Genomic DNA, 66154 nt, shown 5'->3' on the forward strand with positions numbered 1-66154 from the left:
AAGGGGCAAGTGGTCTCCTCAGTCTTCTTTCTTGTCAGACAACCCCCCCCCCCCCCGGGGAGAGAGCAGTTATAGGCAGCCTCACTCTCAAAATTCCTGCCTTAAATCAGATAAGAGAAGTTCTGCAAAAGCCTCTTTGTGCATCTATTGAATCCTAAGTGTCTCCAGTTTAAAGTAAGTTTATGTCACTATTTAATTTGGATCCCTTACATTCACAAATTATTATTTTTTTTAATTTTAATGTATTTTTTTAAGTTTATTATTGAGAGAGAAAGAGAGAGCATGAGCAGGGAGGGGCAGAGAGAGACAGAGACACAGAATCCAAAGCAGGGTCCAGGCTCCCAGCTGTCAGAGCAGAGTGAGACGCGGGGCTCTAACTCACCAGCCATGAGATCATGACCTGAGCCAAAGTTGGACACTTAACCGACTGAGCCACCCAGGCGCCCCTCCCAAATTATTATTTTGAATCTCTACTAACTCAGTAAAATCCATTGCAAAGAATGCCGGAGACTTCCTTATTCTTTACGACTCTAGAGGAGCTGCCCTGTTTTACAGATGAGACGACAAAGGACCAATGGAGTTGAAAGCTCACCCAAGCTCAGACAAGATGAACATTTGAGACGTAGAATCCAAGCACACAAGCATACATGGCACCAGGGTGGCTTAGTCCATTGAAAGTCCCACTCTTGATTTCACCACAGCTCCTGGGAGTCAACCCTGTGTCGGGCCTCCATGTTGAGTGTGGAGTCTGCTTAGGATTCTCTCTCTCCCTCAGGCCCTCTCCTCCTCTCTTCTCTCTCTCTCTCTTTCTCCCTAATTAAAAAAAAAATCAAGTATACATATATCCATATACTTGTACACAGGCCTCCTCCCATTTTACATAAACAAATAGAAGTTCCTATACGCATTTTGTATGCCATTTTTGCCTATAACCATTACAATTTGAATATTTACCTTAAAAAATAATTCCACAGGTGGGGGTCCTGGGTGGCTCAGTTGGTTAGGTGTCCGACTTTAGCTCAGGTCATGATCTCACAGTCTGTGAGTTTGAGCCCTGCATCAGGCTCTGTGCTGACACCTCAGAGCCTGGAGCCTGCTTCAGATTCTGGGTCTCCCTCTCTCTGCCCCTCCCCCACTTATGCCTCTGTCTCTCTCTCTCTCTCAAAAGTAAATAAACGTTAAAATGACAAAAAAAAAAATAATTCCACAGACTTCTTTTTTATGGCGATTCCATTTCTCCCAGTTGTTTAAAAGAAGTACCAAAATGGCAATGCAAAGGGATTCTGTCATATCAGAGTACATTGGATTCACTTAAAATCAGCCCTTAGGGGGGCGCCTGGGTGGCGCAGTCGGTTAAGCGTCCGACTTCAGCCAGGTCACGATCTCGCGGTCCGTGAGTTCGAGCCCCGCGTCAGGCTCTGGGCTGATGGCTCGGAGCCTGGAGCCTGTTTCCGATGCTGTGTCTCCCTCTCTCTCTTCCCCTCCCCCGTTCATGCTCTGTTTCTCTCTGTCCCAAAAATAAATAAAAAACGTTGAAAAAAAATTAAAAAAAAAATCAGCCCTTAGGAAACTTCCACAAAAGAGTACAGCCAGTTGAAAATGCTGAGTTTTTTAAACAAAATGACTGTTGGTATTATATGTGTTCCTCATTGCATATAGTGTTTATTGTTCTGCTTACTCAGACATGGATCAGAAACTGTCCGGTATCATTGTTAAAACCACAATTGCTAAGAAAGCAAGCATAACTTTGGTTAACGGCACTTTCGCAGTATGTAGCTAACAATGGTTTTGAGTTTATGAGAATGTTTATCAAATGGAATGATATTTAGCTCATGCCAGTAAATTTTTCCTGCTAAAACCTATTAACTTATGGAGTTTTTTTTCTTATTTCTGAATAGTCAAATTTAGGTAAATATGTAATATAATGTGTTAAAGCAAATTTTATTTTACTGCTTCTATATGGCCCATATTTCTTTCCAGAATAATCCCACTGTCATATATTTTAACATAATAGCTATTCATTTTCCAAAATATAACTAATCACTGTTGTTGTTATAAATAAACTTCCAATAAGGATGCCTGAGTGGCTCAGTTGGATAAGTGTCAGACTCTTGACTTTGGCTCAGGTCATGATCTCGCGGTTCCTGAGCTGGGACCCTGCACTGGGCTCTACACTGTCAGTGCCTGGGATTCTCCCTCTCTCACTCTCTCTCTGCCCCTCCCCTGTTAACTCTCTCTCTCAAAAATAAATAAATAAACCTTAAAAAATCAAACTTCCAATTGTAAAACTATTACCAAGGAAGGAAGATTTTAGGCAATGGCAACCAGTTTTCTGGATATCCCATAATTACAGACTAAAATTTCATTCAATGTCGGCCCTACTAAATATCCATCTCCCGGTGTCATATGCTTAAAGTTTATATGTTTTACAAAGAAATTGAGATAATAATGAAAAAGTTTGTGTATAAATCTTTATTTTTGTAATTGGATTCGTCTCAATAAATTACTTTGGAAAATTCATAGAAAAAAACTTATTTTGATACTATCCTAAATGACTTTCCAAGAGACTTGTATGCAACCTAATTCCTTCATCAATACAATTTTATTTATTTAAAATTTGAGTTATTATAGCTTTATAGAAATAAATAATAAATGCTCTGCATAATAAAATCTCATAAATAGGAAGTCAAAAACAATAATATGAAAATTAATGAAGATACAATGAGAGATCGTACTTTTCTTTCCCCAAATTATCGATTGATTTCATGAGAAGCAATATGAGGACATTAAGTTTCCTTTGTTCTTTTTACTAAAAAAAAGGGACTTGAAAATATGGTCATTGAACCAAAGTCAATAAACCGGAACATATTAAATCAAATGAAAGGGATAGGATAAAGGAAATTGGCATTCTGAAATATTATAAAGTTGCAGAGAGAGGGACTGTTTAAGAATACCATTGAAACCACAAAGAACCCAGATGTATTTAAATATTTCTTACAAAAGTTATAAATTGGTAGGGTGAATTTTCCTGATAGTTTAAGGCTGATATATAAAAGAACAACAAAAATTAACTTCTCAGATCCAGTGAGACCTTAGTTATCTACAATGATAGTTCCTCGAACAATCAGTAAACTACCTTAAGCAAAGTTCACCCTGAAGTTTGCCTCATCTACTTCTGCACTTTGTGATGATCTTGTTTCTGGCAATATATTTATGCTTTTTAAAATTAAGCCAGTAATTTAGTATACTTTTATGGCATGTGATTGAATATAGTTTATTTCTGTAGACGTATAGCCAGTCTGAAGATATGTGTTTGATTTTATTGTTATTAAATGCCTCTGTTAATAGCCAAATTATGGAAAGAGCCTAAATGTCCATCAACTGATGAATGGATAAAGAAATTGTGGTTTATATACACAATGGAGTACTACGTGGCAATGAGAAAGAATGAAATATGGCCCTTTGTAGCAACATGGATGGAACTGGAGAGTGTTATGTTAAGTGAAATAAGCCATACAGAGAAAGACAGATACCATATGTTTTCACTCTTAGGTGGATCCTGAGAAACTTAACAGAAACCCATGGGGGAGGGGAAGGAAAAAAAAAAAAGGAGGTTAGAGTGGGAGAGAGCCAAAGCATAAGAGACTCTTAAAAACTGAGAACAAACTGAGGGTTGATGGGGGGTGGGAGGGAGGGGGGGGTGGGTGATGGGTATTGAGCAGGGTGCCTTTTGGGATGAGCACTGGGTGTTGTATGGAAACAAATTTGACAATAAACTTCATATATTGAAAAAAAAATAAAATTAAAAAAATTAAAAAAAACCTCTGTTAGTGCAATGCTGATAATAATATGTAACTATATCTATATCTAATCTATATCTGTATCTATATCTATATCTATATATCTAAATATGTCTACAAATCAGTTTCCCTGCCTATACAGAGATAGATACACTGTATGGTAAAATTAAGGTATTAAGGTGTTAAGTTCTACTTTAATCCACAGTGGTCAAACAATCCTAAATTAATATATGTAGGTGTGACTATCACATATTTCAATGTTCCAATTTGTTTAAGTGCTTTCGTAGGGGAAAGCATATCATCCTGATGAATTAAAAATTAAAAGAGGACACCCATTATAATTGCCTCATTATTCATTATTGGAGAAATGTCATAAAAAGAAGAAATTAGGTATGTCTTACAGGGTTTGAAGGAACACAATTATAAGAATTAAAAAAAAACATTTGAACTAAATGCATTTGAAAATCAAAGAAATGTATCTTTAATGCTACCCTGACTTCTTAGAAGCTGTGTGGAAATACATTTCAACTCAACATAATGAGGCTTTGCAATATATGATATCCTGAGATCAGATGAGATGCAAGAGAATAAAGATTGCTTAGAAGATTCAAGCCAAAGAGGACAACAATTTGGTAAGAATTTGTAGGGAGCATTTTAAGTACCAGATTAATGGTATGTGTATTGGCCTCCAAGTGTCATTTTGAACAATGAGGAATTCTGCTGATGGATATTAAATAGTTTATAATTTATGAATTTCAAAGAGCTGAAAATGGTCTTTTCTTTGGTGCCATGTTCTTTCAGAATCATAGAAATTTCTAATTGAATCGGCCATTGTAATCTGTTCTGGTGAAAAAGCCAAGTACTGAAGAGAAGAAAATGCAACTATATACTATAAATGCATTTGGGCTCATTACTCATTGTGTAATTAGTGACTGTCTGAATTTCAGTTCTGTTCTCTCATATTGGATTAAGTATTGTTGACTCTGGTTCCCAAATACCTGTAAAACAAGTTTTCTCTTCTTCATTAATCATCAGCACTGCTGTCTCAGTTCAGGCCCTATGTTCTTGAATCCTAACTATTGAAATAGCCTTCTGACTTCTTCCATTGCCACTTTACCTTCAGTGTGTTTCTATTCTTATCTCAGAAACACACGTTGGTCATAATTCTTTCCTTAATGTCACATATGTTCTCTTATCTTAGTAGGAAGTCCAAATTCCCTGAACTGTTTATACTTCTCTTTAATCATTCTCAAGGGCCAAGAGCAAGAATTCTCATATTTCCCAAGATTTTCTTGATAATATCCTTGAGAAAATTAGATTATTTCCTCCATTGTTCTATCATTGTGCACTGTATTGTAACAGTGGATTGTGAACTTTTGTTTTCACTTCTGATTCCTCTTCTGAACTGTTTAATCCTGTGAGGAAAAGACTGCGTCTTATTCAAGGACTTTTGGGATAGTTTCAGGATTTCTGATAGTGATTACTACATAGTAGGTACACAATAGTGACTTGTTTAATAAATCAGGGTGTTAATTATTTCAGAGTGTTTTTCTTGTTTACCTGTGTGATAATGGCATGTTTGATATTAAGGAGTAAATAAAGATAAGTTTTAAATTAGAAGTTTTTCCATCTAGTATACTTTTTAAAAAAATTAGCTATTTATAGGAGTCAGGTTCTCAAAAACATATAAAGTGGTTTGCATATAAATAGTAAGCAAAAATATAAGGAAGTTTTCTTGATGCATAGTAACTAAATAAATACCTAATAAAATAACTTCTGATTTATAAAGCTATTGAGCTTTATTATATATGGAGCTTGAGGAGATGTAAATGATTAATGGAGGCAAGGTTATTATGACACTGATGATCAGGGACAAAGCTCATGGAAATTAAAATTTTCCAGACCACTCTAGAACGCCTCCCAGTGATAGGTCACAGAAAGTAGTAATGCTTCAGGTTATTTAACTGAAGGAAACAAATTAATGTGCATTCTTAATTATTATTTTTTTAAAGAGATATCATGATGAATGTAAATGTCCAATGGTGAAAGAAACAGCTTAATAGACATGGGTGTATAGATATAATAGATTATTGCAAATTTCATTTATATTAAAGACATGAAACAGATGTCAATTGAATACCTAGTCTATCTTCAATATTATAACATATGTATTATAACATAATATCTTGCAATATATATATATATATATATATATATATATATATGATACTTAGTTTTATTTTCAAAAACCATGAGGAAGGTTCGACCATTGTACTATTGTCACTTTGAAGATGATGGATGCTGAAGATTAAAGACATTACAAAATTTTCACATGGTCATAAAGGCAGTAAATAGTATTTCAAGACACAAACTCAGAATTATGACTCCCAAATCTAAACATTTTCAACTATAGCACCATCTTCTTTTGAAAAGTTATAATTACAAAGACTTGGACATTTAAAAGCATTGAAAATATGTGTGACATATTCTCAAGGGAAAAACATGGGTGCACACACAAAAATAGAATCTGTGGTCCAGATTCAGGTTTCCAAATACCATCCTCCCGTAAAAGATGGCAAGGATCCTTGGAGAGGTAGTTGTTTCTAGAGCTGAGTCTGGGAAAATAGAAGATGAGCGTGGAATATACTGTGCTGCCAGATTTAAGAGGTGAAAAAACAAACACAAAACAAAACAAAACAAAACAAAACAAAACAAAACAAAAAGACAAGAGCATGACCAAAGACCAAAGAGCAAAGTGCACAGAAACTAATTCAGTAATGGTTCCATTAGCAGAGCTATTTGAGCAATAAAATAAATGAAGGGGGTGTTGGATAACCCAAAGGAAAATAATTCCGAGTACATATTCATACAACTATCTAACCAAATAAATACATAAAGAAGAAAGAACAACTCTTCCTTACAGAATCATTTCAGTTAAAATATCCGGGCACCTGCGTGGCTCAGGGTGTTGAGAGCCAACTTCGTCTGAGGTCATGATCTCATGGTTCGTGGGTTCGAGCCCTGAGTCAGGCTCTGTGATGATAGCTTAGAGCCTGGAACCTGCTTTGGATTCTGTGTCTCCCTCTCTCTCTCTCTCTGCCCTCCCCTGTTTGCATTCTGCCTCTCTCTCAGAAATAAATAAACATTAAGAAAAATTAAATATATATATATATATATATATATATATATATATGTTTGAAGGCCCTTTCATGCAGATGGCTGAAGCTGAAGAAGGAAGCTCATCCCCCTCAAAAAGCCACAGCCAAAGCAAAGGCTTTGAAGGCCAAGAAAGTGGTACTGAAAAGTGTCCACAGTCACACAAAAAAGATCTGCAGGTCACGTACCTTTCCAGGATCCAAGGCACTGAAGGCAGCCCAGATATCCTCTAAAAAGCACCCCCAGGAGAAACAAGCTTGACCACTAGGCCATCATTAAGTTCCCCCTGACTATAGATGGAGTCAGCCATGAAGAAAATAGAAGACAACACACCTGTGCTCATTGTGGATGCCAAGGCCAACAAGTACCAGGTCCAACAGGCTTTGACGAAGTTTTACCACATTGACATGGCCAAGGTCAACACCCTGATTAGGCTGGATGGAAAGAAGAAGGCCAGTGTTCCACTGGCTCCCAAGTATGACACTTTGGATGTTGACAACAAAATTGGGTTTATCTAAATTGAGTCCAGCAGGCTAAATCTAAATCTAAATTTTTTCACCAAAATAAATAAAATAAAGTAAAATAATAAAATAACATAACATAAAAAAATAAAAATAAATAAATGAAATAAAATAAAATAGTTGAAAGAATGGGAACATGGAAATTTGCCACAAAAACACCACAGTAATAATAGATAGAGGCAACATATTGATGGGTGCTGAAAAGAATAAATGGAATATTTGCATACCCTAAATTATCTTCCCCAAGTATACATAAACTACAAAGAAAAATCCTAAATTTATAGTGAAAAAGGCAGGCAGACACTATGTTAAGTAAATGATCGAGTTTAAATCACTGGTAATATCACTCAGCGACATCATGTATCCTTGGAGAAGATGAAAAGGCATGCATATCACCTCTCTGGCACTTTTCCCCATAATCAATTACCTCAATTTCATCATGAGAAAAATATCACGTAAACTTACATGCAGGGATATTGTACAAAATACTTGATGAGTAATCTTGACAAATATCACAGTCGTGAAAGAAAAGGAAAGAAAATGGGACAGTCACAGATCTCAGGAGACGACACAGAGGTAACAGTAATGGCAGCATGATGGTCTAGATTGCACCATAGTGACCCAGAGCCCTTATGCCAGTTATGTACTGGCAACCAGTATACTTACACCTCTAGGCTCACCAAAGATCAGACTACCAAAGAGCTGAGCCAAATTTTGAATCTCAAAAGAGGCAGTTAACTCTAAGTAATGGAAAAGCAACAGCAGTATCCTTCTTATCTTTGCAATCATACACAAAGCGGACATCCCAGAGTCCACTTGGGATTCTCTTTCCTCCTCTCTCTGCCCCTCCTCTTCTCATGGTCTATCTCTCTCTCTCTCAAAAAATAAATGAATAAGCTTTTCATTCACACCTCAGAGACCTTGTGCATTCAGTTCCAGACCACTGCAATGAAGTGGGTCAAATGAATTTTTTGGTTTCCCAGTGCCTATGAAAGTTATGTTTGCATTATGCTGTAGTCTATTAAGAGTAAAACGTGCTTTACTGCTAAAAATGTTAACCATCATCTGAGCTTTCAGTGAGTCGTAATTTTTTTGGAGGGTCTTGTCTCAGTATTGATGGCTGCTGACTGACCAGGGTGATGGTTGCTGAAGGTTGGATGGCTGAGGCAATTTCTTAAAATGAGACGACATGAAGTTTGTTACATCAATTGATTCTTCCTTTAACAAACAATTTCTGCGTAGCATGTGATTCTTTTTAATATCATTTTACCTACTGTAGGACTTCCTTAAAATTGGAGCCATTTCTCCCAAAGCCTCCCGCCGCTTTATCCACTAAGCATATGTGATAGTTTAGGTCTTTTTTCGTTTCAACAATCTTGATGGCTTTTTCACTAGGAGTAGATCCCATCTCAAGAAAACATTTTCTTTGCTCATTTTATAAGAAGCAAGTACTCATGCATTAAAGCTTTATTATGAGATTACGGCCATTCAAACACAATAATGAGGAAAAGTTTGAAATATTGCAAAAATTACCAAAATGTGACAAAGAGACACAAAGTGAGTAAAAGATATTTGAAAAACGACACCTCCAGTCTTGCTGACAATGAGTCTTCACAAACCTTCAATCTGCAGGCAACCCCCCCACCAAAAAAAAAAAACCCAAAACAAAACAAAAAAAACAAATGCAATATTGGTGGCGCATGGTAAAGTGCAAGAAAACAAGTCCTGTCTGTATCTGTCATTTAATAGCTTCTTAATAGATGGGTGTTGAAAAAATAAGAGAATGGATAGAAATTTGACATTTCAGGTATACGATCCAAGACTTTCAACGTTTTATTTTTTTCAAGATACATAATAGGGCAAATAAAAAATGTTGTTCTGTTCCTTTTGTCTAAATATCTGAGTCTACTGATCATCTGTAAGTGATATGGCACATATATAGTAGATTTTATTCCTTCTTAAAAATCTCTAGTGTGAAAAGCAGGATTAGAGAGGCATTTATCCCCTTTCCAATGGAGAATCTATCTTGTTTAATCATTGTAATACTAACTCCCTTCATTTTTTAGTGTATTTTTTAAGTTTATTCATTTATTTTTTGAGAGAGAGAGATAGACCATGAGAAGAGGAGGGGCCGAGAGAGGAGGAAAGAGAATCCCAAGTGGAATCTGCAACCCAGTCACCATGAGCTCATGACCTGAGCCAAAATCAAGAATCAGATGCTCAACGGACAGCCACCCAGGTGCCCTCTAACCCCTTTTTAGAGATAAGTCAAAAAGAGATGACAATTCCAGTAGAAAAACAATTTAGACGAGTCTGTGAGGTCCTTCAAACCTGATATTTGTCAATCATCATCAGACCTGATGCATTTTGAAAAATTTACCTTTGTGGGTCTGATCCTACTAACCCAGAAATGTTTTAGGGGTGTGGCCTAGGGAATGGCTTTAAAACAGTAAACAGACAACAAATGGAATAATGATGTGAATTGAGTTCCTATCAGCCATTCCTGAAACTGGGAGTAGAGTTTGAGTTTTTACTTCAGGTTTCTTGTCTATTTTCCTAGATGGCATTTTCATTCTTACTGATTCCATGTGTGCATCATTGAGCACAGTCAGCAAAAAATCAGAGTACGTGCATTAAAAATAAATACATAGTGGTGCCTGGGTGGTTCAGTCCGTTAGGCGCTGACTTCAGGTCTGGTCATGATCTTGCAGTCCATGAGTTCCAGCCCTGTGAGGGGCTCTGTGCTGACAGCTCAGAGACTAGAGCCTGCTTTGGATTCTGTGTCTCCCTCTCTCTCTCCCCTTCCCTGCTTGTGCTCTGTCTCTGTCTCTGAAAAAATGAATACACCTTAAAAAACATACATAGATGATTTGTTGACATCACGGTAATGTAATTTCAATGTATAATAACACCATTTAATCAGTAGATAGGAAAAGCTCACTTTTCCTTGCTGGGAGAGTTGTCTGAGAAGCCCAGGCAGAGGCAACAGTGATCTGATATTCTCTAACATCATGTATCTCATATATTTTCATGGTGGTCAGTGTTTTAGAAAATCTTCATATATTTACATATTTTTTATATATACCTTATATTATAGTTGTATTACATATACATATATATTGCACTCTTATAATATCATATACGTGGCATGATATATAACATATGATTATATATTATATTTTATCACATCATATGAATTATATATTATATATCATATAATCATGTAACATCATATATCATGATACCATACTATATATTCTATATGAATATATTATATATAAAATATTTTTTCAATATATTTTTTAACAATTTTTTAATGTTTATTTATTTTTTTTTTGAGAAAGAGAGACAGAGTGTGAGTGGGGAGGGACAGAGAGAGAGAGGGAGACAGAATTCAAAGCAGGCTCCAGGTTCTGACCTATCAGCATAGAGCCCAAGGTGGGGCTTGAACTCACTAACCATGAGATCATAACCTGAACTGAAGTCAGCTGCTTAACCAACTGAGCCACCCAGGTACCCCTCAATATATTTTATTTGAGTAGATAAAATATATGATTAGAACATATTTTATAATAAAATAGATTTTATATAGAAAATATATGAATAGAATATATTTTTCCTATATTCTGTATGTATATATTATTATATATGATTTATATTCTATAAACATGTATTGTATATATATTATGTATTATGTATATATTATATAAATGCTAATAATATAAAAAATGACTTTCAAAACTATATCAATTATATTTTTCAGTATATCCATTGCCATTTAAAGTGAAATACACAAAAGGAAGGGGTATGTATTTCTGAACATTTCCATTGGAAATGTATCCCAGGCAAATTAAGAATAAGCCTTTGGGTACAATTAAAATGCAAATCTCAAGAGATCAAAGATGCTAATTGATCAATTCCTTTATGATATGAGTTTGAGATTTGGGAAGAGATGTTGCTATAAGAAGAGTGTTAACACACTACATTTCCGAAGAAAATTCTTTGTCCTGGGACTGCATTAGAAATACAGGAAGAACAACACAAATCCTGAATGTGAATCTAGCTTTGAGCTAAAGCAAGAGATATTAATTCTCAACAAGGCACATGAAAATAAATAGTTATTGTAGTTAACTTGGGTGTCATTTCCATTCTATCAATGAAAGATAATAGAGACATTACCCAGAACTCTCCTCAACACCAGCAATTTTTTTCATCAACTTCATAATATTAATAGAGTTCCATTATATAGGAAATAGAGCTCTGTGCTAAACCACAGCAACAGATGAAAGCTGTCGCATTAACAATTCATGAGATCCAGAACTGCAAATAAGGGAAATATATGTCAAAAACTAATGGTGAATTTGGTGAATATTGAATGATGTCTTCTCTTCCTGTCATCTGATAATAAACCTCAAAATCACAGGAAGATGACCGAAAGAGGCTTCGTTTGGATGACTAAATCTCAGGTTAAGTCTAATCTTATCTTCTTTCTGAAAATGTGTGCACGTGTTTTTCACACTGAAAACCTTTCTCTTCCTCTTTTTACGTGACTGCATCTTTCAGTAAACCTTAAGAAAAGTGCCTCCAGGGGTGCCTGGGTGACTCTGTCAGTTGAGCTTCTGACTTGATTTCATCTCGGGTCATGATCTCAGTTTGTGGGGTTGAGCCCTGCGTCGGGCTCAGCAATGGCAGGGCAGAGCATGTTTGAGATTCTTTCTCCCTCTGCCCCTCTATCCTGCTTTCTCGATTTCTCTCTCTCAAAATAAATAAATAAACAAGAAGAAAACTAAAGTGCCTGTAATGAAAGGCCAGAAAAAATGCCTTCATTGATTAAATGCTTGTTAAATGGATTGGTGATGAATAGGCACCCTCGAGAGGGTGGGAGACACTAAATGATCAAGTCTCCTTAATACAACATCAAGTCCCTTTGGATCACTCGGGTGGAGTGTTAAACATCTGAAACAAACTTGCATTAACCATCATATTTAGGTCACCTGAATTAGGCAAATAACTTCTCTAATTTCTAGTAAGATCACCTTGTGTTTTAATACTTGGTTGTAAATCACATTTATTTTACTATTTTTAGCCTTTCTATTTTTGACTTGGAAACTACTGTTTTTGGCAATGAATTGTGTGCTGCCTGATGTCACAGATAACCATGTGCTTTATTTAGGAGCAAACACGTTTGCTGAGCGCATGCACAAAACAATTTGGCTATGTTATAGATTAACTCTCATGTTTGGTCTTTCTTTACTCACCAATAGAAAGGGTATGTGACAAAAAAGGTGTAAAGAATTTTATCATTAACGTGTAAAGTAAGCAGGATTTTTCATATATATATATATATACACGAATATATATGTGTGTGTATATATATCTATATATCTGTGTGTATATGTATATGTGTATATATATATATACATATATATATGTTTTCTTTAAAAAATTTAGCAAAGCTTTATTGACTACAAGAAACTATTAGGTGTGCTCATATAAGATCTTGTTAAGCTCCTAAAATGACCCTTTAAAGTATCTGTTAGGTGTTGACAAATTAAAACTGTCACACAAAGGTATCACTGAATTCACAAATTATAGAACTTTCTTTCCTAAATAGTCTTTATATTCTCTAAGAGCATCATATAATTGATTCCAGTAGGTAAGTTGCAAAATGTATGATTTGGGGCCCAACGGTAGACTGGAGTAGATGGTAGTATATTCCAGGAAGAATCTCTTCCAAAATCATTCTGGCATCTTTGACCCTCTCATTATTGGAGTCTAGGTCAACTCTGGGTACTAAGTCTTTAAGCTTGAATTCTTTACTGACTTTTGTTTCTGCTTTTCAGCAGGTAAGGTAAAAGGCCTGAGTTGATAAAAATGACTGGGAACAATTTCACTGAGATCACTCTCTTCATCCTCTCTGGATTTGCAAATCACCCAGAACTACAAGTCAGTCTTTTCTTAATGTTCCTCTTTATTTATCTGTTCACTGTTCTGGGGAACCTTGGGCTGATCATGTTAATCAGAATTGACTCTCATCTTCGCACACCTATGTACTTTTTTCTTAGCAACTTAGCATTTATTGACATATTTTATTCTTCCACTGTAACACCCAAGGCGCTGGTAAATTTCCAATCCAAACAGAAAACCATCTCTTTTGTTGCCTGCTTTGTTCAGATGTACTTTTTTGTGGGTTTGGTGTGTAGTGAGTGTTTTCTTTTGGGATCAATGGCCTATGACCGCTACGTAGCAATCTGCAATCCCTTATTGTACTCAGTGGTTATGTCCCGGAAAGTGTGCAACAGGCTGGGAGTCATGCCATATGCAATAGGCTTCACGAATTCTCTGATATCCGTCTGTGTGATAAGCAGCTTGGCATTCTGTGATTCCAGCATCAATCATTTCTTCTGTGATACCACAGCTCTTTTGGCCCTGTCTTGTGCGGATGCGTTCAGCACAGAAATGGTGATCTTTGTCTTAGCTGGGACCACCCTTCTTAGCTCTCTGCTCATCATCACAGTCACTTACGTTGCCATCATCTCGGCCATTCTCAAGATCCAGTCTGCAGCAGGCAGACAGAAGGCCTTTTCCACCTGTGCTTCCCACCTCATGGGCGTCACTATCTTCTATGGGTCCCTGATTTTCACGTATTTGCAGCCTGATAACACATCATCCCTGACCCAGGCACAGGTGGCGTCCGTATTCTATACCATCGTCATTCCGATGTTGAATCCACTGATCTATAGTCTGAGGAACAGAGATGTGAAAAATGCTCTCCTGAGAGTCATGCATAGAAAACTTTTTTCATGACAAATCTGTGCATGTTACAATTGAAACTCACCTGGGTGGTTTCAGGCATTCAATTACCGCAACAATCAGGAAAATCGGAAAATGAACCCAAAAGGCTTACGCAAACTAAATCATAACTTAGAGTCTTGAAATTTGGGAAGCAAAATATTATTTTATTTGTTTATGCAGAGTACTGAATCAGCGCACGAGGAATTCGTTTCAGCATATAGATTATATATACTGTCTACACAGTGAGTTGCAAATACAATGTCAACGGACACTGGGTGATATAGGCAATCTCTTGATCATGTGAATTCATTTGGCCACATAGTTAAACGTGAGCTTTGATGTCTATGTGGCGGAGTATGGTCTTAAACTCAAACACAGCAGAGTTTTATTTCAAAAAAACCATAATGTGCCTCCCAAACTTCAAACATTTGGTAAACATTTAAATGCCTGTGTGTGTCGATAAAGCAGCAGCTGTAGCACAATTCCTGAGTCATTTGGAAGTATATTACAAAGATTCTTGTCTTTCCAAATCAGGCAGACATGCTCGGTGAAGTCTATGGTATTAAAAGGAGAAACTGGGCTTTTATTTTGTTTTTCCTTGAAAAGGGACTCCGTTTAATGGACTCCCTCAGGCACTGTTACAAATGACCACTGGAAAGAACATGTCCTTCAGTACTGCCTTTGTTGTGCATAAGTCACCGAGCAGTAGTCAAAGTCGCTGGCAACCACTTTTTAAAAATACGTTGAAGGATGCCTGGGTTGCTCAATCCGTTGAGCGTCCAACGTCAGCTCAGATCATGATCTCAAGGTTCGTGAGTTCGAGCCTTGCATTGGGCTCACTCCTGTCAGTGTGGAGACCACCTCAGATCCTCTGTCTCCCTGCCCCCCCCCCCACCCCGCTCTCTCTCTCTTCCCCTCATCCACTCATGCTCTCTCTCTCAAAAATAAATAAACACTAAAAAATTAAAATATACATTGAGGGATGTCTCGGTGGCTTAGTCGGTTAAGCATCTGACTTCAGTTCAAAGTCGTGATCTCAGGGTTCCTGGGTCCCAGACCCACATTGGGCTTTGCCCTGAGAGTGCAGAACCTACTTGAGATTCTCTCTGCCCCTCCCCCACCGTGCTTTCTCTCTCTCTCTCTCTGAAAACAAATAATAAACTTAAAAGAAATAAAAAAATAAAAAAAATAAAATATATGCCCAAAGGGACTGAAGATAAATTTGATGAAGCTGTTTTACAAGAACATGTGTGTGATTAATAATATTTCTTTCTGGCCAACAGGAATGTAAGCTCTTTTAGAGCAGAGTTTACTTGTTCATATCTGTGCTCTCCACATTTAGGAAACGTATCATATGCACAACATGTAAGTAAATACTTTCTTTGCTTTCTGTGTCCTGTACAGTGATGGATGCATAGAAGGGGTAGATTCTGCTTGTCTCCTGTTTGTGTCTTTCTTTGGTAGAAGTCAGATGGTCACGTGCATATTGATATTCAACAACATTAGTAGAAAGTTCCATTTCTAGAATTCTTTCAAAAAACATGGCTTATTTATAAATTAAAACTGGCATAATGACTAGCAGATATACTTCTTTTCAAAGGGCTTTTTTTCCTTCAACAGTTAGGATGTGTAAATAAATACACTCTGAATTATACTTGGTATAAATAATTTTAAATAATTGGCGTAAGTTGGAGGGGCTTCTCATAGGTCACACATCACAAACAAAGTAAATGAAGAATCCCAGTTTTCAGTCTTGGGAGAGGCTGAAGGGATCTGTGTGTGCCCATATATGTATTTGCTTTGCAATTTTTAATTTTCTTCTCTGATCTATATTACTGGGCTCTGACTCTTGCAACCTTCATTTTTCAAAGCAATATCTTACGTTATAAACTATGGTAAGTGACACCTTATGAGACATACTATGCTTTATTTTTTTATTTTTTTTAATATGAATTTTGTTGTCAAATCGGGTTCCATACAACACCCGGTGCTCATCCCAACAGGTGCCCCCCTTACTATGCTTTAATTTATGGGCCTTTTGAGGCTACTGTTTCTCTAGCTCATCATTCATTCTCTTTCATTAAGCCTATGTGAGTTTTTTCTTCCTTCAGAGCACAGCGTCTAACTCAGATTGATTGCTCTGAAGGTTTTTCACCAGCAGCTTTGAAAACTATTCAACTGATTATATTTCCTTTTTCCTCCCCTCTTTCCACCAAGGATTTTCATTCATGCATTCTAAGTACACTGTTCAATTTTTTTTTTTTTATAATTGTGTGGCTTTTGCACGTGACTTACATTTACCCTGGATCTAATTGTATGTATTATTTTTATTTTCTTGCATTGCAAGTATATTCTGCTGTAAATAATTTCAAGATTTAACATTTATTTAGCATTAATAAAACTATGTATTTAATTGCTCTTTTGTGTTAATATTTTTTGCTGTTCTTGGTCTAGGAGCAAAAACATAACACACTTTTCTTGCCCAGCATAAGAAGTAGTAGTATATTTTATTTGCCCACACTTATGCCCAAATGTCCATCTTTGTTTTTCAATATGTTCTTCATATTTGTTGCTGGTATACTTTCCCTTATACTAGTCTATCTTCTAGCTACTCTTTCTGTACCTTCTCTTTGGACCCTGTAATACAAATCTTTCCATAATAGGTCATGCATGCCTTTGTCGTTTCTTCAGTCCTTTTTTTCTGCCAGGCTCTCCCAAAACTTTTGCCCTTGACCAATCCAGATAATCCACTCCCTCATATCTGGGACCATGTCCCAGAACTTATCAGGGCATATTTAATTTGCCAGATATCTTCTTTTAAAAAAATATGCTAAAAAAATATTCAATTTAAAATATATGATGCACTGGGCTTCAATATGAAAATGCAGAGGGTTTTTGTTTTTCCGATCTGGTAAACTTACGGTGCCCTTATAACATTCCTGTTGACCATTTGTGCTCCTTGAGCTTGCCTTCTGTGTCACAACCTTTAACATACCTTTATATCAAGATAAAAAATCATAAGATTATTCTTCTTGTTTTATTTTAAGAAGTATTGCAGGAACTCCTGAAGAAACAATTTACTCAATGAAAATAAAACATGTAGAATGAAATTGACTTATTGATATCAGGTAGTGTTAGACTCACACTTGTGCTCGTACACAAAGATCAGAGGCTTATTCAGAAATAAATTTCAGAGGCACCTGCATGGTTCAGTGGTTAAGCATCTGAGTCTTGATTTCGGCACAGGCCATGATCTCAGGATTGTGAGATTGAGCCCTGTGTTGGGCTCTGCACTGAATGTGGAGGTTGCTTAAGATTCTCTCTCTTCCTCTCCCTAATCCCCTCTCCCTTGCTCAAGCTCTCTCTCTCTCTAAAATAATTTTTTAAAAAAATTAGAAATACATCTCAGAATATTGTTTGATAATGAGAGAAAAAAGTGTTGAATAATTTAGGACTTTGCACTGGATAACTGTCTTTCAAAGTATGGGGCAGAGAATGGGTAGATGAAACTATCTAAAAATAGCTAAAAGGCAACAAGTAAAAAAAGAAAAAAATCATTTCAGGAAAGGAAACTAAAAATATAGGTGTTATGAGAAAATATAAGCTATTTTGCATTTATTCAGTGTAATACATTCTTCTAAAAGGACAAAAGTTGTAAAAGTGAGTCAAAACACAAACTCTCTGGTGTTTATAGCAGCTTTATCAACAATTGTCAAAATATGGAAAGAGCCCAAATGTTCATCGACTGAGGAATGGATAAAGAAGATGTGGTGTATACATATGTATATACACACGTATACATACACACACACACACACACACACACACACACACACACACTAGATTATTCATCCATAAGAAAGAATGAAATATTTGTATTATTGTTTTTTAATGTTTTTATTTTTGAGAGAGACAGACAGTGTGAGTGGGGATGAGAGACAGGGAGACACAGAATCTGAAGCAGGCTCCAGGCTCTAAGCTGTCAGCGCAGAGCCCGATGCAGGGCTCAGACTCACAAACTGTGAGATCATGCCCTGAGTCAAAGTTGGTCGCTTAACCCACAGAGCCAATTAGGCGCCCCAAGAAAGAATGAAATCTTAACATTTGCAACAACGTGGATGGAGCTAGAGGGTATTAGACTAAGTGAAATAAGTTAGTCAGAGAAAGACAAATAGTATATGATTCCAATCATGTAGAATTTAAGAAATGAAACAAATGAACACAGGGATTAAAAATAAAGAGAAGGAGAAAGAGAGAGAGAGAGAGAGGCAAACCAAGAAACAGACTCTTAACTATAGATAACAAACTGATGGTTACTGGAGGGGAGATGGGTGGGGGGTTGGGGAAATAGTTGTTGGGCATTAAGGGGGGCACTTGTTGTAATGAGAATTGGGAGTTGTATGTAAGTGATGAATCACTAAATTCTACACAAGAAACCAATAGCACACTGTGTGTCAACTGCCTGGAATTTAAATAAAAATTTGGAGGAAAAAAAAACCCCAAAATACAAACTCCAGTATATCTTTACACAATTTTTGCCAAAATTAAGTGAGGTAAAACATTAGGAATGTAACCAAACCAAAGGAGAGTTTCTCCAACTCATGCATAGCAAGCCAATAAAAATGGACACCGAGGCTTTGCCTGGAGAAAGAGGCTATTTATTGGTGTAGCACCACCCAGAAGAACAGGGAACTAATGCTCTAAAGTCTTGAACTCGCTGATACCTTGAAAGTGAGGATTTTTAAGGGTAAAATTTGTGGCAGTGGTCCCTGGGAAGGTGGATGCATTGACTGGAGGCCCATGCGGTCATGCTAGCATGCTCTGAGACTTGGGATGTGAAAATATATCTTTACTCCTTATGTTGGAGAGCTCATTAGGCATGTCTGATGATTATATCCCTAGGGCGATTCTGGTTAAGTACTTGTCTTACGTACAGGCTCCTTTGAATGATAGGCAGGCATCTTTACCCGTTGAGCTCAGTGTTCCTTGACCAGCCCCATACCTGGAGCTGATAGAACCTCTGGTGTTCATCCTTCCATCTGAACTGACAAGATGGATGCTGGCTTCAGGAAGAAGGAAATCATTGTATAGAACATTATTTCTACTATTCCATTGGCCTGCCCCTCACTTCCTCCAGATATTTTTTGTGTCTCCACATCTTTCAGTGTGACCTTATCACTAAAGGTTTCTCTGAGAATAAAGGTTATTTGAAGATAGTAAGTCCAACTGTCTCCATGCTCTCTTCACTTTGCTCTTCCTCACCGCCTTTGTCACCATTGACATCCAGGTACTTCACTGTTATTTCTCTGGTCACCTCTGCTCCCACAATACAATGATACTTACTACACAGTATTTGCTATCAACTGATGTTTCCAATGGTCTGAAACACTTTGTCCAAGTACCTACATGACTAACTCTTCCTTCCTTCAAACCTTTGCTCAAATGCCAATGTTTCATTGAAGTCTACCTTGACCACTCTATGTCTGATTGCTTCCTCTTGCCCCTACTCCATCACTTAAGCTGGTTTACATTTTATTTTTTTTACGGCACTTCTCACCTCCTAACATGTTGTATCACTGATTTTCATATTTTTGTTTGTTTCCCCCTGCTGAGAATTTACAATCTATAAATACTATAGTTGGTAAGCCAGACTTCCATATCAACATATAAGCCTTTCTTTCTTGGCATATATGAGCTGCTTATACTAATTGATTGCAATTAATCCATAAATATCAATAAATTTACACAATTTCACTTAAAAGAGGTCACATTTTCTGCATGCATGCAACACAATTTAAAATTAATATTTGAGGGTTACCTAGGTGGCTCAGTCAGTTGAGCATCCAACCTCGGCTCAGGTCATGATCGCATAGCTAGTGAGGTTGAGCCCTGCGTCAGGCTCTGTGCTGACCGCTCGGAGCCTGGAGCTTGCTTCAGATTCTGTGCCTCCCTCTCTCTCTGCCCCAACCCACTCACATTCTGTCTCTGTCTCTCTCAAAAATATATAAACATTAAAAAAATAAAATTAAATTAATATTAAAAAAAGAAAAAGATGTGTCATTTAGCTTGCAAATTAAAAACACAGACTTTTTAAAATATTGAATTATTATTAGTCAAGTAAGAAATAAAAAAAATATATAACTTTACCTTATCTAATAATAGGCCACAACTGGAATAATTAATATCACTACATATAAGTTAAAAGTGAAGTAACACTCAGATTAATAATGCAAATATTAATTTCCTGTATTATTAAACAGATAGCAAAATGTGAATAAAACAAGAAGTCATTACTGGGTGCAGAAGCAAAAACAAACAAAAAATTAATTGAACCTGAAGGGAAGTGGAATTTGCCACTCCCAAAATATGTCTCTTTGGCGTAAGCGTTTTTCTTGTGCTGGTGATTTTTAAGAAATAGTAGACACAACAGAAGCTCTGAAAACCAAGTAGAACTCACTGTTTTGTAAAAGACATTTGCATTTATAAGGAAAATCTCCATTGATGTAGATGTCTCCCTCTTTGTACCAGGAAGAAGAGAACTAAATCTCTAGAAACTACCAAGAATGGAGAAGGCATGAATTTAAATCTGAATAACGAGCATGCCCTTTTTTTTCTGTGATTTTCCTAGTAACTTCCTACAACTGGCTTCCATCTTTTGTGTTTAACAGGAGATAGTGTTTAAGGTGGTGACTTGGGCCACTTGGGGAGTTAGTTTTCTTGGTCATCTTGTCACCTGAAACTAGGTTCACCTCTTGGATGGGTGTGGAGCCAAAAGATACAACCATGTCAAGGAGTAGAAAGGAAGGATTTTACTTGCAACAAGTAAAATAGAACACTGGGGATATTTCCCTAAACAGTGTCTCCTCAGACAACAAAATTGGGGAAGTTTTAAGCTAAGGGTGCATGCATATTGATGAAGGGGCTGACACAATGGGGGATTCAGCATAGAACTTGGGCAAAAGTCACCTTAAGGTGATAGAGTCTGTCATAGTTGACCAAAGTTGAGTGGGCAGGCAAGAGTCAGTATCATCAATTCCCTGGCTCCAACTGGTCCAGTGTTTGAGGGCTCAAAGAGACTTAAATCCTGCAAAAATAACTCAAAAGTATGTGTGGGGTAAGATGTGCTGGTCAGGCATAGATCACAAGATGGCCAGGACCTAAAATGATTTTTCTTATGTTAAGAAAGCTCTCTCTTTTTCTGGGCCCCCTAACTCTTTCTGGTTACAATCTCCCATGTATACAATAAATATGCAAGTTATTACACTTCTGTTTGTTTTTCTTTTGTTAATATGTCTTTTATTATGAGAGGAGGGGGTGTCTCAGCCAAGAATCTAGAAAGGTAGAGGAAAAATTATTTTTCCTTGCCCGTAAGCCTTATAAAATAGGAGAAATAAAATGGTAAAACTTTGATATAAATTGATGTATTTGAATACAAGAAAAAATAGAAATAACTTCTTCACCATCCCAGTCAAAAATTTAGAGCATCCCAAAAGAAAATCACACCATCAGACTCTTCATTGTGTGACTTCTAAGGAAAAAGACAACTATTTTCTCAAACCTATCATAGCTACATTTAGTCCTTGAACTTTTGTCCTTGGAGACATGCCAAGCAATCTTCCTTAGAAATTGGTCCACAGGGATGACCAAATGTTGCATTATCTTCAGTCCCCAGTACATGAGGTGTCCTGGAATTATCAGGATGACAGGTAAAACATATTCTGCTCTGCTTATGTTCAGAATAGATTCCTGATATTCTTTTTAGAAATAATTTTCCTGTTTGACCAGGACCTGAACAAAATTTCCAGGTTGATTATTTTTTATTTCAGAATAAAATAAAATGAATGCACTAAAATTTAAAGAGAACTTAAAGAAAACAAATATTATATTACAGAAATTTTCAGCTCAAATGTTTTTCATATTTGATTTGTGAGCAGAACTTGAGGTTGACAAACTTCTAGGCAGATCGTGTTGGAAGAAAGGTTTTTTTCCCCTCCAACTTTGGTTCACAGTAAGTATTATTCTCTCAAAATTAGAGGTCTTAATTTAGTTGGGATCAAATATAATGGGGACATTATCAGAACAGTATGCATACACATGTCATTTAGACTTTCCCCAAATAATGTCAGGATTTGTGGAATCAGAAATATAGAGTTAGTGGAATCAAGGTCTATGAGTAATGAATATATTTTCAAAATTTTATTTTAAATGTTCAGATTAGGAAAACACACCTTTGGAAATTAAAACCAATATGGGGTCTACAATTTTAATACACTTAACTAAAGTCCTCTAAGTTTGAAATTTGCCATTTGTATTAAACAATATTGAAAAAAAAGGACACTGAATGATGCTTTAAAATTGCTTTTATATCATCATTTATGATTTATCTAACTTTTTTCAGGTTTGCTGAAATTAATTATAAACAAGAATATAGCATGCTCTCTGGAGTCAATCTAACTTGTAGAATCACAGAGCAGGATTTAATAACTCTGACTCTGAATAAGTTTCTTGAACTTTTTCTCATATAAAAAATGTGGCTAAGAGTAGTCGCACCTGGGGTACAATATGTCACATGGACTAAATACATTAAGAAGCATTTAGAACAGACTGGGCTCGTTTTAATTATTCAACATGTTAGCTTTCATTATCTTGTATTCAAAGGTGAATTTATTTCCATTTTTATATTTGGCAATCAAATTAAGATTTTTTTCAGTCATATTTTATAAATCACTCATTACCATCAATTTCTAGAAACACCCCACTAATGTAAATACGCCATGTCATTCACATAAACACACTTTTTGAAGTCATTCCTGTTAAGGGTCAACTTTGATTTTTTTCACAGTTCAAAGCAGTTGAAAGCTATGGGTAGAAAGAATAACACACATGTGCCTGATTTCATCCTTATGGGGCTGACAGATTCTGAAGAGATCCAGCTGGTCCTTTTCATGCTGTTTCTCCTGATATACCTGGTTACTCTGCTGGGAAATGCGGGGATGATATTGATCACCCACCTGGATCTCCAGCTTCACACCCCCATGTATTTTTTCCTCCGTCACCTGTCATTTCTTGACCTCAGTTACTCAACTGTCATCACACCTAAAACCTTACAGAACTTACTGACTTCCACCAAGTATATTTCATACATGAGCTGCTTCACCCAGATGTCCTTTTTTGTCTTCTTGGGCGCCACTGAATGTTTCCTTCTCTCCTCAATGGCCTATGATCGCTATGTTGCTATCTGCAATCCTCTGCACTACCCAGTGGTTATGTCTGCAAGGTTCTGCTCTCACCTCATTTTTGGGTCCTATATGATTGGCTTTGTGGACTCCTTTGTCAATGGGCTTTGCATGAGCAGGTTGCATTTCTGCGACTCCAATGTAATCCATCACTTTTTCTGTGACACAACCCCAGTTTTAGCCTTGTCTTGCACTGACACACATGACATTGAAATCATGATATTTATTGTCGCTGGCTCCACTCTAATGGTGTCTCTTATCACAATATCTGTGTCCTATGTGTCCATTCTGTCTACTATCCTGAAAATTACTTCCACTTCAGGAAAGAAAAAAGCCTTCTCTACTTGTGCCTCTCATCTCCTGGGAGTCGCCATCTTTTATGGCACTATGATTTTTACTTATTTAAAGCCAAGTAAGTCTTATTCCTTGGGAAAGGATCAAGTGGCTTCTGTTTTTTATACTATTGTGATCCCCATGCTGAATCCACTCATTTATAGTCTCAGGAACAAAGAAGTGAAAAATTCTCTCCTTAGAGTCATGCGGAAGGGCGAGGGCTCTGGGCAGTTGAAATAGGTGATGCTCAACTTTTCAGTTCATTGCTCTTCTTCTTCCATATAGTGTATTTCTTTTGTCTCTCTCCAAAAACTCCTTTAATTTGTTTGTATTTCCATTGAACCATTCTTTACTTGACCAAATATGATCTCGGACATTTCCAGGAAGATGTCTTTAGAAATTCCATGTTGTAATTGAAAACCATGAAATATGTTTTAAATCTATGGTCTAACTGCATGGTTTTTTTTCAGTGTTGAATGTTTTTATTTATTTTTATTTATTGTCAGTTAACAAACATACAGTGTAGTCTTGGCTTCAGGAGTAGATTCCCAGGATTCATCACTTATATACAACACCTAGTGCTTATCAGAACAAGTGCCCTTCTCAATGCCCATCATCCATTTTTCCCACCCCCCACTGCCATCAATACTCAGTTTATTCTCTGTATTTAAAAGTCTCTTAAGGTTTGTCTCTCTCTCTCTGTTTGTATCTTATTTTTCCTTCCCTTTCCCTGTGGTCTTCTGTTAAGTTTCTCAAGTTCCACATATGAATCATATCTTATGATATCTGTCTTTCTCTGATTGACTTATTTCACTTGGCATAATAACTTCCAGTTCCATCCACGTTGTTGCAAATGGCAAGATTTTATTCTTTTTCATCACCAAGTAGCATTCCATTGTGTATATATACCACATCTTCTTTATCCATTCATCAGTTGATGGATATGTGGACTTTTTCCATAATTTGGCTATTGTTGATAGTACTTCTATAAACATTACGGTAAATGCATGTGTTTTAAGGGCAACTGATGTGCAAAATGAGACAATATAGTTGTCATCTTTTAAACTCTATCAAACAAATTCCCATGAATAGAGTTCTTCAGAGATCTTTATTATGGAAAAGAACTCCATTTTTGGCACGATACCAGTTTCAGAAATCATTTTGTTTATTATATAGAGAAAAAATTAGCAGAGTGATTATGAGAACTTGCTGTGAAACCAAACATTCAAGTATTTGGATTCTACGCTACCCTTTTAGCTGTATAACCCTCAATGGATCACTGAAAATCTAAGCCTCAGTTTTCTCAACTGTACAAGATAAATAATAATTCCAGGGCTATCTAGTTAATTGTAAAGATTAGATCAGATAATAGATGTGAAGCATTCAAGGCAGTCCTAATAAATGTGGGCCATTATCATTAGAAGCCTTACATTCCTGCAATATTTTCAATGCACAATGGCTTTTTCTTAAAGAATTTTCACTCGTGTTTTATAAATTACTTTTTGCCAACTTAACTGACAAACAACTAAGGAAAAGCTCAGCATTTCACAGTTTTGGATTTAAAATGGTTTATGTTAACATTGGAGAATGCTTGGAAACCACAGAAAAGAGGAAGGAAATAGAAATGCCTTAACAGTCTTTAACAGTTTTGTGTGTGTTCTTCTGGATCTATAGTTATGTATGCATGTGCATATATTACATACATAAGCAAAATTTCTGTCATTTTCCATGTGTTTTTCTACACTTTCTGTATACACTTGAAAGTTTAACTTTTGATAATTCCTTTGTCATTGAAATCTGAGAGGAACGTGTTCTGAATATTTGGGAAAAAATTAAGAGTCTCATGTTGCAGTGCTTTGGATCAGAAATGTAAATGTATCAACTTAAAAATCTGTATGCAGTGACATCTCTTTGGTGGCTACCTGCTAAACATTTAAAAACCTTACCTTTCTGTGACATTTAATAAGCTTCAGTAGACAGCTGCTTTGTTGAAGCTTTGTGTGTTTTCTCAAAACTCATTGCTTTTCTCCTAAATTTATAGATTTGCTATGGTCACTAAAAATAAATGTTGAATTAAGTGTTCGACTCATTTGTTTTAATTTTTAAACAGAGACAAGCTGTAAAGCCAAGAAATGACAATGAATTCAGAATTTGTGGCAGCCCGTAAACTGTAGTCATACTGCTGAAATTTCCTTTATTTTTACATTTTCTCTCTCCATAATCTGAATTACAATTTTAGTTTTCTCTGCTATGTAAATGTTAAGAATGTATTTTTCCACTTTCCAAGTATCTGTTTCTTTTGTTTAAACTTTTGTAACTAGATAGTTTTCATTCAAGCAATAATTTTATAACATTTTCACTTTTTGAAATGTATCACATTTTTTGTATAACTATAGTTCATTATTTTTCCTACATGCTTTTTTAAGTGTTCAAAATAAAGTGCAAAAGTGTAAACTTTTATTTATTTATTTATTTATTTATTTATTTCAACGTTTTTTATTTATTTTTGGGACAGAGAGAGACAGAGCATGAACGGGGGAGGGGCCGAGAGAGAGAGAGAGAGAGACACAGAATCGGAAACAGGCTCCAGGCTCTGAGCCATCAGCCCAGAGCCCGACGCAGGGCTCGAACCCACGGACCGCGAGATCGTGACCTGGCTGAAGTCGGACGCTTAACCGACTGCGCCACCCAGGCGCCCCGAAAAAAATTTTTTAAAAAAAAAGTTGATTTGTTACGATTCTTATGACCTATGCTTACTATTTTTGGCCGGAGGCTGCAGAGAAAACTACAGTGAAGCCAAAACTTCTCTTTCTAGGCTCCTCTGCTTTTCCCAATCGCCCAAACCTGGCTTTCATGTACACATATACATACATGTATTTAAAAAAATAACGTTTTTATTTATTTTTGAGAGACAGAGAACGAGTGGGGGAGGAACAGAGAGAGAGGGAGACACAGAATCTGAAGCCGGCTCCAGACTCTGAGCTGTCAGCACAGAGCCCGACACGGGGCTCGAACTCACAAACCGTGAGATCATGACCTGAGCCAAAGTCAGACGCTTAACTGACTGAGCCACTTAGGCCTCCTAGGCCCACCTAGGCCTGGCGGTTATATCTTTCTCCCACCTTTTACAAAGGTGAAACAGTTCATGTGTCTCATCTCCTGGAGGAACTTGTCTCCCCTTTCGATTCAGATTACTTGGATGTTTGCAAATTCTGCTTTCTGATAGACTCATGAAAAGTTATAATTGTGTAGATTGGCTGGATTTTTAAAAACATTATTTGCAGCTTTCTAAACCCAAGTGGAAGTGGAAATTTATTTTATTTATTTATTTATTTATTTATTTAAAATTTTAATTCCAGTGTAGTTACAATACAGTGTTATGTTAGTTTCAGGTATAGGGTATAACAATTCCATTTAGTACTCAGCGTTCATCAAGATAAGTGTTCTCTTAATCCCCTTCACCTATTTATATACCCTTTTAAGTCCCATCCAATGGGGTAATTTCAAATATCTCCTTTCTAGATAATGCCACATGTATAGTGCAATATTTACCTGGCATTCCAGTTCTGCACCTTGAATATATAATGAAATTTCAGAATCAGCATAGATATAACTGACAACACTGATCTCCTTTCTTCCTTTCTTCCTCCCTCTCTCCCCTCTCTTTTTCTTGACTTTTTATTCTGTCTTCATCTTATTAATCATCCACGCTCAAAAGCTGAACATTCTACATGTTTCAGTAAATGGAATAAATTTTGAAATCTAGTGGAAACCATTTTAAATGTATTCCTTTTTATTTCTGCCAATGACTTAAAGAAGATTTTTACTACTTCTGAAATTACAGGCTGGAAGCCAGATAATGCAGTTGGCAAAGTGAAAAACTTAGTGTATTCTTCCATTCCATGTCACAATGTGCTTAAAAGCAGGGACAGACATCCAACATACTTTTCAGTTTTGCTTAATGGAAAAAGTGTCCTTGGGGCACCTGGGTGACTCAGTCAGTTAAGAGACTTCAGCTTAGGTCATGATCTCACAGTTCCTGGGTTTGAGCCCCACGTCGGGCTCTGTGCTGACAGCTCAGAGCCTGGAGCCTGCTTCGGATTCTGTGTCTCCCTCTCTCTCTCTCTGCCCCGCCTCAGCTCAAGCTCTGTCTCTCTATCTCAAAAAAAAAAAAAAAAAAAAAAAGATAATAAACAAATAAACATTAAAAATGGTAAAAATATCCTTTTTTATGAACTAATTTCTTTTGAAATTGCTTTTCATTGCCTCTTTTAATGTTTGATCCTGGAACTGTAAGGTGATAGGTACAGGAAGCAAAATTGTAGGGGGGTGGGGGTCACTAAGGATAGTAGTGAGTGGTACCACTCCCATTTCAACCTTTGGATTCCTGGACCTGTGAATCCTGGCTCTGGGAGACCTGGTACCATATACTAGATGATAAATGAGAGCATATATAGCCTTTATTTATGATCTTTATTGAAAATGTCCAAGAAGAGAAAGACACTAAAAACAAACAAAATATTTTTTATTGTTAACTTCTTCAACTGGAGACAATATACGTCATTCTTAATTTTTTAAATTTAATGTGAAATTTAATGTAAATTTAATATGAACAATACAATTAATTGATAAACCAATTTTTTTGAAACACTCTTTTCATTGCCTCTTTTACATCTTTGTTCCTTAAACTGTAGATGATGGGATTCAGCATGGGAATCACAATGCTGTAAAACATTGACACTATCATGTCATGGTCCAGAGCATAGCTGGAACTTGGTCTCACGTACATGAAGAGGATGGTTCCATGATATATTGACACTCCAGTTAGGTGAGAGCCACATGTAGAAAAGACTTTCCGCCTCCCTGCAGCAGAATGAATCTTCAGAATGGCCAACAAAATGAAACCATAGGAGATCAGAACTATCAGGATAGTGATGATCTCAATGGAGCCCACAAGGTAGAAGAGCAGGAGCTGGTTTGTGTGAGTGTCAGAACAAGAAATGGCGAGGAGAGGAGGGATGTCACAAAAGACATGTCTAATTTCATTGGATGCGCAGAAGGACAGGCTGAATGTGGCCACTGTGTGTATGGAAGCATGCAAAATGCCACCCACGTAGGAAGCAACGATGAGTGGCACATAGACTCTGGGTGACATGCTCACTGAGTACAGGAGAGGGTCGTAGATGGCGACATAGCGGTCATATGCCATTGCAGCCAAGAGAAAGCATTCTGTGGTCCCAAAGGTAACAGCCAGAAACATCTGTGTTGCACATCCAAGGAATGAAATAATTTTATTCTTTGACATGAAATCTACTAACATATTTGGAGTAATAACTGAGGAAAAACAAGCATCCACAGATGATAACACACTTAGAAAATAGTACATGGGATTGTGGAGCCGGGAATCCCCAATGACCAATGAAACTAAAACCAAATTACCCATCATAGTAAAGAGGTAGATTGCTAGAAACAGGAAGAATAAGATTGTCTGCAGCTCAAGCTTATCTGTGAAGCCCTTCAGTACAAATATGGTGACTTCCGTGTGATTCTTCATGTCGATACCTCATGGAACAAACTTGAAGATATTAATACAATTGTAATTCATATTAATATGATAAAAGTGGCCATTCGTGTGACTCATGGAAAGTTAACTCTGTCCTCGTATTTATTTCTTGGCAGTGAATAATATCCCATTAGTTGATGAGGAGACAGTGACACGATGGTGGATCAAAGGTTGAATGCACTCACTGTAGAATTAAATGGAAGATTGGAGATTTTACTCACTGGCTCAACTTAGGTCATTTCTAAAACTGAGGCCAAATGGGTGATTCACAACTGATTTCTATTAGCTGTTTTCCTATTAAATCACAGTGCACTGCTATGTATGTTTTTCTTACAACATAAAAACAGAAGATAGTATATCAATGAACACAACATTGGAATTCACATCAGAATTCTAAACGTTTCAGCAAGTGTGTAAAATTATTTGCTATAATCTACTCACCTATAGCATTATGACATTAATATTTATCTCAAAACATTGGAACAAATTTTGAAGAAAATGTGTTAATGAAATTAAATATTCAAATTAATTTAAAATAGAGAATATACTAAATTAGGTTAGTTTGACAGATTAACAGCCAATTGGATAGTAATATTTTAGAGGTTTAAATCTAAAAGCTTTCTAACTCCATTAAGTTATTTTGAACAGAACAAACCAAGACTGTTTTCAAGAATATGGACCATGATTAGATATAAAATTCTATGACAACATATGTTTCATTCAATGTGTTTTTGAAATACATATTATTCTTTGGAAGATAAATATTTGGTCATTTGTATGGGTTTTGGAGATCTACATTATTGATAATGTATGTTTTTCTATTCTTTCAGAATTCTATGTTGAAAATGAAAGAATTATAATAAAAAATAGGAAATCTGTTTTTTTTTTCTTTCAGTATATTACACTTGATTATATAATGTTGATTTGGGATTCAGTGAATGAATAACTAGGTAATTATTATATAAAAGTAACAAATTCAGAAAATCAGTAATTAAAAATGTAACAAAAAATCTTCGCACCTAGACATTACACTTTATATTTAAAAGAAGAAATAGTAGCAAGAAATGAAAGCTAGAAGATGTAGAAAAAAACTTTTCAGGCATAGTGTCATGGTTAATCAAACTAGGAGTCAAAGTATTAGCTGAACCTGAATTCAAAGTTCCATTATTTGCCCATAATATAACAATAGTTGGAGAATAGGTTTTATTCAAATTATTACACTTAAATTTTTTTTAGATATTCACCCATTGGACATGTGAATAAGTACTGAGGGCACATAATCTGCAGCAGATAATATTTGGTTAATTATTTAAATTCATAATGCAAATCGAGCCCTAGTTTCAATACATTGACATGGGTACCATCAGTAAGAGAGAGAGCCATTTGACAACGAATCGTGATAGAAAAAGAGGAAAGTGAATCCCAGCAACCTTCTAGGAACGGTAAAGTCAGTATCACTTAGAATTGTCAATATCGGCAGAAAACATTTTCATAGATTATTGGAAAGATTAAATGAAGAGAAAACCAGAAAAACACATCTGAGACATCAAAAAAAAAAAGAAAAAAGCAAATTTGGGGCGCCTGGGTGGCGCAGTCGGTTGAGCGTCCGACTTCAGCCAGGTCACGATCTCGCTGTCCGTGAGTTCGAGCCCCACGTCAGGCTCTGGGCTGAAGGCTCAGAGCCTGGAGCCTGCTTCCGAATCTGTGTCTCCCTCTCTCTCTGCCCCTCCCCCATTCATGCTCTGTCTCAATCTGTTCCAAAAATAAATAAATGTTGAAAAAAAAATTAAAAAAAAAAAGCAAATTTAAGGTGAATCCTATGTATTGGAAATAAAAGTTACAACAAAACAAATTAAGACGCTCAAACAAACCACTTATCCTAATTAACTGAATATTTTTGAGCTTCTTTAACATAATGAAATGCTTTTAAATATATCATTTCATTAAAAAAACAAAAAACAAAACAAAACAAAACAAAAACAAACAAACAAAAAAAAACAACCTTGGGGCACTAGGGTGGCTCAGTCGGTTAAGCGTCTAACTTTGGCTTAGGTTATGATCTTACAGTTCATGGGTTCCAGCCCCGTGTCAGGCTCTGTGCTGACAGCTTGGAGACTAGAACCTGCTTTGGATTCTGTGTCTCCCTCTCTCTCTCTGCCCCTCCCCTGCTGGCATTCTGTCTCTCTCAAATATAAATGAACATTTAAAAAAGAAGTAGGAGGATGGCCCCCTCCCCGCAAAAAACAAAAACAAAAAAACCAAAAAACACCTTAATGAATTGACTGTGAAAACCTGAATACGTTTTTTTCTTATGTTAGAAAAAAGGAAGAGTGCCTGGGTGGCTCAGCCCATTGAGCATCCAACTTTGGCTCAAATCATGATATGATTCCTAAGTTCGAACCCCTCATCAGGCTCTCTGCTGTCATTGCAGAGCCTGCATCAGATCCTCTGTCCTCCTCTCTCTGCCCCTCCGTGCTCACGCTGTCTCCCTCTCTCTCAAAAACAAATAAACATTTAAAAAATTTTAAAAAGGAAAAAAAATATCATGAATATTTACCAAAAGAAGGTTCAGATAAGAGTTTATGTAGATGAGGTAAAAACAGAAAAGAAAAAAAGAAAAACAGACTTTCATAAATATGATGAAACCAATCTATGTTTTAATGCAGCAAAGAGTCACATGAAAAAGCTCAACCCCAATACAACTCGCGGCATCAGGTCAGGGTACAGGGTACAGGTATACTGGGTACAGGGACAATTACATAGATTTGGAATTTGGAAGTATGTTTTCTTCATTCAGCTCCATTAGTAAAAGTCATGTGTGATACCAGACTTTCTCTCCAAAGCAACCCTTCTTCTTTTTTTTTTCTTTAAGTTATTTTATTTCATTTTCAGTATAGTTATATTGTGTTATGTTAGTTTCAGGTGTAGGATACAGTGATTCAACTCCTCTTTCAAAGAGCAGTAAATCTAAGTGACAAAGTGGATACAATAATGTACAACCAGGCAGACTAAGCATGTAAAACAATAAATATTTCAAGCCATTTTCTTTAAATATGCCCATTTTTAATAATTTTAAGATTCATGTAATTAAATTTGCATCAATATATTATTTTTTTAAATAGTAAATATATGAGCACAACACCAATGTTACAGCTACATCATTGAAAACCAACGGACCAGAGCCTTGAACTAGATATTTCATTCTTTAGCTACATGTAACACATTTTTTCTGATTGCTAATATGTACTTAAACATTTTTCCAGTAGATTAAATCCAGTGATTTATATTATGATTCTGTTTTTCCCTCTGCACACAATTTATGTCTAGATTAGAGACTAGTTTTGTGAATTGCATGATCCATTAATAATAACAAGACAAAAAATAAAAATGCACACACAGATCCCCATAATCCTATGTGTCACATTAGAGTGAGCTTAATTTTCTTTTTTTTGGGGGGGGGTAAATAAGATAATAAAAAATTACAATATTTAACACTTCATTTAAATATTATATGAAACTATCTTTCTGTTAGGTGAGTATAACTAAATCAATATTAGTACATATATCAGACCCAGACTTACGAAGAGAGACTGTATTCTTAAAGAATTTAATAATGTATGATCAACATTTATAATTAATTTAAAGTCACTTCCAAAAATATAACTTTCATAGAAGGCAGAATACTCCAAATATGTTGGGCTCACTACTGAAGCTCTAAATTCACAAAGGAGTAGAGAACAAAGAACTAACATTTATTGAGCTGTAGGAATGGACTTTTGCACACATTACTTTATTTCCTTTTTGTAATAACTCTCACAGATAACAAGTGCCACAGCCAAGATTCAGTCTCAAGTGTCCTTCAGAGAGCACCCACTTTTCACCTTTTTTCATTGCTTCTTATTATGCCATAGCTTCATTCTGCAATTGACTTCCCTCCCCAGGACCTCCATTGGAATAAAACAAAATGTGTTTTTTTAAATGTATTTAAATATTTTAAGTCATCAAGGCAAGAGAAACACTATGAAATAAGTCGTCATCTGAAGTGGCCAGCAAAATAAAATGAAAGGAATTATTATTTGCCTTATTATATTAAAATATAATATAAAATATAATATAAAATATTATTTGCCTTATTATATTAAAATATAAGTGCCCAGAGAGTTGAATGAGTTAAATGTTTCCTTGCCCTCGATTGAAACATTTTATCTTGTTTCACTTTGAACTGGTCTGCCTTCTGACATCAAGAAAATGAAAATATAGATGTATTTGGAGACTTCTAATTGCTTTCACAAATTCAAATTCATTATTTTCCATTTCTTTTGTTTTATTCCAGGAAGTGTTGTTATCCAATTTTTAGACAGATCTGCATAAGTCCAGTTTGTGAAGAATGTATTCTATTCACCTGTACAATAGGCAACAAGTAAAAGCTTTAATATTAGGGATTTCATCACATATTTGACCTTGATGTTTTAGGTTTCATTTCCTAAATATTCTGCAAATTATCTGAAAACTTCTCTTACCTACAGAACAGCAAAGGCAGGTTTAGGTACCTTATGAATGTAGTTCATTTAGATTGCTTATATCCACTTACTCAGCTGTTGATAAAACTCAGAGGAGATGCCCTAATGGGAATATGGTCCAATTATCTTCTGGTTCAAAATAGCAATTCAAGGATTTACTCAATAATAAAGAAGTAAGTAGTCTGGAATAATGTACTGTATGTTAATATTATAGAAAATAAATAGTTGTTTGATCCCTGGTTTAAAATAATGCCCTAAAGATATATACAGACACTAGATAAAAAGTCTTTAGAACTGAGACATGCTCTTAATATAATAGCTCTGACACTGGGTTAGAACTAACTTCTCTGAGAATCAATTCCCTCATCTGGGCAATAGAAGCCATTTTTTTTTAATTGTGACAGGTCAGTAAACATGGTAAACTAAAATGATGTAAAACTATAATATATCTCCTGCAAAATCTAGCAGATGGATTTATAGTCAATGAAAGGTATTACACGTTTACTCTGTACAAATCATAGAGTACATGGGTTTGATGAATACATTTAGAAGTGTGCCGTCTAAGCTTGCTGGAAGATTGATCATTATTCAAGGTAATAAGAAAAATCCAAAAACTCCCATAGAAATGTGGAGGAGACATTAAAAGTTTAAAGCTCTGTAGGACTTGATAAATCATGTAATTTTGTGACTACTAAATGTTAATGTAGTGTTTATTCAAATTAAATAAAAATATCTATTGATTGGTTGACAAACAGATGTTTATCACGTATACACGTGCAGTTCACTCATACACACACATACCCCTGGGACCAAAATAGAGACATTTAACATTTTTATTTTTTTTTATTTTTCTTTATTTTTTTTAGGTATCCCCCACTCTTACACAGGCTTAATCATGTTACAAAGGGTCCATAAAAAACTGGAATAGATCTCAGAAGTATGCCGTACATACTTGCTTTGGAAAAGACAGGGCTTCACTTAGAAGAAAAGCTGAGAATCATGTCAATTGAGTAAGGCAAATACACTAGGAAAGTAAATTTCAACAAGGGAGGGGTCTTCTGGAAAATGCAGGACTTATAAAGGATTGCTAGAGCAATACACAAGTCTAAAGTTTAGAGTAATCCTTTACAAGGCAACATCTGCTGTGGCACTTAAAGTAGCTGTACAATAATATTTTAAGACCTTCATAAAAACATGAGTCATCTTTGAACACAAAGCTGGAAAAGCTACTTGATATATCTCCAACTTCACATGCGCCTCCTGATAGTCAAAATGCCCATCCTATTGACACATTGAATGAATCAAAGGATTATTATTGAACTCTTTATAATTACATTTAAATTGCAAAAGGGTAAAAATAACCAAATAATGTTCAAAAGTTACCAAAATCAGAACATCAACCCAGGCCATAAGGAATCAAATGAACCACATCAAATACATCTTAATATAAAACAAACAAACAAAAATTAAATGACTGATGACTCAAAAATATCAAAGGTATCAGAAATGAGAATACAAGATATCAGAAGAATGAGGACATATGCTACAAATAACTCAGAATAATAAACCAGAAAATGGAAATAAGGCAAAAATTCAGCAATCAAGAGTAATTTAATACATAGAAATTTAATACAAGAGTGGGTGGTCACTACTGAAAGCATAATTAAGAAAGAGAAGAGAAAGAGAGATGAAGAAAAATCAGTTTCAAGTAAATAATTAAGAGAATTAAGAATTTGATAGAAAATGACAGATCTAAAAGTACTAAGATATAATTTAAAAAACAATAGAGATGTGACTCATACAAATATAAAATTGACATACAAAAATTTATAACTATCTGAATGAGTATATCAATAAAATGAGAGATATAGAATTTTTAATAAATAAGGGTTTATGACATTTATTTGGAAAAGTTACAATAAAATATTTAGTTTCCTTTTTAATTTTATTGAAAAAATGTACACATAGGAAAGTACATACATCTCAAGAGTACAGCTTGATGAATTTTTAAATTGAACACACCCTTATAAACAAGCCCAAGAGAAAGAACATTTCCAGAACCCAGGGAACCTCCTGTATTCTTCCAGTCACTCTCTCCCATGTAAAGATAGCCATAGTATGAAACAGAGACTAATTTATGTAATAGCTAGTTTTTTCAAGGACAGAGTTATTGCATTTTAATAAAATACAAAAAATCTACCATTTATATGTGCCAGTTACATGAATTTGAATAGACACACACAACTGTGTAACAATAACCACATTATGGGCAATAGAAATATTCTATATTGTAGAATTGTGGAATTCCTTTGTTAATTTCTACAAAAATGCTTTTCTTGGTTTTAACTCGGGTTGCATTGAATATATAGATAATTTGCAATTACATTTAATTAATAGATCAGTATCTTCTTTATCCCTTTCTTTCTTTCATTCTTTTGTTCTTAAATTCAAATCCCATGACCAACATTCTGTATCTATTAATTTAGTCTCCCCAGGTGTTGAGCTCAGGCACCTATGTATTTTAAACACATTTTTGAATAATTTATTTAAGTACATAGCCATGAACTAGTTTATAGATGAGTATACAAGATTTCCAAGACAAGAACCTGACCGACACAAAAAGTTTGACCTTTATCTCTGCCAGATCTCTCATATTTTGTTTATTACATAGAATATTAAATTTATCTATATAGTGTCCCATCTCTGCTTTCAATACTTCCTGTTTATGTATTCATATATTTTCTCCTTATTAAACTCTCAGTGAGCTTCATGTATTTTTCATGCCACTTTAAAAGTTAAATAAATATAGTAATCTTTATTAAATGATTATGAAATTTGTCATACCTTATTTTGAGACAAGTAAACAGGTTATGTTCTCAGGAAGAAAGAACTGGGTTTTAAAGAATTTAAGTCATAAACCCAATGGCGTATATTTATTTAGTATCTGAGCCAGGATTGTGTCCTGTAGCATTAGATTATTTTCCAGCCCTATGTATTGCTCTGCCCTGAGGGCTATTTTATACCAGAGGCCAAAGTGTATTCATGTGATCATTTTTATCATGTAGCTCATGGTTCCAGAGCCACTCATTTACTATGAAAGAAACATATGAAATTATCTGACTTTTCCGTCCCCGAAGATAATTACCCTATTTTCTCCTTGGAGCATCCCTGTGGACATCAAGAAGAGCTTGAAAGTCTGCTATAAAACTCCAAATGATCAGTGAGCATAGGGTATGTTAACTGAATGAGCAGTTCATTTCCACAGGTAAGAGGAAAGTGTTTCTTATTACTTACAGAATTCTTCAGAAGTCATAACCTTGAATCTCAAACTAGATTCCGCATTATAATATTTAAATCTGAGATGGAAATTTCTAGTTAACTGAGAATTAAATTAAAATTGAACAAGGAAATTCCAGGGAACATTACAAGGATAATAGGAAAGACTCCTTGCATGTTTAGGTCAACAGATTTGGAAATTAGACATTTTATTTCACTTTCTTGATGGAATGTAACAGCTGGAATAAAGGTAGTTGAAATAAAGGGATGTATTACAAATTTAGGAAAATTATTATATAGAGAGCAAATTAACTATCAACCAATCATCAGATACATGCCAGTTGAGGATCATAATTTGTTTTTCTAATGCAAACACATAAATGAATTTTAAATTTGTTTTACTGGTTAGCTGCTTGCTGAAGAAGCCACTTCAGTTTTATTTTCTTTTTTTTAAGTCATGATCTGCTTAAACTTGATGGCTTTATAAAAGAATTCAAACACATGAGGATGTTATTTTGTATTGTTTCCAGAAGACAACCTTTCCAGAATTATGGCATATCAAAATGAATTGCAACATAGTCAACTGCCCATAGCTTATTTTTTAATCATTACAAAAGTTTATTTAACAAAAGGTTCAATATGAAAATGCACATAACCTGATTTTTATATTGTAGTAAAACAGGTGCTATGGAGAGGGGACATGTGGAAGCCATTTTGATTTCTTCTGATGAACACACACGTTGTTTATATTCGTTCCAAAGCTTCTAACATGATGATGCTATTTCCTCGTATACCACCATTCCAATACTCCGTTGCCCACTAGTTGCCATTTGCACACTTCCATCTATCACAAAATTCATAAAGGGATTGAACCCCTGCAATAGTCCTTGGACATGTCTGCCATTTGATATCAATGATAGTTTCTTGTCCATAATTTTTTTTCAACTCGGGAGGGTGAGCTTTGTTCATGGTGTCTACTCGACCACCTCAAAGATGCCCCCAAATGGAATTCATGGTGTCCTTCATGCTCCCGCTAGACACAGCTGCAAGTGTGGGACAGAGAAACCTGGTCTTCAATCCTGTCTTTGCTTCTAACTATCGGTATGACCACGGCCTGGTTATAGGTCAAGCTGTTTCTCAGTTTTCTCATCTATAAAAGGATGCTAAATTATTTAGTTTGCAGGTTGCTATGCAGATGACATAAGATAATGTACACACAATTTTTAACCCTCAGTAGCCACTTAATATCATGTGGTTGCAGCTATCATTGCTGTCCTTCTCAAGGTTAGCATTTATGACATCGTTCTCATAGATGTGCCCTGTGTATGTTTTCTAACTGTATTACAGGTGAAGAATTGAAAAAATTAGTCTTCCATATTGGTCTATTTTGTTAAAATTGAGAGTTTGTATTTTTGTCTACCTAATCTTTATCTCCTAAGATGAAATGAGCTAGATAAGGAAAAGAATTATTATGGACAAAATCATCAGGGGGGTGTAAGTAGACATACTATCATTTTACTGACATGACCAAAGTACAATGCAATGATAGCAATGAATTTCCAAGATGCCTGACACCATAGAGTATTGTGATGGTCAGAGAGGGCTGCCCTGTATGACAAGGGCTAATATCTAAATCTAACATCCTATATTGTACTCATTTGTGAATATTTTGAATTTAAATAATTTTCACACTGTATTTCTCATTTAAATGCATCCCAGGGATACACATGTAGGTGGTCCCATTTTAACAACTGGATACACACACACGCACACACACACACACACACACAAGGAATTTCACACACATTTTACAAAATCTAGGACTAGTAACAGGTATGTAATTTTTATTATAATATTTTCAGATTTTTAAATTTCTATATTCATTCATATTTGAAGATTTTCAGATGATGCAATATGAAGCAAGATGGGAGAAAATTTAACAGAAAACAACTGGAAATTAACCCAATAATTGGCATAATTTGTTTAACATGAAAAATTTAACCAACAACTTAATAAAATAATTTCTTTATTTACGCAGGATAATGTATCCTCTGGAACACAACTTCTTCATCACTGCCTTTTCCTTCACTGACAAGGATTTCAACATGTCCTTCTAAGAAACAAACATGAGAATACATAAAGTGGGTTCTATTTTCAAAAATATCGCCTTTAAAACCTGCAAATAAATACTAAAATGGCAGGGTTGACATTGGATTTAGACTTATACACAATTAAGTTGAAAAATGTAACTGAGTTCACTACGTTTATATTGACGGGTTTCACAGATGATTTTGAGGTGCAAATCTTCCTCTTTTTACTATTTCTAGCAATCTACCTTTTTACTCTGGTAGGAAATTTGGGACTAGTTATATTAGTCATTGGGGATTCTCGGCTACACAACCCCATGTACTACTTTCTGAGCGTATTGTCTTTCCTGGATGCCTGTTATTCTTCAGTTGTCACCCCAAAAATGTTGGTCAATTTCCTCGCAGAGAATAAAACCATTTCCTATGTTGGATGTGCAGCGCAGATGCTTCTCTTTGTTACCTTTGGGACCACAGAATGCTTTCTCTTGGCTGCAATGGCATATGACCGCTATGTCGCCATCTACAACCCTCTCCTGTACTCAGTGAGCATGTCACCCAGAGTCTATGTGCCACTCATCGTTGCTTCCTACGTGGGTGGCATTTTGCATGCTTCTGTACACACCGTGGCCACATTCAGCCTGTCCTTCTGCGCATCCAATGAAATTAGACATGTCTTTTGTGACATCCCTCCTCTCCTCGCCATTTCTTGTTCTGACACTCACACAAACCAGCTCCTGCTCTCCTACCTTGTGGGCTCCATTGAGCTCGTCACTATCCTGACAGTTCTGATCTCCTATGGTTTCATTCTGTTGGCCATTCTGAAGATTCATTCTGCTGCAGGGAGGCGGAAAGTCTTTTCTACATGTGGCTCTCACCTAACTGGAGTGTCAATATATCATGGAACCATCCTCTTCATGTATGTGAGACCAAGTTCCAGCTATGCTCTGGACCATGACATGATAGTCTCAACATTTTACACGATTGTGATTCCCATGCTGAATCCCATCATCTACAGTTTAAGGAACAAAGATGTAAAAGAAGCGATGAAAAATCTGTTTGGTAAAAATTGGTATATCAATAAAGTCTACTTTTCACATTGACCATTAAATTGAGAAAAATTATGAATGCTATTGATCATCTCAATATTAAAATAGAAATGTTTTGCTTTAGTTTATTTGTGTCTTTGTCTTCTTGGTATTTATTTTTATTTAAAGATTGTGGTCACATCTCACCTGTACATTTTTCACATATGTAGAAAATCTCTGTCATTCCTTTGCTTCTTCCTTAATTCATCTGGAAATACACACAGGCGCACACATACATTTATACACACATGTGTAAATACATATGCATCTGTGCTGAGGCTGATTGTATTAACTTGCTCAGGCTGCCATAACAAAGTGCCACAGACTGGTGGCTTTCACAGCAGCAACCTATTGCTAACCGTTACAGAATCTGTAAGTCTGAAGGTGAAACGGAGTGAATTTCTTCCTATTCCTCTCTCCTTCACTTGTAGATGGCAGTCTTCTCTTTCTGTCTCCACATGGTCATTCCTCTCTGTGTCTCTGCGTTCTGATCTCTCTTTATGATACCAGTGATCTTGGATTAGGGTCCACTCTAACGACCTCATTTTAAGTTAATTATCTCCTCAAAGGCTTTATTGTCAAATATAGTCATATTCTGAGGTATGGGGAGTTAGGTTTTCACATATGAATATTGGTATATATACCAATACATATACACATTATATATACATATATATATACACGTATATATGTGTGTGTCTGTGCATGTACATGTGCACACATGCATATATTCATTACATATAGATATATTTGCATATAGACACATACATATATTTATTATTTGTAAGTATATTTATAAATACAGAGTCACATATGTATGTGATCTTTACTTTAAAATGTATAGTATTACCTTTCATCCTCATATGAGTCAAACTGGATAGTCTCCCATAGTTGCAATTATACCTAACTTGAAGATCATATCTGAATAGCTTGAGCAAATACTACGTCACTGGGAAAAAAAACCAAGCTCACATAATCCCAATCCACTTTCATTGAATCACTGGTATCTGACTCCTGATAAAATAACTCCGCTCCATCCTTTTTTATTTATTTATTTATTTTTTAACGTTTTTTTAATTTATTTTTGGGACAGAGAGAGACAGAGCATGAACGGGGGAGGGGCAGAGAGAGAGGGAGACACAGAATCGAAAACAGGCTCCAGGCTCTGAGCCATCAGCCCAGAGCCTGACGTGGGGCTCGAACTCACGGACCGCGAGATCGTGACCTGGCTGAAGTCGGACGCTTAACCGACTGCGCCACCCAGGCGCCCCAACTCTGCTCCATCCTTAAATCCATGCACTGAGAGCAGGGACCATAGATAATATATTTAAATCCCTGGTGTCACTACCACGCTGCTTGTGAGAGTACATCTCTCCTCTTTTCGTTATTTCCTTCAGAGCATGGACATTAAATCCATTTTCTGCCTCACAGAATACAGAGACCAGACGTTAGCACCGATCAAGATTATACTTAAACTCAAGAACAACAAAAAACAAGCACAATTCAGAGAGTGAGTTACAGCTGGCTGGCGGAAGCTGAGCTAAGCTGCAGCCCAACTTTATGGGCTTTCCTACTAACTTGGTATAGACTCAGCTTTGGCTCTCTTTTCTTCTGACCACTACCACTTTATTATGGTCTTACAGACGCCACTACTCCTTGGTGCCCAGACCCAAGAACCAAGGCATAGGGGTGTCTGGAGGCTCAGTTGGTTAAGCCACCGACTTCAGCTCAGGTCACGATCTCATGGTCTGTGAGTTCGAGCAACCCATCGGACTCTGTGCTGACAGCTTAGAGCTGCTTCGGATTCTGTGTCTCCCTCTCTCTCTCTGTCCCTCCCCAGCTAGTGATCGATCTCTCTCTCTCTCTTTCTATCAAAACTAAGAAGCATTAATTTTTTTTTAAAGAACCATCCCAACTATACTCATGTTTAGCCCTGTTTCCAACAGACCTCATTTTAATTGCAAGGACATGTGTCCTTCAAAGTTAATTCATTGTAAGTGGTTGTGTTTTTCAATCCTTCCTTCCTTTTTTTTTTTAAAGTTTTATTTTTACTTATTTTGAAAGAGAGAGAGAGTGAGCAAGCAAGGGAGGGCAGAGAGAGAGGGAGACAGAATCCCAAGCAGGGCCCACGCATCAGTGCTGAATTCCACACAGGGCCCTAACCTACAAACTGCGAGATCACAACCTGAGCTGAGACCAAGAGTCAGATGCTTACCTGACTGAGCTCCCCTGGTGCCCCTCCATCCTTCCCTCTTACATTTCATTATCATCATCATCATCATCACTATTATTTTTTTATTTGTTTTGAGACAGGGAGAGAGAGAGACTGGGGAGGGGCAGAGAGGGAGACAGAGAATCCCAAAGCAGGCTCCACAATGTCAGTGCAGAGCCACAAGCAGGGCTTGAACTCACAAAACATGAGATAGTTACCTGAGCCCAAATCAAGAGTCAGACACTTAACTGAGCCAACCCAGAGCCCTTATTATTATTATTATTATTATTATTTTAAGTGTTGAATCCCTTTGGTTCCAATAAGATGATCTCCTTAGAACACAGAGTACTACTTAAGGCTATTTCCCTAAAGAGGGATCATTAAGTATAAATAACACCTTAACTGTATAAATATAGATAATCTTTTACCACAATATATATGCCCCAACAATTTTTCTGCATTTTTTTTTCCTTCTGTTTGCAAGGTTTTCTGGGCTGTCATTCACATAACTCCTGTTTTTAAATGCCTATTCTTAGTGAGGAGTTCATTGACTACATTATGATAATTAGAATTTACTTCCTTTGAATATCCTCATATTCTTTCCTTCTTAAATACACTCCTTTCACTTATCACAATTTCATATAACATGCATTTAATTTATATTTGATTTATTGTCTGATCTATTTTCCAGACATATGTGTCTGGAATTTTATCTCACACATATTGTGGCTCAATCAACATTCCCTAAATGAACAAATTGTGTATATAAGAAATTGCCAAAAAGATTTTATTTAACTCAATGAAGGGATGCATGTGAAAAAGAATGTTATTAGGTACTGCCTTAGATTTTCTAATTTACATTTTTCCTTTAAAATCTATCCTCTCTCTCTCTTGATCACTTTGCTATTTTTTTCTAGCTTTCTCATTTGGGTACAAATTTTCCAGTGAATATTATGTCAGTGGAATCACGCATATTTCAGCACTTCATGTTTTCATAATCAGTATTTCTGATTTTTTCCCATTTCTTTTGACTTAAGGATAGTTTAGTAACATACAAAAATGCTTAAATGAACACATTGAGAGGTTTTTTGTTTTTTGTTTTTTTTTTTTTACATTTATCCTTCATTTCTAAATAGAATGAAATTTTGAGAAACTTTTTTATTCAGGTCTTAGTCATCACTAATGTATGGAAGGTTTCATAAATGCTGCACTACACTTGTAAAGACAAATATCACAAAGCTTTTCTACATACTTACCTACAAAAATAACCTTATTGAAGGTTTAAGGTCTTTATGTACGTTTTAAAAAAAAAAATGAATGTTTATTTAATTTCGAGAGAGAGAGAGAGACCGAGCATGAGTGGGGAGGGGCAGAGAGAGAGGGAGACACAGAATCTGAAGCAGGCTCCAGACTCTGAGCTGTCATCACAGAGCCTGACCTGGGGTACAAACTTGCAAAATGTGAGATCATGACCTGAGCCAAAGTCTGATGCTTAGCAGACTGAGCCACCCAGGTGCCCCTAAGTCTTTATGTCTTAATTAAAGTTTTCTTACTTGAAAACAATACAGGCATATAAAGTTTTCCTAAAGTTAGCAGGCTTCGTTCCATTTCTCTCGTTGCATCTCCTGTATGAGAAGTTTCCTGTTTGGGATAGGTATTGCTACATAACCATTTGCATAGATAACATTCACTCTGGAGAGGTAGAGTCCAAGTGGAGGCATCCACCTGCAAGGACAGAGGGATGTGGTTACCCCCTAGGACGGTGGACTCAAAGCAGCAATCAGAATAGTCTTGCCCATTTATAAGCAAGGCAATGGCAAGTTGATCATGGTATTTCTAGAAGTGAAACAGATGAAAAAACACTAAATTCTGACTTGATCTATATAAGCAGGTTAAGTGAACAAAAGTCTAACTTGAATCATAAAAACTGTCATTGTGGGAGCTCAGCAATCAGTTTGTGAACTGAAGAAGCTTATAGCCCTAGAACCTCTTCAGTGAAGGGAGGTCAGGTACCCTTGAGGGATGAACCTTGCATATTACCAAAAAATTTAAACTATCAATCTTTCTCCAAGCCTTTGCCAAAGGGACTTTGGACATTTACCAGGGTAACTGTGCATTAGTGAAAAAGAAATAACCAGGTCTTTGGGAACTACTGGATACTAGTTCTGAACTGATGATGATAATTGTAGAAAACCCAAAATATCACTGTGTGTTTGGTTTTTTGTGATCCAAGAGTCAGGGGAGGGGCTTGTGGAAGTCAGGTGATCAATGGAGTTTTACTTCTGGCCGATGTTGCAGTGAGGCCAGTGTGTCCCTGGCCCATCCTCTGGTTATTTCTCCAGTTCCAGAATGTGTAATTGGAATAAAACAACTGAGACCCTGGAAGAATCCCCACATTGGTTCCCTGACATGTGAGTTAGGGTTATCATGATGGAAAAAGCCTAGTGGGAGCAACTCTAACTGTCTCAACCAAGAAACCATACGATTGCTATATAGCAATCTACAACCCTCTCTTGTACTCAGTGAGCATGTCACCCAGAGTCTATGTAACACACTCAGTGTTTCTTCCTATGTGGGTGGCATTTTGCATGCTTTTGTACACACAGTGATGACATTCAGCCTGTCCTTCCATGCATCCAATGAAATTATACATGTCTTTTGTGGCATCCCTCCACTACTTGCCTCTTTTAAATTATTTTTTAGATGCTTTTAATGTTTATTTTTGAGAGAGAGAGAGAGAGAGAATGAGTGGGAGAGGGGAAGAAGGAGAGGGAGACATAGATTCTGAAACAGGCTCCAGGCTCTGAGCTGTCAGCGCAGAGCTTGATGCAGGGCTCGAACTCACGAACTGTGAGATTACGACCTGAGCTGAAATCAAAACTCAGATGCTTAACCGACTGAGCCACCCAGGCACCCCACTACTTCCCATTTTTTGTTCTGACACTCACACAAACCATATATACATACATAAATGCATATATGATGTATGTATGTATAATATGTTTATATATCATGTATGTATATAATGTAGATATAAGGTACACACAGACATATTATATATACATATATTTATATATTTGAACCGTTGTTGCTTTTCTCTCAGCTCTATTTCTATTTGTCTTTCACGACACTTAAATACACCATCAATAGGGGGTGCCTGGGTGGCTTAGTCGGTTAAGCGTCTGACTTCTCACGGCTCGTGGGTTCGAGCCCCGCATCGGGCTCTGGGCTGACAGCTCAGACCCTGGGGCCTGTTTCAGATTCTGTGTCTGCCTCTCTCTCTGCCCCTCCCCCACTCACACTCTCAAAAATAAATAAATCTCAAAAATAAATAAACATTAAAAATTTTTTTTAAATAAATACACTATCAATAAATGTTACTGTTCTATGACTGGACAGTAATAAGAAAAGATTCTGATAGTGGAATAAAGATATATAATGTTGAGCCAAACAGTGGAAAGGCCATGGCAATAAGCCTGGATGGATCTTACTCCAAAATAAGGCAAATGGGGGCGCCTGGGTGGCTCAGTCAGTTAAGCGTCCGACTTTGACTCAGGTCATGATCTCGCGGTCCCTGAGTTCGAGCCCTGAGTCGGGCCCTGTGCTGACGGCTCAGAGCCTGGAGCCTGTTTCAGATTCTGTGTCTCCCTCTCTTTCTGACCATCCCCCATTCATGCTCTGTCTCTCTCTGTCTCAAAAATAAATAAACATTAAAAAAAATTAATAAAAATTAAAAAAAAAAACATAAGGCAAATGAAGTAACATTAAGGTCTTCACAGGACTCCAGAATGGAGAAGTAACCTCATAATGAGTGCTAAAGACTATCAGCGGTGTGAACGTGTTCTAATCCATAGGAACCCGAGAACATAAGCCATAGTAGTAGTCAGTGCAAATCACATTCCGCAATGATGGACAACAACAATACACTTACATCAATTAATATTTAATATGAATCCACTTGAACACAATAAAAGTAAACAGATGATAAAAATTATCTATATTTGTAAAATGCTGTGTTCGAAGGCTGCTAAATGCTTTGTTGGAAAATATTCTAGGATATACAAGCACTGTTACTGCAATCAAGACATTTTCTTTAGTTTCTGAGCAAAGAGACTTGGACTGGTATGAAACTCAGTGTTGAAAATGTATTTTACTTAGGAACCAATTTTTTACCAAACAGATTTTTCATCGCTTCTTTTACATCTTTGTTCCTTAAACTGTAGATGATGGGATTCAGCATGGGAATCACAATCGTGTAAAATGTTGAGACTATCATGTCATGGTCCAGAGCATAGCTGGAACTTGGTCTCACATACATGAAGAGGATGGTTCCATGATATATTGACACTCCAGTTAGGTGAGAGCCACATGTAGAAAAGACTTTCCGCCTCCCTGCAGCAGAATGAATCTTCAGAATGGCCAACAGAATGAAACCATAGGAGATCAGAACTGTCAGGATAGTGACGAGCTCAATGGAGCCCACAAGGTAGAAGAGCAGGAGCTGGTTTGTGTGAGTGTCAGAACAAGAAATGGCGAGGAGAGGAGGGATGTCACAAAAGACATGTCTAATTTCATTGGATGCGCAGAAGGACAGGCTGAATGTGGCCACGGTGTGTACGGAAGCATGCAAAATGCCACCCACGTAGGAAGCAACGATGAGTGGCACATAGACTCTGGGTGACATGCTCACTGAGTACAGGAGAGGGTTGTAGATGGCGACATAGCGGTCATATGCCATTGCAGCCAAGAGAAAGCATTCTGTGGTCCCAAAGGTAACAAAGAGAAGCATCTGCGCTGCACATCCAACATAGGAAATGGTTTTATTCTCTGCGAGGAAATTGACCAACATTTTTGGGGTGACAACTGAAGAATAACAGGCATCCAGGAAAGACAATACGCTCAGAAAGTAGTACATGGGGTTGTGTAGCCGAGAATCTCCAATGACTAATATAACTAGCCCCAAATTTCCTACCAGAGTAAAAAGGTAGATTGCTAGAAATAGTAAAAAGAGGAAGATTTGCACCTCAAAATCATCTGTGAAACCCGTCAATATAAACATGGTGACTTTGGTTACATTTTCCATCTGAATGCTGTGTAAATTTAAATCTGATGGGAACCCTGACATCTCACTTTCTATTTGTAGGTACTAAAGACAATATCTTGTGAAAATAGAGTCCATCCAATCATATTCTCATATTTTTTTCTTAGCAGGGTATAAAGATTTCCTTGGCAGTGATAAAATAGGCAGTGATAATGATATTGTACCCAAGTGGTTGCATTTCGCTGTTAAATAAAAGGACGAAATGATTATATTCAGTCATTGAGTGCATTTATCAAGTGGAAAATATTCTGTTGATTGAAATGGTTTATTGTCTAATTCATTTTCAGTTAAATTCTTTGCGGTCTTCTATTCATATCACATAATCTTAAAATTCACAATGATTAATAAACAGGCATATTTGAGTCTTAAAACATCATGATGGAAAGTACACATCTGAATACTGGTTCTGGATTGGCTACCATGCACATCAAATTCCTTGCTCTAATATTCCCAGCTGTTAAAATGGGAGTAAGCATATTCTTTCACAAGTTTGGGATGAATTTAAGTGAGAAATACTATGGAAATTATTTATTTTTAACATGTTTCCAGATGACTAGCAAATGAGACAAGTTACACATCTGAACTTGTACAAGGCTGTCTTTCCCAGAAAAACTGTTTACATTATTTTTTCTTACAATTATCCTGTTCCATTGGTTTCAATTCCAGAGCATGGGTGAATAGAATAGCAGAATATTCTGGAGATAGATGGACCTTATTTTCAAACATAAACAGTGCAATGTCTTTTTTTTTCTTTCAGTTTTTTTCTTCTCAAAATATACATCATTAATTTGTTCATTTTGACCTTCGTGGCTTATTATACTGCTATTTTTTTCAAATTTTATGTTTCAATTTATGTGATTATTACTACAAAATCCTTTGATATATATTTTTAAAAATTTTTAATGTTTATTTATATTTTGAGATAGGACAGAGGGAGAGCAGGGGAGGGGTAGAAAGAGAGGGAAACACAGAATCCAAAGTAGGCTCAGGCTCTCAGCTGGAGTCAGCACAGAGCTCGAAGCAAGGCTTGAACTCATGAACCATGAAATCATGACCTGAGCTGAAGCCAGACGCTTAACCAGCTGAGTCACGCAGGTGCCCCACCCTTGGATGTATTTTTAAGATATATTTCTATCAAAAAGAAATTCTGTCCATTTTTTAATGTTATAGCTGCTTAATGTCACCAGGCAGTAGATAATAAAATTGTTTCTGAACTTTTTGCTAAGAGAATCAAATCACTATATTTGTCACAAAATAATTTTTTTTTGTTTTCTTGGTGGCATCATACTCTTTCTCATTAAGTGGAGAATGAATAAATGAAACTTAAAAAGAAGTTAAAGAGACACCTGTAATCTGGACTGAAATGTCGGTTATTGAAACACAATTAATTATTGGATTCATCATATTTAAGGGACAGATTTCAGCATGGTGACTTTTGCTTTTCCTTTGGCATGTTATAACCAAAAAGTGTTTAAAAAGAGTAAAAAAAAAAATGCACAGTACATAAGGCCATGCTGGATTTACTCACTTACAAATGATTTATAGGCATGATGTGAAATATGCCACAGTTTTGTTATGTTGAGATATCCACACATCTGTAACAAATAAATAAGTTAAGGCTACTGTTAGAAAGAAAAGAAAAGCACGTGTCTTTATTTTCCCAGAAACGTTCTCAGACATTCTTGCGCTTCCGCAAGATATATTTCTGACATATATATTTCAGATATATTTCTGACATATAGAATAGATTCATTATGATGAGTCTCTGAAACCCCAAAATGCTCATTTGATTCTTAGAAAAATTGAGAGTAAAAAATATATAATTAAGTTAAAATCTGATTTTTTTAATAAACCCAGATAACTTACATAATTCTCATATGTGTTTGGAGTAGCACAAAAAATATATTTCTATTTAAAACATTCCTATTCTCTCTCTTTCTCTCCCAAACTGTTCTCCTCTTCTCTCTCTTCCCTCTCAAATCCGTGGAATACAAACAAAAATGTTTACTAAAAAGAGTCAGCTACAAAATAGGAGTTAAGCAGGTAAGAATAAGTATAGTGAAAACAAAACACACAAGCAAATTTGAAAAATGTACCAATGGGTAGTATACTAAAAGTACCCATCACAAAATACATGTTGACTCATATACACAGAAGAAATGTCAACAACGTGACAATTCTAGCCTTTAATTAACTAATGTGCCTGAGCTAAGATAATTGTGGGAGATTAAGAACATCACATATGGACTCTAAAACCACCTGGTGACGATGTGAACTTGGAAGTTACTTCTCCTCGTTAACCAAAGAATAACTAACATTGACCCAAATATTCAGGCATATCTTGTTCAACTACCTCTGTATGATGACTGCAGAGTGTTGATTGACCTGATGCGTTAAAATATCTTGAATCACCTTAAGGTGTTAATCATATGCAAAAGATGCATACAAGTGAAATGCGACCTCCGAGTTTATTTAACTCCAACAAAATAAATAAGGATTATACAATCAATTTTTTTTTTTAAATAAAAGCATTTTGGGGCACCTGGGTGACTCAGTTGGTTGGGCATCCGACTTCAGCTCAGGTCATGATCTCCCGGTTCCTGAGTTCCAGCTCCAAGTCGGGCTCTGTGCTGTGAGCTCAGAGCCTAGAGTTTGCTTTAGATTCGGGGTCTCCTTTCTCTGCCCCTTCCTCTCTCACACTCCATCTCTCTCTCTCTTAAAAATGAATAAACTTTAAATTAATTAATTAATTAATTAATTAAAAGCATTTGCAGTTAATGGATCCCAAACAGAAGCAAACCACTTCAAGTTATGCATATATTTGTTACATGGTAATAATATGTTAAAATACCAAACTACTTTTACAGCAGGTACTTCTATTAACTGAAATTTAGGAAAACTAGAACTGACTGTGTTGATGTCTCGCTATGTCACTTTGCTAGGGGCCAGAGAGACAAAAATAGAGATCCTGAGTTTTTAACAAAGCACGATCCATCTGGAAGACTAAAATAAAATCAGTTTCTCAGCACTCATGGTCAAACATAAAAAGTACATGCACGGGAACAAACACCCAGTTCAACAACAAGGAAAATTACAACGCTAGCTACTGTATATCATGACCTGGCTACCAAGAGTTAGGCATTTTGTGCACAGTATTTAATACAATCTACATAGCAACCCAGAAACTGAATAATTCAGTGTCATTTTATAGATGAAAAGACTGAAGCCTAACTAGACATATAACTCGACCAAGTTCATAATTTCTAAAAGATACAGGATTCAAGCCTCAATTTCTACGACTTCAGACTCTACACTATTTCTACTTGGCCATATTAAAACTACATTATGAGATGCCATAATTCTGGAAATGTTATCATGTAGAATCAATGAGAGAGCATCCTTGCACATTGGAATTCTTTTTTTTTTAAGCAATTAAACATTAATAGACCATGAAAAAAAAAAAACACTAAATTTGCTGGATCAGTGGGCTCGGTAGTAAAATAAAACTTAAAATTTGTTTGCACCCGTCCATCAGAAAAAAAAAAATACATTGTGATTTCAAAGTTGCATATATACATTAGCTGGTTAATAGTTAATGTTGCCTCCATTTAATACTTTTCTTAAACCTTAAATATAGCCCCTTAATTCTATTGTCCCTATATTGACCATAATCCTTCATCAAGAACATTAAAGCAAATTTCTAGTTTACAGCTCTATTGACCAAAATATATGGGAAGACCTGTCTATTTTTCCTGTTATATTCCCTGAAAGGCATGTGATCAATTGTCAATATAACTTTGAGTTAACTAATTGACTAGCATCTTCTCTCTTAAATACGAACATTGAACCATATACTCTAGTTTCCAACTCAAAGGTCTAATTACTAAAATATTTCGTAAGTTATGAAAAACCTTTCCTCTTACCTGTAGAAATGAATTGCCATTAGGGTTCTGTGAATATAACGTGTTTAGGTTCCATCTCAAGGTTTTAAGTTTGCCATGATGCCCCAAGAGGAAAATGCACTAAATCTTTTCTGGAACAGAGAAGTACAAAGATGATTTTTTTTTCATTGTAGACAAGTGAATAGTTCTGGATGATGAACTAAATGGTGAAAATGATTACATACATGCACTTTGGCCTCTGGTTTGAAATGATCCCTCAGAGGAAAAGAAAGCTAATGAAATGGGAGATAGTCCCGGTTCTGATACTAAGTAGCTGTATGTCACTGGGTTGATGACTTAAATTCTCTGAAGTCCAATATCATCCTCCTGGAAATAAAACCCATTTGCTTCCCTCAAAATCCTATAAACATGGACATAATGAAGTGATATGAAACCATAACCTATGGCAAACTTCATAATAATTTAATAAATATTATTTTATTTTCAATAAATTTTAAAATACTACACTTCCAAGTGGTCTGAGAAATATATTCATTCAAGCTCCTTGAGAGTTAAATAAGAAAGCTCTGATGTGACTACATGAATAGGAATTATTGACAGGAGAGATGGCACAGAGTACAGAAAATGGTAATATTCTATGTAATAGAAAAATAGAAATATGTAATAGGAAAATGGCAGAGATAAAGGTAAAAAAAATTGAGTTATAGGATTTTGTCTTGTATTTGAGATATTATATACTAATATAGAGTACTTACTATGTACATAAAGTACTCTTAAAAAAATTATGGAAAGGGGCACCTGCATGGCTCAATCAGTTAAGTGTCTGGCTCTTGATTTTGGCTCAGGTCATGATTTCATGGTTCGTGGGTTTGAGCCCCGCATCAGGTTCTGTGCTAACAGTACCTGAGCCTACTTGGGATTCTCTTTCTCCCCACCGCCCCTCTCTCTCTTGAATAAATTAAAAAAAGAAAAAAGAAAAATTATGGAAACTATATGGATGCCTAGGTATCACACTCAGGGATTATAAGTTATTAGATGGGCAATATTGTTTATAGAAATGGAATTCAAAAAAAAGGATAATATTGGCAGGCAGCTCAACTGTGAAAAATTGATCTCTTCATTAAATGCAATCCTAAACTTATCTATAAATTTAATACAACTCCAATTTAAGCTAAACAAGTATTTTGGCAGGAATTGACATGCCAATTCTATAATATTTATTAAAAAAGAAAGAATTATGAAAATAAAAATAAAAATAATTGGGATATTCACACATGTAAAGTTAAATAATCTTAATGAACCATTGAAAAGATAGACAACTAGATAAATGGAACAGAATAGTGTTAAGAAATAGATTCATCCATAATTGCTAAGAAAAATCTATGAAGGAGAGTAATTTTTTAATGGTGCTTAATTTGTAAAATATCCTTATGCCACAAAAAAAGAAACGTTGACTCATTGTTTGCACCATATGTAAAACTTCTCAAAATGAATCTTACACCTTTAATATAAGTCCTATTACTATACATACCTAGAGAAAACTTGGGCATCTGTATGATCATGGTTTAGTCACTGATTTTTAGATAAATCTCAAAACACGAGACATGAGAGAAAAAAAAAGTGACAAATTGTATTTCATCACATTTAAAATCTTCTGCTCTGAAGAAGATATTGTTGAGGGAATAAATAAACAAACCGTAGACTTGCATAAAATATTTGCTGAACCCAATAAAGAATATATGAACAAACTCTAAAATCAAAACAAAACAAAAAAGAAAAACAACAAAAAAGTGGGCACATTTCTCTACAAATTTGAGCAAACGTTTCACCACGGAAGATACACAGATGGCAACTAAGACCATGAAAAAGGTTGACACCATTTGTGTGTTAAACTTTTTGGCTCAAATTCAAGAGCCAAACCCTTGATTTTGGCTCAGCTCAAGATCCTAGGGTTGTGGGATCGAGCCCCATGTCAGGATCTACGCTGAGCTTGGAGTCTACTTGGTCTCTCTCTCTCTCTCTCTCTCTCTCTCTCTCTCTCTCTCTCTCCCTCTCTCTCTCTATCTTCTCTCCCCCCATGCCCCACTTCCCTACTTGCGGGTACTCTCTCTGATAATAATAATTTTAAAAGTATGAAAACAGCTAATAGAATGCACTTACCTTGTATTTTACTAAATTATTCTTGATTTATGATTTTTTTACTTCTAGTTAATTCCTTCTTCTCTTACTCATGTTTTCAAATCCTTTCAATGTTTTGCCTTCTCAATTGTAACATATTCATATACTTTATTATTTCAATAAAACTTTACTATTTTAAATTTTCTTTAACCTTATTCTAAGATACTGAATTATATTAGCTTGCTTGCTCTAAAGCCTTGTTTTATTAGTGGATTTTGGTAACTTTGGAATATTGTTTACTTTTATTCCTTTACAAGTTATGTGCCACAGTTGACCCTTGAACAACACAGGTTTGGACTGTGTGGGTCCACTTATAGTTGGATTTCTTTTAATAAATACAGTACAGTGCTATAGAGGTATTTTCTCTTCCTTATGATTTTATTAGTAACATTTTTTTCTTTCTCTAGTTCACTTTATTGTAAGGATACAACATATAACACATATAACATACAAAATATGTGTTCATGACTTCATGTTATTGATAAGACTTCTGGTCAACAGTAGGCTCTTAATAGTTAAGTTTTCAAGCAGTCAAAATTACAGACTTTTGACTGGGAGGGGTGGCACCCCTAGTCATGTTGTGCAAGGGTCAACTCTATAATATTTCATTAATTCTTTTATTGCCCTTTCCCCCATGTTTATATATGATGGGCATTTTGACTATCATAAAGAGGTACGTGTGTGTGTGTGTGTGTGTGTATGTGTGTGTGTGTGTGTGTGTGTGTATTTTTAGTGCCCTAAAATTTCTCTTTGCTCTGTCTTTTCATCTTCTCTCTCCAAACAGCTGGCAACCACACATCATTTTACTTTCTCCGGAGTTTTGCTTTTTCTACAACATCATATTGTTGGAATCATACTGGTTATGTAGCATTTCAGATTAGCTTTGCTCACTTATTAAAATATATTTGTTGCCTTCTTATCTTTTCATGACTTGATAGCTCTTTTCTTTCAGCACTGAATAATAATTTATTGTCTGCGTATAACACACTTTATGTATCCATTCATATATTGAAAGACATGTGGTTGTTTCTAGATGTAATTCTGGCAATTACAAATAAAGTTGCTACGAACATCTGTGTGCAAGCTTCTGAGTGAATGTTAAGTTGTCAACTCCTTTGGATAAATACCAAAGAATGTTATTGCTGGATCAGAGAGTAAGAGTATGTATGGCTTTGTAATTCCTTCCTCCTTTATCTGTTATTGCTGGTCATTTATTTCCCTTATACGTAAGTACACATAAGCATATATGTAGGTAAGATACATACATATGCATATATGATCGAGTACATTGTTCCTGTTCTATCATTTCACTACACTCACTTCTTGTTTGAATGTTTACTACGAAGTTGGATGTGATTCTTAATTGCGTTCCTTTGTAGGTGAGGTGTTTATTTTTCTCTACCTTCTTTCAGAAGCTTTTGGGTTTTTAAAATTTGTTTTAGTTTTTAATTTTGTTTTATTTGTGATTCTCTGCGGTTTGAAAATGATATGCCAAGGTATAATTTCTATGGCATTTATCTTGCATAGCGTCGTCTGAACTTTCTGGACCTGGATCTGCGGTCTAGTGTCTGGAATTAATTTGAGGAAATTGTCAGTCATTTTGCTTCAAATACTTCTTCTTTCCTTTTCCACAATCTTCAGATATTCTATTCTAGTTTTCTGGGGTTTTTTGTTTGTTTGTTTGTTTGTTTTGTTTTGTTTGGGTTCTTTTTAAGTGTTCGTTCTCTTTACTTTTCAGTTTCCAAAGTTTCTATTCAAGTTCAGAGATTCTCTCTGCCATGTCTAATCCACCAGTCAGCCCATTAAAGGCATTCTTCACTTCAGAAGGTTTCATCATTGTCCTTCCAAAGTTTCTTTTTGTTTTTTTTTTCCTTAGGATTTCCATTTCTCTACTAACATTGCTCCTCTGTGCTTCCATGCTGTCTACTTGTGATCCATTAGAACCCTTAGCATATTACTCATTGCTGTTTTAAATGCCCAATCTGACATTTAATTCCAAAATCTCTGCCAAGTCTGGCTCTGGTACTCGTTTTGTGCCTTCAGCGTGCTCTATTTTGCCTTTTAGTTTAACTGTATTTTTTTGGGGGGGGTAGCCAGACATAATGCACTGAGTAAAAGGAACTGCTTTAAATAGACCTTTAGTAACAATGTAGTCAGGTGTGGGCGCTAGAGAAGTGTTCTTTAGTCTTAAGATTGGATCTCAGTCTTTTAGCGGGCCTGTGCCACCCGATTGTGAACTTCACAATTGTTTCTTAATCTTCTTTCCCTTAGGTGTGTCTGGATGGCTAGAGTATCTGGAGTTGGGTATTTCCCTCCTCCCTCATTACTTAGGCTCTGATAATACCCCACCAGCCTAGGCACTGGTTAGCTAATTTCTCCTGAGGGCAGGCTTTCTTTTACTATATATATATGTGTGTGTGTGTGTGTGTGTGTGTGTGTGTGTGTTTGCGTGTGTGTATGCTTCCTGTAAAGGGAGACAGAAGGAACTATTTTGAAGGGTATATATATGTGTGTGTGTGTGTATATATATATATATATATGTATATTTATATATATTTATATATGTATATTTATATATATATTTACATATATGTATATTTATATATATTTATATATATACTTCAAAATAATTTCTTCTGTCTCCCTTTACAGGAAGCACAGGATGTTTTCTTCAGTATTTACTGGTGGGAATCAGGTCAAGCTTCTGAAAGTAAATTAAAGCAGGGGTGGGGGCACCCTCTAGAGACCCCTGAAATCTTTAAGACTGAGGGGCGCCTGGGTGGCGCAGTCGGTTAAGCGTCCGACTTCAGCCAGGTCACGATCTCGCGGTCCGTGAGTTCGAGCCCCGCCTCGGGCTCTGGGCTGATGGCTCAGAGCCTGGAGCCTGTTTCCGATTCTGTGTCTCCCTCTCTCTCTGCCCCTCCCCCGTTCATGCTCTGTCTCTCTCTGTCCCAAAAATAAATAAACGTTGAAAAAAAAATTAAAAAAAAAAAGACTCAGAGTTGTTCACACTCCACCTTCAACAATTTGTCAGTTTTAGTTCAGGTTTTCTTATCTAGGTGCTGGTTCCATGGTGTTTTCTGCTTCTGAGTTTCTGCTCAAGGAAGATTTGACTCCCTGTATTTGCCTGTTTCTGCAATCTTGGAGGCTGCTAATTGCTTTCTGTCCTCTTCTCTTTAAGGATCTGAGAAGCATATAGTGTGTTCAGTTTTTTTTTTACTCAATGATAGGACAGAGTTGTGACCTCCAAGCTCTTTACCTCTGGAGCTAGAAACCAAAGTTATCAATTTTGTTTTATTACTTGTTTCTTTTTTTCTCTTTCCCATAGTAAAGGATTTAATCAAATGTCTGGTAACATATGTTGACTGTCCATCATTACATGTAGGTAACTAAAAGGAATTCTTTTTTTAAGTTTATTTATTTATTTTGAGAGACAGAGTGGGGGGGGGGCAGAGAAAGAGAGAGCAAGAGAGAGAATCCCAAGCTGACTCCACACTGTCATCCCAGAGCCCCATGCAGGGTTTAAACTCACAAACTGTGAGATCATGACTTGAGCCGAGATCAAGAGTCAGATGCTTAACCCAGATGCCCTGAAAGTAATTCTTAATATCATGTTACATCACTTCATTCAAATTTGTTTCTGATATCATCATAGAAATACACTACACCACCTCTAAAATACTCCCAATCCCCCCTGCGACGTCCCACTTTACCTTCTTTGTTTCTATCCTTGGTGTTTATAGTCCTCGGCATTGTTTTTCTATTTCTTCCCAACTTAGTAAGCCCTCAAAATTATTTTTGAACAGGTAAATATATGAATGATCATCAGGTCATTTTACCACCACAGAGTTCATTTGTTCATCTTTAAAGGAAGAAATTGTTCACTAGATCTATTGTTTCCAGTCCAGCTGCTCATTGGGAACATCTGGAGAATTGATGAAAAATAAGATTCTTGATAAGCCTTCTTTGCCTATCAATGTTAAATGTCTGTATTTAGATTCCAGGCGCGCGTGTGTGTGTGTGTGTGTGTGTATGTGTAGATATAGATATATAGATATTACCATGTCATCCAAATATGCTATAGATTAGTATTCAGGAATCACAATATCTCATGATTTCTGGAGTCTTACTGAGCTGTAAGTGTCTCCGTCTTGCGTTCCACATGCTTATGGCATTTTGTATTTTTCTCATCTCTTGAATAATAACCATTTCCATGAGTTCAAATCTTTTCCTTTTCGCTTTACACATAGCACTTGATGATGTGAACAGAGTAGAACCATCATGAATGCAAGAACTCTGAATGACTGTAAGTCCATGCACTGTATCTTGCAAGAAATATAGTGTAATTTTACATTTTATAGTTTCCCAGATAAACTAATTTGTCATGATATAAACAAGTGATGCTGCTGAGATGAGGAGACTGAACCTCAGAGAGGTTCTTTCCCTGGGGAATCAGAACTTTCCCTGGGAATTCCTGGGTGCACGTGTGGGGAATGGAGCCATAAACCAGCTTAGTTCAGTGTGCATGTCACAGAGACTTCAGACACTTGTAACACTCTTCAAAAGACCTCCTGCGGAACCTTAGAAGCGGGTCTCAGCAGACCTCTGTGCACAGGTGGGTTCAACCCAACGATTTACGAAGCGCTCATTCTGGGTGTGACGACCGAAGTACTCGGGGAGGTTTACCAATTCAAATCAGACTCAGGACTGAAATATCTGCTCTATTCTCTTCTCCTGAGGACTCAAATCTCTGCCCCCTGATGACCAAGCAGAAGGGACAGGGAAACGACTCAAACAATGGTCTCCAGAATCTCTATTGATAAATTGGACCGTGTGAGCATTTCTACAGAATAACCAATAGTCATTACGAGGAGTCTATTTCACCTTAGGGTAGAGTAATGCTTTCTGCCTTAGAGCTGGCAGAATCGAAGGCACACCACACCACACAGGCAGCATGTAAAGTGTCTTTGAAAGGTAAGATTTCTTCCCTAGGAAATACCTACTAACTTGTTTAACGTCAACAAAAATAAGTTACTCTCCTTTCTGATTTTCATATTGCCCAGGGTGGCAAACCATTTGGTGGAAAGATCCCCTGATGTCAACAGGCAGGTTTATGTTGCTGGTGGACCCTGATACCTCATATCGAGATGCAGTTTGTTCCCAACACAACTCAAGTTTAAATAAGTATAAGACAAATTGTATAGTTAGAGACCAATACTGAAATCATTTCAGAAGCAATTAAACAACTTTCGCAGTATTATTTCTCGGCCAAACTGTAATATAAATGACTAGTATTAGGTACATATTTAAAGTTCCTTCACTGACGTGTTATTATTTGTTAGGCCTATAAAATACAGTAAAACCTTTGATTGTGCGTAGCTTGTCCTGCGAGTGTTCCGCAAGTCAAAAAAACATTTCTAATAAATTTACCTTGATAAACAATCAATGTCTTGCAATATGAGTAGTATGTAATGCCAAACATCACATGATCACAACTGAGCCAAGGGTTCTTCTCTCTTCTCCCTCCCTCCCTCTCTCTTTCTCTGTCTCTCTCTGTCTCTCTCTCTCTCTCTCTCTCTCACTGCGGGATTGTGGGTGATCATCTCTCATGCTCAGAGGCTTGGTCTCAGGCCACAGTGTTTGGCAGAAATCAAGGAATTTTCAGAATGTTGGAAGGTGCCTAAAACTGGCAATGGTGCATTTTTTGTCACTTTTTTTTCAACGTTTATTTATTTTTTGGGACAGAGAGAGACAGAGCATGAACGGGGGAGGGGCAGAGAGAGAGGGAGACACAGAATCGGAAACAGGCTCCAGGCTCTGAGCCATCAGCCCAGAGCCTGACGCGGGGCTTGAACTCACGGACCGCGAGATCATGACCTGGCCGAAGTCGGACGCTTAACCGACTGCGCCACCCAGGCGCCCCTGTCACTTTAACGTACCTATGGAAAGTCCTATGCTTTTCTATACAAGAGTAAGCTTAGGAATCCTTTGCTTCATTCTAGACCATTGGATAACTTCTTTGTTGAAACTGCATGAAAAGAAAAAGATTCCATTGATTTAAGAGATAGAAGTGATTCCATTAGTGATAGTGAAAGTCATTCTACACAATAACCCTCCTCTCTCTTGTCTCCCTCACACCAGCCACGAAGGTTTACAAAGGTAAGTGCAGGTGAATTTGTTTGTCTTTATAAGTTGTCTTTTATTTATTATTTTGTATTACAGTATTGTAATCATTTTCATACGAATATTTTTGGGTTGTGGAACAAACCACCTGAGTTTCCATTACTTCTTAGGGAGAAATTCGCTTTGATATACAAGTGCTTTGGATTACAAGCATGTTTTCAGAACGAATTGTGCTCTCAAGCCAAGGTTTTACTGTATTTCTTTTCAAAAACAAATTTGAAAAAATATGTGTAAAAAACTAATGTAACTAATCAGAAACAATTTTGTCAGAAACACTTCTGAAGAAACAGGAGAAAAATATTTTATTTCAGTGACTTATATCTCTAGAAACAAAAACCTAGCTTTGCCATTAATAATATTTCACTAGAAAAGGAAAATAATAGCTACTGATGCACGTAAATATATCTGTTTAAAAGTTAATTGCATGAATTCATAGTAGACAACATATAATTAATGTTGTTAGTGGTTTCTCTTTTGCCTTTGTGGATATAAGTATACGTTTTTGAATATATTATTTCTCAAAGTGAAACATGCACTGAGCTGCAAACAAATAAATGTTTTGTATAAAATGAATGTCGCCACTCAGTTTTCAACCATAAACTTGCCTGTGCATTTCTTTTCGGATGCAGTGGTAGGGGAAAAATGATATGGGGTATCTAGTGCAACCCAATTGTTTGTATAAGTTCATCAGACATATATTTGATTTATGGAATACAGTATGTTTTTTAATTTTAAAAATTTTTAATTCTTTTGTGCAGTTAGAGACAGTGCGTGTGAGTGGGGGAGAAGGGCATAAGGAAAGAGAGAGAGAGAGAGAGAGAGAGAGAGAGAGAGAGAGAGAGAGGAGGAGGACAGAGGGAGACAGAGAGAGAGAGAAAAAGAGAGAGAGGGAGAGAGAAATCTTAAGCAGGCTCCATACCAAGACCCTGGGATCATGACCTTAGCAGGAATCAAGAGTCAGATGCTCAAATGACTGAAACACTCAGGTGCACCTGGAATACAGTATCTTTCATTAGACAAACAAACATCACAGATTTAAGAAAGAATAAGGTTGTGGGAGAACACATCCTGATTTGTTTGTTAAATAGATAGCTAGAAATCACATGTCCCAGTTGCTTGGATATGCACAATAATAATTCACTTCCTATTCCTATTTCAACTATGAATTCCTCAGTCAGGTACAATGGATTACTAGGACACAAACAGGAAACCGCTATAGAAAATTGTTCAAAACATGCTAATAACAATAATTGCTGGCACCAATTATTTTGCATTTATTGTTATCAGTCTCTGTAGTAACCTGTGCTTGCGTATTATCTCATTACATTTACACAACGAAAGCATATAAATGCTTGATAAAAATCACAAACTAGTAATTGGTGGACTAACATCCAACCAACCAAGTAACCATACAAACAAGCAAACAAAACACATAAAGCAAAACCGTAAAGCTATACAACTTGCCAATATCCTATATAGACTCCTTGAGTCTTAATTTCATTGAGCTTCAACTGTCTCTTCAGACAAAGAAATAATTACAACCATCTTCTAGGACACTCTTGCAGAATAATGAGAGCATTATTTTGAAATGGCTAGCATAGTTCTGGGTCCAGAACACATACACTACATACTGAATAATGTTAGTAATCTTCTCCATATATTTCTCTGTACAAGTAACACAAAATGATCTAATTTGAGCAAAACAAAAGTAATATTTTTTTAAAACATCAAAACAGGTCTTAAATAATTGATTTGACTTAAATTTTATTTATTTTGAGAAATAAGAGCATGAACAGAGGAAGGACAGAGAGAGAGGGAGACTGAGAACTCCAAGCAGGTTCCACGTTGTCAGTGCAGAGCCTGATGAGGGGCTCGAATTCACAAACCATGAGATCCTGACTTGAGCCGAAACCGAGAGCTGGATGCTTTACCAACTGAGCCACCCAGGCACCCCAAGGCCTTAAACAATTTAAAGGATAGAGGTATAAGCTGGGAAAATAAAGGGCTGCCAGAGCACACTAATAGAGAACCATCAGAGCAGGTACATCAGAATGAGAGAAAGGACTAGTTTATTTGGCCAAAGAAATGTGATTTTTTTTTTAAATTAAGTTTCAGAATGGCACTAAGAATGAAGACTACTGAGAGGTAGTCTGTCGGTGGACAGATGAAGCAGTGAGGTGTGGTAGAAACTGATAAGAGAAAAAACAGCATAGGCAAAATATTTCCTATGGAAATATTGAAATTCCCAAGGGTAATGACACGGAATGGGCTAAAGAGAAAAACCAGTGGCAGCTAATGAAAAACTAACTGAATGTTAGTGAAAGTCACTCTGGCTCACCAGCTTCTTATAGGTACCTATCTTTTATCATAGGAAATATACACAGAGCCTGTGTGTATATGGAAATATATACAAGCATGAATATATATATAAACACACACACACAACACACACACACACACACACATATTCTTCCAATATTATAATCAATATATTTAATACAGTCATAAAACATTAATACATGTAATAATATAATTACATATATTCATCCAATAAGCTATATCTAACACTGAATAAAAAAAATGAAAGCTTGGTAAAACAGTGTTAAGAAACTGAAATTGGTTTTCAGAGTGTTCATATTTTTCAATTTTGTGAAAGAATTGGAACAAAAAAATTAAGATCTGACACTTTTAAGTGTTTGTGAACAAAAGAATCCGATTTAAATAAAACATCTTACTTTCTAGCATCTACCAGAAAAATCTATCTCATCATCTTTTAATCTCCTTCCATTTTCTCCTTTAGAAGATGAAAACCACCAAATAAATGGCCCAAGGGAATCTCACCCCAGTGACTGAGTTCATTCTCACAGGAGTCTCAGACCTCCCAGAGCTCCAGATTCCACTCTTCTTTGTTTTCCTGGTGATCTATGGGTTCACTGTGGCAGAGAATCTGGGCATCATCACCCTCACCAGTGTTGACTCTCAACTTCAAACCCCCATGTACTTCTTCCTCAGGCACTTGGCTATCATCAATCTTGGTGATTCTACTGTCATTGCCCCAAAAATGCTGGTTAACTTCTTGGCTTCAAAAAAGACCATATCCTACTATGGATGTGCAGCCCAGCTGGGTGGGTTCTTAGTCTTTATTGTGGCTGAGATTTTCATGCTAGCTGTAATGGCCTACGACCGCTACGTGGCTATTTGCAACCCCCTGCTCTACGGGGTGGTGGTATCTCCACAGATCTGTCTGCTGCTGGTATCCCTCACATACCTCTACAGTCTGACCACAGCACTGACTGTCACCTCCTGTGTGTTCTCTGTGTCATACTGCTCTTCCAATGTAATCAATCATTTTTACTGTGATAATGTCCCTTTGTTGGCATTGTCCTGTTCTGATACCTACATTCCAGAAACAGCAGTATTTACCTTTTCAGGGACCAATTTGCTTTTCTCTATGATTATTGTTCTAATTTCCTATTTCAACATCGTCCTTGCCATTTTGAGGATACGTTCCTCAGAGGGTCGACAAAAAGCCTTTTCCACCTGTGCCTCCCACATGATGGCTGTCACTGTGTTCTACGGGACCCTTCTCTTCATGTATTTGCAACCAAGGAGCAACCACTCATTGGATACTGATAAAATGGCCTCTGTCTTCTACACCCTGGTGATACCCATGCTGAATCCCCTCATTTACAGCCTAAGGAACAAGGATGTGAAGGATGCATTGAAGAGTTTCCTAAATAAGGCATGTCAGTCTTTCAAATTCATGTAAATTTAAAATTACAGGTGTCTTCTTTTAAGGGTTTTTATTTGCTCCTGAAAAGCTAATCTCTGCTAAGTGCAGAGGCAATAAATAGTTAAAAATTCTATCAATTTCAATGGTAAAATCTTAACCCTTTCGATTCCAACCTCAAATATGCAACTCTCCCTAATACAAAATGTATTAGTTGACCAAAGAAAGTACATTTATTTAAATAGTAAACAATGATTTGAAAATAAGCATATTTTAGAGCTCAACACAGCCTGTTACTGGGTTTTTAGGATTTCTAATCAAGGAAGAGAAAGTCTGGGAGCTTGGAAGTTGGTTAAGAGTCACGTTATCTTCCTCACCAAATATTTGTTTTGTTCAGCTGTATTTTTATTTGTTGCAGTATTTTATTGTTCAATTTCTTAACCTTTCAGAATCCATTTTTATCTTGCACTTAACATAAATTTAAATCACCTTTCAGGGAAAATAAAAACCAAACAAGAATGCTTAGATATACATGGAAATAGGACACGTGGGAAAACAGAAAAAGAAAACACAAAAGAGGATTCCACTTTTTCATTCTTCTCATGTGGTGCATGTACACAAAGGAAAATGTTGATATTCATACCAATGTGACATAAAATCAATATTTCCATGTCATAATCTCATAACAAACACTCATGTGGAGTTCATTGTCTGTATTATTGAACCATAACAACAAACACCACATCTTTTAGCATGTTTATTTACTGTGCTTTGAAGTAAAGTGTTATTAGAACAAAAATAAAGCCAGTGTTCTCAAAGTGACACCAGTTCTCAAGGGCACCATGACCACACACACACACACACATAGACACACACACACAGTTAACAGTCATGATGTGTCATATCTGTCTGTACATGTAAAATGCTGCTAACTTACAATGGACTAAGGGAGACTGGTCAGGGCATGCAAGGGAATGCAAGGTCAGGCAATGTCTATGATTAAAGTAAATTCAGGAAATATTCAGGGAAGTCAGAAACAAGCCAAATACAGGAACCATGACACTCAGGTCCATGAGCTAATTTCTAACTTTAGTCATGAATAAAGAGCAAAGCTGAAAACATAAAGTCACCCTGTATGATGGATACTTCTGGTCTCATTTTACATAGCAGGGAACATCTTCACACTTCTGGGGGTTGCACATGGGCATTTTTGGTGGGTAGGTGGGAGCATATTCTAAAACATTATGTCTGTCTCATTCACTATTACTCACAAAAGCTTACATACTATATAGCCTTTCTGCATGCATTACCTACAAAATTTGTCCTAAACAAACTACACACAAAGCCTTCTTTGAAATAAGGAAACGACAAAGCATTTGGCTCAAAGGTTCCAAAGTGTATGCGTACATACACATGCACTCACATATCACTTGTACACATTTATCAGAAATGATGAATCAACATAATCAACCAACCAGGCAGGCACATCAGCCCAGCACCAAGCTTCCATGGAATAAGATAGGGAAAATAATTTATATGTCAGCTTTGATCTCTAATTGATCAAACCTCATCCTGTGAGATGTTAAGTCACCTGTGCTTTCAGCTTCTCCCTACCTAACTGCTCTGCAGTTTCCATTGCATGGGTGTTCAGAGACAATAAGATCCCCCTAGTGGTGAGGGGGGAGAGAAGATGCAAGACAGTCATAAGACAAAGTCTGACCACCTATAAAGCTAGGACAAACTTCAAATGACACCACAAGGCCCCTTATTCTGCAGCTGCCACAGAGGCAGTAGACTGACCTGACTCCGTAGGTAGGGATGCTCAGGGCAGAGAGCATCTCAAGTGCATAAATCTTGGGTGGCCCACCCTGAATCTTCTCAAGACCATGAAAATAAGAAAAACCATCAAACTTTCCCAAATTCTGCAGAGCAAATGCCATTTCATAAATTCAAACCCAAAAACTTACTGAAGGACTATTTTCACAGCAGCTCATTATGCTTTGAATCACCATGATCATACACCTTAATATTTTACTTATGTCCCAAGACATATATCTAGTATTAAATATTGCCAACTATATCAATAATCTAATAGATAACAGAGATTGGTATGATTCTGATTTTTTTTCAATGCAAAAGTTATATTGAGGAATTGTAAGTCTTCCAATGGAGATTTTTTTTGTAATCACTTAAGGTTTATATAAGTTTGGTTTGATCTATTAATGTAATCTGCCTGGAAGTCCAGAAGCATTCACCAGATGTAAACATGCCATAGGTCACATCTATCAACTCTCCTTTTCAAATGGCTATTTCCACAAGCCACCTCCATGGCAATGAAAAAATATTGTTAAGGAAATCATTCAAAAAAGAAGTGACTTTACTGTAAATATGGGTGGAGGGAGGCAAAATAGAGATTTCTATGATAGCATCAGGTTTCTTTTGCTTACAGAAACTTAGCTAAAGCCCAACAAAATAA

General features: G+C 36.3%; 6 protein-coding genes and 1 pseudogene across 7 annotated transcripts in view; 4 read left to right on the forward strand and 3 right to left on the reverse strand.

Moving 5' to 3' along the window:
- The first annotated feature begins 13351 nt into the window (after positions 1-13351).
- LOC122484336 (olfactory receptor 8I2) lies at positions 13352-14284 on the forward strand. The gene has a single exon (XM_043582296.1). It carries the CDS (start codon positions 13352-13354, stop codon positions 14282-14284), a length of 933 nt encoding a protein of 310 aa, XP_043438231.1.
- An 8849-nt stretch (positions 14285-23133) lies between these two features.
- Positions 23134-24081, forward strand: LOC122484337 (olfactory receptor 8H1-like). The gene has a single exon (XM_043582297.1). The coding sequence runs from the start codon at positions 23134-23136 to the stop codon at positions 24079-24081; it is 948 nt and encodes a 315-aa protein (XP_043438232.1).
- A 4381-nt stretch (positions 24082-28462) lies between these two features.
- Positions 28463-29395, reverse strand: LOC122482770 (olfactory receptor 5T2-like). The gene has a single exon (XM_043579067.1). It carries the CDS (start codon positions 29393-29395, stop codon positions 28463-28465), a length of 933 nt encoding a protein of 310 aa, XP_043435002.1.
- An 8549-nt stretch (positions 29396-37944) lies between these two features.
- LOC122482771 lies at positions 37945-38169 on the reverse strand (annotated as a pseudogene).
- A 1210-nt stretch (positions 38170-39379) lies between these two features.
- LOC122484338 (olfactory receptor 1102-like) lies at positions 39380-46688 on the forward strand. The gene is made up of 2 exons (XM_043582298.1): positions 39380-40337; positions 46564-46688. Exons 1-2 carry the CDS (start codon positions 39395-39397, stop codon positions 46686-46688), a joined length of 1068 nt encoding a protein of 355 aa, XP_043438233.1. The 5' UTR covers positions 39380-39394.
- Positions 46689-46734: 46 nt separating this feature from the next.
- Positions 46735-47763, reverse strand: LOC122482772 (olfactory receptor 1102-like). The gene has a single exon (XM_043579068.1). The coding sequence runs from the start codon at positions 47707-47709 to the stop codon at positions 46735-46737; it is 975 nt and encodes a 324-aa protein (XP_043435003.1). The 5' UTR covers positions 47710-47763.
- A 15006-nt stretch (positions 47764-62769) lies between these two features.
- LOC122482773 (olfactory receptor 8J2) overlaps positions 62770-66154 on the forward strand; it is a 4104-nt gene continuing 719 nt past the window's right edge. The window contains exon 1 of one of the 2 annotated variants that reach the window (XM_043579070.1): positions 62770-63676. In XM_043579070.1, the coding sequence (XP_043435005.1) occupies positions 62770-63676 (907 nt within the window). Of the gene's footprint in view, positions 63718-66154 lie in introns of those variants that run through there. The other variant, XM_043579069.1, reaches the window with a different exon arrangement.

The sequence above is a fragment of the Prionailurus bengalensis genome, chromosome D1, assembly GCF_016509475.1.
Source record: "Prionailurus bengalensis isolate Pbe53 chromosome D1, Fcat_Pben_1.1_paternal_pri, whole genome shotgun sequence".
In the NCBI taxonomy this organism is placed as follows: domain Eukaryota; kingdom Metazoa; phylum Chordata; class Mammalia; order Carnivora; family Felidae; genus Prionailurus; species Prionailurus bengalensis.

Excerpts from the sequence above, each read along its gene's own strand:
- LOC122484336 (XM_043582296.1), top strand. The coding sequence starts at position 13,352 with ATGACTGGGAACAATTTCACTGAGATCACTCTCTTCATCCTCTCTGGA.
- LOC122484337 (XM_043582297.1), top strand. The coding sequence starts at position 23,134 with ATGGGTAGAAAGAATAACACACATGTGCCTGATTTCATCCTTATGGGG.
- LOC122482770 (XM_043579067.1), bottom strand. The coding sequence starts at position 29,395 with ATGAAGAATCACACGGAAGTCACCATATTTGTACTGAAGGGCTTCACA.
- LOC122484338 (XM_043582298.1), top strand. The coding sequence starts at position 39,395 with ATGGCAGGGTTGACATTGGATTTAGACTTATACACAATTAAGTTGAAA. Across the intron at positions 40,338-46,563 it reads TGTAAAAGAAGCGATGAAAA|AGATGATAAAAATTATCTAT; the intron begins ATCTGTTTGGTA and ends ATAAAAGTAAAC.
- LOC122482772 (XM_043579068.1), bottom strand. The coding sequence starts at position 47,709 with ATGTCAGGGTTCCCATCAGATTTAAATTTACACAGCATTCAGATGGAA.